Genomic DNA, 72089 nt, shown 5'->3' on the forward strand with positions numbered 1-72089 from the left:
TCTTTATGGAAACTTACAAAGAAATGTTACTGTATCATTACCTTTTTGTTTAGTGCTCATTATACCATGTTTATGAAATCTCTACTCTGAAATCATACAAATATACTTTATGATACATTCTAAAGTTTTATCATTTTACTCTTTATATACATCTATCTGTAGTATTTATGTATGTATATGTATATAATGGAGAAGGAAATGGCAACCCACTCCAGTGTTCTTGCCTGGAGAATCCCAGGGACGGAGGAGCCTGTTGGGCTGCTGTCTGTGGGGTCGCACAGAGTCAGACACGACTGACGCGACTTAGCAGCAGCAGCAGCATGTATATAATATCTATCTCTTGATATTTTAATTTCCTAATCTTTATACACTTTACATTCCTGAGACGTAATCAATTTTATCATAATGCCCCTTATCGTGTGGCATTATGGTGGGCCACTACTCTAATGGTGTCCTTGGAAAAGGAGAAATGTAGAGACAGACACACATGAACAGGGAGAATGCCAGGTACAGTGAAGGCAGGATCAGCTGATGCGTCAACAAGCCCAGGGCCAGCAAGGATTGCCAGCAACTGCCAGAAGCTAGGGGAGAGACAAGGAATAAATTCTTCCTCCCAGCCCTCAGAGGAAGCCTTCCCCTTCCTGCAGGTGGAAAATCAGCGGTCACTCCAACCACAACTCATTTGAAGAGAATTTATACTTTTCCTCAGACTGCTTTAGAAATTTTTCTTTTTTTCTTTTCCTGTATGAAGTTTCCCTATGAAATGTTTAGACTTGTATTTCTCCTTACATATATGATTTGGGTTTCGTTGGACTTCTTAAATTTATGACATAAGGCCTGTCATCAGTTACGGAAAATTTTCAACTTCTATCTCTTCAAATATTTTTTGGGGAACCATTAATCTCCTTCTTCTTTTGAAATTTCAATTAACTAGTCCTTTTTCCTATGCTTGTTTTGTCTAAAATATATCCTGCATTGTCGACTTTTCCCTCATGCTGAATTCTGGATTATTTATTTTATTTTATTATTTTTTTTGACTTTTTACAGTACATTTTTTTTCTTTTTTTAATTTTATTTTATTTTTAAACTTTACAATATTGTATTAGTTTTGCCAAACATCAAAATGAATCCGCCACAGGTATACCCGTGCTCCCCATCCTGAACCCTCCACCCTTCTCCCTCCCCATACCCTCCCTCTGGGTCGTCCCAGTGCTGAATTCTGGATTATTTATTTTAATTTGTTTTCTAATTCAGTAATTCATTCATTTAACTATTTTTAACCTGCCTTTAAATCCACCAATTGAGTTTTTAATGTTTATTTTTTATTTATTCTTTACCACTTTTCCTGTGCTGCTTGTTTTAGTTCCTATTTCCTATTTTTATTTTAAAATGTATTCTCTATTTCTTAAAACATATAAAATGAAGTTATTTTGTAGTCTATGCCTGATTCCAATATATGAAGTCTTTGCAGGTCTATTTATGTTGTTTGTAGTTTCTACTGAAAGTGAAATTCACTCAGCCGTGTCTGACTCTTTGCGACGCCATGAACTATATAGTCCATGGAATTCTCCAGGCCAAAATACTGGAGTGGGCAGCCTTTTCCTTCTCCAGGGGACCTTCCCAACCCAGGGATGGAACCCAGGTCTCCTGCATTGCAGGCAGATTCTTGACCAGCTGAGCCACCAGGGAAGCCTGTCTCTGCTAGTTATGTTATTATAGTAGGCATGTTATTATACCAGTTATGTCATTACATGTTTGCTGTGTTTGTGAATATTTTTACTAGATATTGACAGTTCTGAATAGTTTAGAATTAATTGATAGCTAGGGTGAAGATACCTTCCTCAAGAAACAATTTGTGTTACATTCCTCCAGAAGAGCTTTAAGACATGTACCCTGAAAGATGCCCGAGTTTCAGATCATGTGAAAACTTCTCCATTTCTTATCTACTCTCAACCTCAGGGTATTTTTGGAGACACAACTTATTGTGGGAGCACTTCCTCTTTCACTCTTTACCTTCTGTGAATAAATGGCTTTGATATTTTGACCCATTCACTGTTTTAAGTTTGTAAAAATAAAACTTCAGAACTTTCAGTTCTGCCAATATGTTATGGGAAGAGTACTTTTTTTTCTCATTTGTATCTATCTCTGAATTCTCACTTCTACCTCAAGATAAGTTTGGTGATTTCTTACAAATATCTGACCATTTAGAGGCTCTTAAGAATTTTTCCCAAATGTCCTTTAAAAAAATTTTTTTTGATAACTAGTTTAATCTCTTCTCACAAGAAACGAAAATCTCCCCATTAATCTTTTTAATAATGCAATTTAAGTTTTTGAGGGAGCAGCTAGGCAGGCACATTTTTACAACTAGGATAACATTTTTTGCACAGGTATCAAAGATTAATCTGTTTTGTAGTAGACATCTAGAATAAGTAAATTTCCCCATTTAATGACTAATTCTATAGTGAAAAAGTCCTTTGTCTTATGTATTTCGTACTTACCTCTTTGAATAATAGTTCTCCTTGTCTAATGTAATTATTTGCTTGCATGTTGTACAAGGCACGTAGCCCTCTGCTGCTGCTGCTGCTAAGTTGCTTCAGTCGTGTCCGACTCTGTGCGACCCCATAGACGGCAGCCCACCAGGCTCCCCCGTCCCTGGGATTCTCCAGGCAAGAACACTGGAGTGGGTTGCCATTTCCTTCTCCAATGCGTGAAAGTGAAAAGTGAAAGTGAAGTCACTCAGTCGTGTCCAACCCTCAGTGACCCCATGGACTACAGCCTTCCAGGCTCCTCCATCCATGGGATTTTCCAGGCAAGAGTACTGGAGTGGGGTGCCATCGCCTTCTCCGGTAGCCCTCTAGGCAGACCTGTGTTTTATTCTTGTACAAACTATAGCAAAGTGGCTATGTGCTCTACCTTGGAGGTAGGACACCCGAAGTCTAACACTTCCACTGACCCCTCTGTGACCACCATACCTCTCTACGACTCAGTTTCTTGTTTATGAAATGAGAATGCAATTTATCACGTAAACAGTTGAGGATTAAGTTAATATAAGTGGAGCAATGACATCTCCCAATCATATGATAAATATCAATCATCATTATTTTAAGTATGTTCTTTTATGGAACACTGTACTTTTGGCAAAATGTTCAATAAGTACTTGATTAATGATAGATCAGCTATAATTATTCTAATACTGCCAAGCAATTGCATGGTGGAATGCTGCATGCACTTTTTGAAGAGCAGAAATTTATTCCTGCAAATTGAGACAGTCCTCAAGGAATGGTATTGAAAGCAATTAATCTATTTTTAAAGTTGGTAACCTAAAAAACAAGTTACTTTCAATGAATGCTAAAGAACATATTGAAAACCCATGACACTGATAGAAATTTTCTTAAATTGCTTATGCATGTAATTAATGATATTCATTTTTGGATTGTAAAAAGAGCTCATTGAAATATATTGCAGCCCTCTTCCATGTATTACAAGATTCACAGGATGCCAGGAAGTCTTATATTTAGGACTACATAGAAAGGTCTGATTTCATGTAGCTAAAGTTCACATCTGATAAGTAGAATTAATTTTAGGCAATATCATTCAAAACTTTTAAATGGCCATTTTATAATTTCCTTACCCTAGTACAGATATGTCTCAGGGAAAACAAAGAGAAAGCCTTTCTCAGCACAAGTCACTCCTAGCTATTGTCCTGTATTAAGCACAAGCCGTTCTCTTATCTAGTCAAACTATTTTTGGCCAAATATGGAAGTTTAATTAAAAATATATAAAGAAAAATGACTATCATTTTTGAACAAAGCACCCAGCCAGAGGGAAATTTTATCATTTTGGCAGAGAGGTAAAGTAAAAGAAGACAAAGAGACACATTTTGACCATATCCTTTCTCTTTTATAAAATAACCCAAATTGATACCATGTCATAACTGTGCTCCAATTTAATTTTATTTCAGCTTTTATCTAACTTAACATCAAATCCCCAAGAAGAGAATATCTAACCCACATTTCCAAATCGTACATTTTAACATGGAATTCTTTTGTTCCAGTTGAATCTTGCTTAAACATGTATTAAGAAACTCAAATGTAGAAATTCACTATTATTTGTTTGAAACAGATGTTCACTTTCGTGGTGAGGTAACGTCCTCATTCTTATTTTTCTAAAGGTTTGGTCATGCATTATGATCATTATAAGTTTACTTTATTTAACCTACTGCCGTGATATGTTCTCTTATTAGACTGATTATTTCAAATCCCCATTGAGTTGAATTTTTTATTTTGGTCATGTTAGATCATTATCTTAATATTCAGTTTAATTGAATTTAATATATTTTCATTTGTAATACTGCTTTGGATCTTGTAGTTGAGGGCTGTTTTACATATTTTGGTATTAAAATGCTACCAATATTGGAAAATGCATATGAATATTTGAGCATTTTTTCTGTCTTTTAGCTCTTATATTGGACTTTTAGAAGTTTCTTACAAAAGTAGTTTTCAAACAACTGGGTCTGTTATATGAGTGAAGCAATTTTTTTTTTCCCAGTAACAGTTGAAAAATTCTGAAAACAGCTTCTTGGTAAACATTGAAGAAATTTTAACTAATTATAGTATTTTAAGTAAAATAGGTATTTGTTAAGAACTGTGAAATATCTTTTGAGATTTTACCATGCTTGTAAGCTAATTTAGTCTTCTAGAATTTCATGGATGCTGAAGGAAGACACAAGACCCCAGGATCAAAGACATAGGACTTATTACTCAAGGCATGGCAGGCAGAAGGAACTCCATTCGTATTGGTTCCCTCTGCCTGTAAAATCCCATAGGAACAATGCGGAGCAGCCTAGATAGATGTGTACACTCAGTGGGTCATGCCACAGCTGAGCTTAGGAAAATTCTAATTTATGAGGAGTTGCTGACAAACGTGCCCCAACTTTGCCTCAGAGGGTGACATCTTTATTATTTTGGAAAGCAAACACGTCTGCCTTTTGCCCCACTGGGAAATACTATCTCTGTCTCTCATGTGCTGTGCTTAGTCACTCAGTCGTGTCCCTTTTTGTGACCCCACGGACTGTAGCCTGCCAGTATCCTCTGTCCATGGTGGTTCTCCAGGCAAGAATCCTGAACCAGATTGCCATGCCCTCCTCCAGGGGATCTTACCAACCCAGGGATCGAACCCAGGTCTCCTGCATTGCAGGTGGATTCTTTACCAGCTGAGCTACCAGGGAAGCCCCATCTCTATCTCTCATGCCCATTCACTATAAAACACATTCTCTAAAAAACTGCCTGTTCAGTGACTTAGAAGTGACTCAAAAGCTCAGAAGATGGGAAGAAATGCCTATGGATAACTATCTTAGAACAGTTTCTTTATCACTATGTTTCCAAATATATCTTAAGTTTTGTCTCCAGTATATAAACTACCCTTTGCTAATGTCTTTTATCATTCTTGCATTTAATTTGTTGCTTTATGACTATTTCATGATTAAATTCAATCTAATTTCTCTTGTTTATACAGAAAACTTAATCCTCAATGAAAGTTTTGCTCACCATTCTGCTGAGTGTCACCTTTGTGTATTTCTTGTCTGTGCATTATCTATTTCTTTGTACTTAGAAAGTACATTTTTACTTCTGAAACTCTGTTTTGCTTTTTATCTTATGGTATTTTAAATTAGACAGCTTATTAATTTCCTCTACATTAATAACCAATAGAAATCATAAAATTAGTTTTTTGGCCCACCTACAGAAAGATGAGTGTCTTTGTGTAATGCTTTTAAATATTTACAAATAACTTCAATTTGCTCTTAACCTTTGGTTTTCTTTCCTCTTTTCCCCTTGTGTGGTGAAATATAAGTAAGCTAATAAGTACTGATATTTGACTTTAGTGCAGTGTAACAAAATAGTGTAGCATGCAAAAAATCCTCTAAGCATTGGTAGGAACAGAATAACAGAAAATAAGGTCTTTTCCCTTGCCAAGTTTGCAAAATGGTGTATATCCACCATAGAAGTTTTTAAAATTGCAATTTTGCAATATTTTCTGAGGTTAGTATTATTTTCATTGAAATGTTGATTTTCAGTATTGTGTTAGTTTTAGGTGTAGAGCAAAATGTGTCATTTATATATGTGAATATGTATATGAATATATATATTCAGATTATTTCCCATTATAGGCTATTATAAGACATTGAATATAACTTTGTTCTACAGTAAATTCTTATTGTCTATCTATTTTCTGTATAGGCATTTGTATCCATTTATTCCATATTCCTAATTTATGCCTGCCCCCCCTTTCCCTTTCGATAATCATAAGTTTATTTTCTGTGTCTCAGAGTCTATTTCTCTTTTCTATATAGATTCATTTGTATTACTTTTTAGAGTCCGCATTTAAGTGTTATTATTTTTACTATTTATTTTTTAATATATTCTTCACTGAACTATAAGCTCCATAAGAACATTGACTATACTTCTACCCACATATTGCCAAAATGTAAGTCTCTAACCTTATAATGCATAATATTAGAACTTCTCCCTATTTTAAAATATTTAAGTTTTAGTTCTTCAAACAAAACGGCCTTGTTGCCTCAGTTTCTTACAGCTTAGCTAATATATTTGGCAAGCTATTCCCAGTTTTCTTAAAAGAGAGTCAGAACTTCTCTGAGGCGGAAACATGCCAGAACAATTATTAACACACATAAAAACATTACCCCTCAACAGTCATTTAGTTTTGCAAGATTAATTTGAGTCTCTTTTCTTGCTCTTAATTCATTATGACTACTCAGCTCACTTGGATTATTTCTTGGGGATATTATTTTATTATTTATTGCCTGGTAACCAGAATTCTGTGTTTTTTAAATATATAATATCATGTGATCATTTTTAAGACTTTGGCATTCCTTGCCCATTACTGTATTTAATTCCAAGGACAAAGTTCAAGATTGTCTACATTAAACTCCATACAACTTTCTTAAATCAAGGCACACCTTCTGCAGCTATTCTACATGGACCTTGCACTCCAGCCACTGATGGTCATTTTTACTTTTTAAACTTTATATATTTTTTATGCTTTCGTGTTTTTGTCCAGAAGAGATGACAGGGAAAGCAAGTTAACCAAAATAGTTTAATTAAAAACTGTTATAGAGTTCAAGTTTTATTGCTCGTCACAGAATAAGCCAGTAAATCAAGAGAAGAGGTGTTGAGCCAGGAACAGCACCTTTCTTTGGAAAGCCAGTAGACCAAGAAGATGGGGACTAGTGTCCCCAAGAACCATCTTAGCCAAGCTAGAGTTCAGGCTTCGTTTTTACTAAAAGTGGAGAGGGCCTGGCTGGTTGTCACAAATTTCTTGGTGTCAGAATCCTTTGTTCTTGCCACTGTTTACAAGGGTCTGGTCACAATGTTCCTGTAAGCCTCCAACAAGACATATATTGTTCTCTGCTCTCAATGGAAAAGGTCATTGGAAATGCTCTGGAAAGCAGAGCATTAACAAAGGGCTATTATGTATGAAAGTGAAAGTGAAAGTCACTCAGTCGTGTCCGACTCTTTGCAACCTTAGGGACTATACAGTCCATGGAATTCTCCAGGCCGGAATACTGAAGTGGGTAGCCAGTTCCTTCTCCAGGGGATCTTTCCATCCCAGTGATCCAACTCAGATCTCCAGCTTGGCTGGCAAATTCTATACCACTGAGCCACCTGGGAAGACCCACTATTATGTATATTTTAGGCTGTAAACCACATTCTTTTATAAAGGTGTAGAGTGAGCATGACTAAGCAAGGAAACAGAGCACAAAAGAGCTAATGGACCCCAATGTTCATCGCAGCACTGTTTATAATAGCCAAGACATGGAAGCAACCTAGATGTCCATCAGCAGATGAATGGATAAGAAAGCTGTGGTACATATACACAATGGAGTATTACTCAGCCATTAAAAAGAATACATTTGAATCAGTTCTAATGAGGTGGATGAAACTGGAGCCTATTATACAGAGTGAAGTAAGCCAGAAGGAAAAACATAAATACAGTATACTAACGCATATATATGGAATTTAGAAAGATGGTAACAATAACCCAGTGTACGAGACAGCAAAAGAGACACTGATGTGTAGAACAGTCTTATGGACTCTGTGGGAGAGGGAGAGGGTGGGAAGATTTGGGAGAATGGCATTGAAACATGTAAAATATCATGTAGGAAACGAGTTGCCAGTCCAGGTTTGATGCATGATGCTGGATCCTTGGGGCTGGTGCACTGGGACGGCCCAGAGGGATGGTATGGGGAGGGAGGAGGGAGGAGGGGGAGGGAGGAGGGAGGAGGGTTCGGGATGGGGAACACATGTATACCTGTGATGGATTCATTTTGATATTTGGCAAAACTTACAATTATGTAAAGTTTAAAAATAAAATAAAATTAGAAAAAAAAAAAAGAGCTAATGGAATAGGTCTAATGTGGAGCCTTTGCTCTTCTCTGTTACAGAACTGTAGTAAACAGGCAAATTGAGTGATATAAAGTGAAAAAGTGGAAAGTGAAAGTGTAGTCACTCAGTCGTGCCCAACTCTTTGCGACCCCATGACTGTAGCCCTCCAGGCTCCTCTGTCCATGAAACGCTCTAGGCAAGAATAATGGAGTGGGTTGCCATTTGTTCAATTAATAGAATACACATGATAACCTTTGTAAATAGGTTAAAGGAAGATAAATAATCAGTTAAATTCACAGAAATAGGAGGATTCAAAGAATATTGAATTCCTTGAACTGTCTGGAAACCAAAGAACTAAAGCAATAACCAGAAAGAAGAGTTGAAACAATGTAAGTAACAATTATTAAAGTGTTAAAAAAAAGTTATTCTCAAGAGCTATTATGAAAGCAGTAATTTGAAATTGGGCACATAGCCATGAGTCTGGAAGCAAGATTCCCTAGGTAATTACAGGAATTCACTACCAAGTTCACAGGATTCCTGCTGTATAAAATATAAGTTGGAGAAAAATGCAGAAGGTTATTTTGTCTTAAAAAGAGAAAGAAGTGTTAACTATGGCTGCCTTTATATATTACGTTCAAGCAACTTAGTGCACCAAATGCTAAAGCAAATCAAAAGAACAGAGTTATATTGTGATCATCATTTACTACTTAGAAATACTTTCAGCCACAGTATATTCTTTGAAAAAGTAAAACATTAAAAAGAGTTAAGAAATGGAGAATTAAACACTTGTATTGATTTAATAAATATAGAATTGCATTATTTTCAGTCAATTTATCTTGAAAAAACAGCCCAAATATATTGTCACTATCAATAGTAGTGAATACCTAAGCTATCTTTTCTAAAGATAAGGCATGTTGAATGGGATGCAAAATAGCATAACAGGGAAGAATACATCTGACTCCATATTTGATCTCTTACTTTAACCTTTACGCCTTCTTGCCTTAGTCATGCTAGCTCTGTGTTTTTCCTAAAAGAATGTGGTCTGTCGGTTCAGTTGTTCAGTCATGTCTGACTCTTTGTGACCCCATGGACTACAGCGTGCCTGGCCTCCCTGTCCATCACCAACTCCCGGGATTTACTCTAACTCGTGTCCATTGAGTCGGTGATGCCATCCAACCATCTCATCCTCTGTCGTGCCCTTCTCCTCTCGTCTTCCATCTTTCCCAGAATTAAGGTCTTTTCAAATGAGTCAGTTCTTTGCATCAGGTAGCCAAAGTATTGGAGTTTCAGCTTCCACATCAGTTCTTCCAATGAATATTCAGGACTGATTTCCTTTAGGATGGACTATTTGGATCTCCTTGCAGTCCAAGGGATGCTTGAGAGTCTTCTCCAACACCACAGTTCAAAAACATCAATTCTTTCATGCTCAGCTTTCTTTATGGTCCAACTCTCACATCCATTCATGACTACTGGTAAAACCATAACTTTGACTAGATGGACATTTGTTGGTAAAGTAATGTCTCTCCTTTTTAATATGCTGTCTAGATTATAACATTATAGGAAATGAAGATCTTTTCTGTATAGTTCTGTGTATTCTTGCCATCTCTTTTTAATATCTTCTGCTTCTGTCAGGCCCAAACCATTTCTGTCCTTTACTGAGCCCATCTTTGCATGAAACGTTCCCTTGGTATCTCTAATTTTCTTGAAGAGGTCTCTAGTCTTTCCCATTCTATTATTTTCCTCTATTTCTTTGCACTGATCACTGAGGAAGGCTTTCTTATCTCTCCTTGTTATTCTTTGGAACTCTGCATTCAAATGGGTATATCTTTCCTTTTCTCCTTTACCTTTCACTTCTCTTTTCTCATGTATTTGTAAGACCTCCTCAGACAACCATTTTGCCTTTTTATGTTTCTTTTTCTTGGGGATGGTCTTGATCCCTGTCTTCTGTACAATGGCACGAATCTCCATCCATAGTTCTTCAGGCACTCTGTCTATGAGATCTAATCCCTTGAATCTATTTCTCACTTCCATTGTATAATCATAAGGGATTTGATTTAGCTTATATCTGAATGGTCTGGTGGTTTTCCATACTTTCTTCAATTTAAGTCTGAATTTGGCAATAAAGAGTTCATGATCTGAGCCAGTCAGTTCCCAGTCTTCTTTTTGCTGACTGTATAGAGCTTCTACATCTTTGGCTGCAAAGAATATAATCAATCTGATTTTGGTATTGACCATCTGGTGATGTCCATGTAGAGTCTTCTCTTTTGTGGTTGGAAGAGGGTGTTTGCTATGACCAGTGCGTTTTCTGGGCAAAACTCTTTTAGCCTTTGCCCTGCTTTGTTTTGTATTCCAAGGCCACATTTGCCTGTTACATTCCATGTTCTTATGAAATATTGCTCTTTACAGCATTGGACTTTACTTCCATCACCAGTCACATCCACTCCCATCACCAGTCACATCCACAACAGGGTGTTGTTTTTGCTTTGGCTCCGTCTCTTCATTCTTTCTGGAGTTATGTGGGCTATAGCCTAAAGTATATAGGATAGCCCATTTCTCAAGACTTTGACCTTTAAGAGTCCATTCACATAGAGATAAGTTGCGAACAGAGAATAACATTTGTTGTGTTGGAGGTAAGCATTCTTGAACCAAGACATTTACCACAACTAACCATGTCCTGCATCCACCATGCCTTTAAAAATGCTTTGCTGGAACTCTTCTGGGAGTTCAGGGTTTTGGGTTTTGGAGCATTGAACCCACCCCCCCCTTTTTTTTTTTGCATGACCATATAATAGAACTTTCTCTGCTCCAGACTCTGACAGTAGGTTTATTTGGCCTCACTAAATATCAAACACATGAACTTGTGTTTGGTAACAATCAGATCAGATCAGTCACTCAGTCGTGTCTGACTCTTTGCGACCCCATGAATCGCAGCATGCCAGGCCTCCCTGTCCATCACCAACTCCCGGAGTTCACTGAGACTCACATTCATCGAGTCAGTGATGCCATCCAGCCATCTCATCCTCTGTCGTCCCCTTCTCCTCTTGCCCCCAATCCCTCCCAGCATCACAGTCTTTTCCAATGAGTCAACTCTTTGCATGAGGTGTAGTGCATTCTAAACAAGACAATAGGCTACCTAATTGACTCAAGTGTTCATTTTGATCATAATCTTCATGGGATATCTAGAGAAGAAAATAATAATTGATTGAAAGATGCATGTGACACAAATATAGAGCCTGTTTCAAGAAGGAGTCAAAGTAAATATTCAAGGAGAATCTCATTTCATTAAATTTTTTGTTCCTAGTCTCTACAGCCTTAACACATACTTGTTGATTAATAACTAATCAATAATACCTGCATAAATGTTGGTTGAAATAAAACTCAGATCCATACTCTTAAGAGTTATAATATATTTATTTGTGTTTTTCACATTGAGTGTGTTATTTTTTGGAGTAAATGAGTTCATGACTGATAATAAGCACTATTAAATGCATGTACATTCATTTCTTTTCTTTCTTCTCTGTCTGTCTCTCCCTTTGCCTTTTACTAGAAAGAGGATCAGAGAAGGCAATGGCACTCCAATCCAATACTCTTGCCTCGAAAATCCCATGGATGGAGGAGCCTGGTAGGCTGCAGTCCATGGGGTCGCGAAGAGTCAGACACGACTGAGTGACTTCCCTTTCACTTTTCACTTTCACGCATTAGAGAAGGAAATGGCAACCCACTCCAGTGTTCTTGCCTGGAAATCCCAGGGACGGGGGAGCCTGGTGGGCTGCCGTCTATGGGGTTGCACAGAGTCAGACATGACCGAAGCGACTTAGCAGCAGCAGCAGAAAGAGGATTTACAGCAATTTTCAGAGAATGGAGAGAGTTTTGCAGAATTAGATAGTCACAAAGACTTTCAGTGTAAGCCTGATTTGCTCTACTCCTTAATATGATATCTTCATCCTATAATGTTATAATATATACAACTACATCAAGGCTGTATGTGACTTGCAAACCAGGAACAAAATTAGCATTCAGAGTTCTAGCACCCTTTACTTCACTCAAAGCACTACTACATATTTATACATATATATATATCTTAAAATAATTTTATTATTCAGTTTGTAAAAGGTAATCTAATTTTGATTTAAAAAGCAGAAAAAATGGAGCAATGTCATGTCTTCAAAATAAATTCTTCATCACAGGAACATTAAATTAGGGGTTTTAAACAAAGTAGGATATGATAGAGCATACAACTATGAAATAAATTTACATTTTACCAGAGTCCTATTCTTTGCATCCTCTCCTATAGTTCTGTTTAAACAGGTGTATCACAGATGTGGAAACATCTGGCAGGTCAACACAATTCTGCCATGATCATACACAAGTTAGGATTGTGCATTTTTTGATATCTGATTGTTAATAAGGACCTTTCTCTGGACAAATTTTGGTACATTGCATCAAGTGATATATTTCCACTTGGTTTTCCTTTCTTTCCACTAAGTGTTTTCACATGTGTTCACTGGAAATATTTCAGTAGCCATGGTTACTTATTATTTGTTTTAGAAATATATGTATAATTCTCATTGACCTTTAAGTAATCACCTACTCAATTGTTAAGAATAGACTGAATTATAATCGATAGATTTTAATTTTATTTTTTCTTCTCCAAATAATTTTGTGGACCTATTCAAATTATAAGAAAATTGCTTCAATTGTGCATGATTAATTATACCAGTCCATCAAGTTCCTGAGTATTCCTTCTTCACTTAGTTATATGTTAAGGAAATGAATGAAACTTCTTTTAACCTTATACATAGCCAAATAAAAGCCTTCATTTTCTTTCATTAACATAATATAGAGTATTGAGTATACATATAATGTATGTAATTAGTGTTTATACTATATGTTTGTAATTTTAGGAATTTTTTTTGGTAGAGAAGGGGATAAAAATTAGAAGATTATAGATTTTGAAATTTTGTTTTTGTAGTACACATTTGTAAGTCCCACAATAAAAAGTTGCAATGGTTGCTTTAAATTATCTGCTTGTTTTTATGGGCCGAGAAATATTTATGAGACTAAACAAAATATCTTATAAAGCTCAGAGCCTAAATATCTATAGCATTTACCCAGATCAGAGCAAACTAATAAGATCGACAGCACTTTACAGAGAGTGTCTGTAAATCCTGAGGGGAAAAGCAGGTTGTACCATTTGGTTCAGTGCTGGCCATTTGGGTGATATGTGGTGACAATAAGAGACTTTTCTTTCCTGAAAAGACTGAGGCTGTGTGACCCCAGGGAGAAGCAAGTACGGTGGGATGCTCTAAACCCCATCTACTATTTATCAAGATGTGAAATATATTGCAAACAGCCCAAAATCATACACCATAGAAACAACTTTAGCCTGGGAATAGAATAGAAAAACAAGGAAAATATCATGATAAACTAGGTTCTATGCTATATTTCTCTCAGCTCCATTTCTATCGGTTTATCAACTGTTTCTTTATTTTTCTAGTTACTTTAGAATTTCTTGTTGAAGAAGATTTATTTTCAAATGCATCATGAAGTATTAAAATTGCAAGGTCCTTATTTGTTTGATTCTTGTCCTTCAAAACATGCATTTTTCCTAAAAAGACGATTTTGTTTGTGTGCAAAATCAACCACTCATCTACATTCTAATCAAGTTATTGTCATCTTAAATATGAACTCTGAATATTAGCTCAGGAATTCATGACCACTCCACATCTGCTTGGAAGACCAACAAACCTAAATCATGAGTTTACAGCGTCTCCACAGGACAAGAGCACCAGGAGGGAAGGTGTGAAGTTCTGGATATTCTGGTCTCCTAAAATGGTCCATTATACATACTCATTGAAAACCATTTTTGTTCTTTTTTTTTTTTTCATGCAACCACAAGATTATTACAGAGTTGCACTAAAGAGGTCCAGAAATTCTCACAAAACCATCTGCATGGCAATCAGCCTACAATGGGTTTCTGATTCCTTCACCAGCGAGGCCAAGTCAACTTCCAAGTTTCCAACCAGGGTGTTTGCAACGTGCCTCCCTCTTTGACAGCTGTTGAATGCCATGAGGGTTACAATAGCATATGCTGGGAGGACTCCAGATGTCTTCCCACAGTGGTGGGTCCATTTCTCATAAAAGACAATGAGAGAGAAAGACTGACATAATATTTATAGAAACTTCTTGATCTCTGGTACATTGTAAATGTTTACCGTTCAAGGTGGGGAATCTGGCTGCTTACCAAATGTATTTTTTCACCCCTGAGTTTAACGTCAGGTTAGATTTAAATATTTCTAGTTCCTCTCACTACCCATATTTAAGTCTCTGTCTCAATTCTGAATCAGTCTCTTTCTCTTTCTCCCTCTCTTTCTCTTATTCTATAAATATTTACTGTTCCATTTTTTCCAAGCTTTATTTAAACTCATTTCTGCCTGTCTCGGGCAAATAAGAGAGTTTCCATTCTTTGCACCTGTCTCTACACCAAAAATACTCGACTGATTCAATCCAACATTGGCAAGGTTTCTAAATTGTTAAACCATATGGAAAGAAGCTTTATTGAAATACTGAAGCAGTTTACTTCCTAAAGAGTACTTTTCATTGGACCTATTTGGTTTTGAACACAACCCCTCTGTGTAGAGATGTTTCTTTGGTCTTGCCCTCCTCATACATTCTAAGAGGCGAATGAAGAGAGAACTGTTTTAGTCCAATAGTTTAATTTTTTTAAAAAAAGGAAAGATAAGAAATTAGTAAAAGATGCTGAAGAAAATATCACAAAACGTGATATTGGGCTAGTTGCAAGTTTATTTTGAGAGAGTAGGGAATGAAGTTCTGTCTCTTTTATAAAAGGAGAGAATTCAATGCTTTCTTTCTTTCTTTTTTTTTTTTTTACAGTTTCTTCCAGTTCTAATATTTACTAATCTATGGTCCAAATTTTTCCAAGCCCTCCTGCTTTCTACAGCTCTCATGTTACTCCCCCACCTTAATATCTGATGTCATCTTTCATTATTTCTTTAAAAATAATCTTGTTCTCATGAACTCCCTTCCCTTCAACCACACCAGAAAATGAAAGTAGAGAGAAAAAAAACTGATAATAAAAATTGAATAAATTTTGGTCCATCATGCTATTTTCTATACTGAACATACTAAATAAGGAATATCCTTTGATGACTTTATTTTGCAGTTGCAACATTTTCTTAATTACTCCGGACAGAAAAAGCTACTACATGAAAAATAAGCAAATTGTGCTTTGATTTTGGCAGCAAAGTCTATTAAAACAGCTAAAGAAAAGTCTTAAGTAGACCAAAATTCAGATTTATTGCATATGCTACTAATTTGTATTTATTTTGATTAATATTAACACAAACATTATGGCTTTCCTGGTGGCTGAGATGGTAAAAAAAACTGCCTGCAATGCAGGATACCTGGGTTTGATCCGTAAAATGGGAAGATCCCCTGCAGAAGGGAATGGATACCTAAATCCAGTATTTTTGCCTAGAGATTCCATGCACAGAGGAGCCTGGTGGGCTATAGTCCATAGGGTCACAAACAGCTGGACACGACTGAAGCACTAACACACACAACATATAAATTAGTGAATGGTTAGAAAACCATTAACTAAATGGTTTTCTTTTGGTTATTGAAAGCTATTTTGTTTTAAATTTCTTTTTTTTTTAATTTAATTTTATTTTTCAACTTTACAATATTGTATTGGTTTTGCCATATATCAAAATGAATCCGCCACAGGTATACATGTGTTCCCCATCCTGAACCCTCCTCCCTCCTCCCTCCCCATACCATCCCTCTAGGTCGTCCCAGTGCACCAGCCCCAAGCATTCAGTATCGTGCATCGAACCTGGACTGGCGACTCGTTTCATATATGAAATTATACATGTTTCAATGCCATTCTCCCAAATCATCCCACCCTCTCCCTCTCCCACAGAGTCCAAAAGACTGTTCTATAGTTTTAAATTTAAGTATAGTTGGAAGTACACATTCTTCCCTTGTTTTGCTCATTCGTAAGATATTTCAACTCAGAACTGCTCCATAAGAATGATTGCTCAGTCACCACTTAAACATTAAGAATGCTTTGTGATTTGTATTTTAATAGGCAAGGTACTTTACTTTCTAAAAATCTTTCTCTACCACTTCTTTTGTTAAATGCTTTGGTTATGAACAGTAGATCATTGGTAAATTAGGTATCTAACTTTGAAAACTCATGCTATGACATTTTAAGACAAATATACAATTAAAAATCTAGCATTATTAAATTTTTGAATGAAGAACAACTAAAGTCTAGTTTCTTAGCAACTTTGTAACTGGTAATAGAGCTGTCCCTTATTATTGGAGGGTGATTGCTTGCCAAACTCCCTTGGATAGCAAAATCTAAGAACTCTCAAGACCCTTTTTAAAAAATGGTATAATATTTGCTAGTAAAAGCCAAATTTAGAAAAGGTAGAGGAACCAGAGATCAAATTACCAACACTCCTTGGATCATAGAGAAAGCAAGGGAATTTCGGAAAAATCGGCTTCATTGACTATGCTAAACACTTTGTGTGGATCACAGCAAACTGTGGAACATTCTTAGAGAGATGAGAATACCAGACTACCTTACCTGTCTCCTGAGAAACCTGTATGCAGGTCAAGAAAAAAGAATTAGAACCAGCCATGGAACAATGGACTGGTTCAAAATTGGAAAGGAGTACAATAAGGTTGTATATTGTCCCTCGGTCTATTTAACTTATATGCAGAGTACATCTTGTGAAATATGGGGCTGGATGAATCACAAGCTAGAATTAAGACTGCTGGGAGTAATATCAAAAACCTTGGCAGGAAGTGAAGAGGAATTAAAGAGCCTACTGATGAGGGTGAAAGAGGAGAGTGAAAAGCTGGCTTAAAACTCAATATTAAAAAAAAAAAAAAACTAAGATCATGGCATCCAGTCCCATCACTTCATGGCAAATAGATGGGGAAAAGTAGAAAGAGTGACTGGCTTTATTTTCTTTGGCTCCAAAATCACTGCAGATGGTGATTGCAGCCATGAAATTAAGACGCTTGCTCCTTGGAAGGAGAGCTATGACAAACCCAGATAGCTTATTAAAAAGCAGAGATAGCACTTTGCTGACAAAGGTCTGAGAGGTTGCTGCTGTGAGCCACGTGCTACACCAGGATTTGTGACCTCTGGAGAAGAGGATTTTGACCTGGAGCCAGAGACAAGGCTTGACGACCAGAGCTTTTTGTGTAGCAGAATTATTAAAGAATAAGAGAGATGGAGAAAGCTTCTGACATAGACATCAGAAGGGGGCAGAAAGAACGTCAGTTTGCTAGTTTTTAGCGAGGTGTTTTATGTCTGTTAGCGAGCTGCTAATCAGATAACAGAGACACCTCAAGACTGAGGGAGTTTCACCAGGCCCCTCTCCCACAAGATACATTTTTGAGAGGGAATGGCACTTTCTGGCATGCCATCCCTGGCCATAAAACAATAGACAAGAATAGCGGTTTGTTGAGCCGTTATCAACCCAAGGTTTGAGAAAAGAAAATAAGGTTAGTCTTAGGCAGAACCTATTTGAAGAAAGGCAGATTCCAAAGCAAATACATAGCTTCATTAACATAGCTTAAGAAAAACATTTCCATAAGGAAAATCACATTGATTAGCTCAAGGCACAACCAGGTGCCATCAACACAGAATTAAAAGAAGCCTCTTTTAATTTTGTGCTGGGAAGAGGAAAAAAAATGCCTGCCACTTGCAGTTTATTTCCTGCAAAGTCATGGTTCTTCCAGCAGTCATGTATGGATGTGAGAGTTCATCAAGAGGACTTGGCCCCACAGAATCGATGCTTCTGAACTGTGGTGCTGGAGACGACTCTTGAGAGTCCCTTGGACTGTGAGAGTTCATCAAGAGGACTTGGCCCCACAGAATCGATGCTTCTGAACTGTGGTGCTGGAGACGACTCTTGAGAGTCCCTTGGACTGCAAGTATATATCAACCAATCAATCCTAAAGGAAAAAAAAAAAAAGCTGAATACTCATTGGAAGGACTGATGCTGAGACTGAAGCTCTAACATTTTGGCCACATGTGTGAGGAGCCAACTCACTAGAAAAGACCCTGATCCTGGGAAAGATTAAAGGCACGAGGAGAAGAGGGCTACAGAGGATGAGATGCTTAGACAGTCTCAGTGACTCAATGAACAAGAATTTGAGCAAATTCTGACAGCGGAGGACAGAGGAGCTGAATTCTGCAGTCCATGGGGTCACAAAGAGTTGGACATGACTCGGTGACTGAACAGCAACAAACAAAATAGTATTTGCTTATAACCTGCTCACATTCTCCCATATACTTTAAATTATCTCTTAATTATCTTATAATACTTAATCCAGTATAAACACCATGAAAATAGCTGTAAATACAATATAAATGCTATGCAAATAGTTGTAAGCTGCAGGAAATTCAATTTTTTTTTGTTTTGAATCTTTCTAGATAATCATTTTCAATTAATGTTTACAATCTGCAGTTGGTCAAATCCTTGGATATGGAGCCTGCTAACATGAAGTTTCAAGGGTACAATATTGTGGACTATGATCACTATACTCTGCCATAACCCTCCAGGATGCATTTACTAAGTAGCTCTAAGTTTGTCGCCTTAAACAGTATATCCCCAATAGCATTGTAATTTGAAGAAATTTAAGACATGAGATGAATTAGTTTAGCCAACACTGGAAGTGTAAGAATAAACATGATTACTATTTAAAAAAAAAAAAAAAAGGAAAAAAAAAATCCGGTAGGGCTTCCCTGGTGGCTCAGTGGTAGAGAATCTGCCTGACAATGCAGGAGACACAGGTTCAATTCCTGGTCCAGGAGGATCCTATATCCTGGGGGAGCAACTGAGTCCACGTGCCACAAGTTTTGAGCCTGTGCCCTAGAGCCCAGGAACTGCAACTGCTGAGCCCAGAATTGCAATTACTGAAGCCTGTGAGCCCAGGAGACCATACTCCCCGAGAGAAGCCTGTGCAGGGCCAAGAATAGTAGCACTCTCCCCTCCCGCTCATCACAACCAGAGAAAGCCTGAGTGCAATGACAAAGAGCTCACACAGCCAAAAATAAATAAATAAATATTTTTAAAATGAAAATTTCTGAAGAGTATCTTTTAAAAAATAAAACTATCTGAGCTGACCTTTAGGGCTCCTATTTAGAACTTAATTTAAACAAGGAACTGAATTTAAGCCAGCTTCCTAACGGAAAATCAATTCACCATAGCCAGTAGCCAGGAATCTAATATAATGAAGAGCTTAGTATTTTGCTTGGACTTCCCTGGTGGGTCAGACGGTAAAGTGTCTGCCTACAATGCGGGAGACCCAGGTTCAATCCCTAGATCAGGAAGATCTCCTGGAGAAGGAAATGGCAACCCACTCCAGTATTCTTGCCAGGAAAATCCCATGGATAAAGGAGCCTGGTTGGCTACTTTCCATGGGGTCACAATGAGTCTGCCACGACTGAGTGACTTCACTTTAATATTTTACTTGTCTTCTGCCCACGCTCTCCTCCACTTTCCAGGAGTGGGAATTCTACCGTGGGGTAAGGACTGGATGAAGTACTGATGTCTAGAGGTAGGTTATAGTACAAAGGTACAGAATTAGTGGGAAGAAAAAGGTTTTTTTTTACACAACCCATTTGAAATGGGTTTTTTTCCCTACACTAATTAATTTCTAATAATTTGTATTTAATGTTATTGTTGTTTTGCCTTGATTATTTATACCATCTCCAATAAAACAAGATTAGAGTTCAATAAAAGCTGGTCTTTAGTGTAGGAGGCAGCAGTAGGAATAACAGTTGGAAATTTCTCTTCACCAATAAAATCACTGTTCAGACTGAAAGAACATCTGTTTAACATGGATGCACAAGCTGAAAAGTGGAAATTTCTAGATCTTTAGACTACAAGTTGGAGAAACTGAAGATTACTAAGAGCTGAATTAGAAGTTATATAGTTCAACATACTTACATTATTGTAAAAGTAATGTCAGAAAATGGGGGGGTGATTTAAACCTATATCAGATAATTATCTTCTGCAAACACTTTTATTTAGTAGACTGCTGGAGTTCATTTAGCAGAATGACTGGCTTTGTCATCATCATTTCATCTATGATCTCAACAACTTCATTACCCTAAGTAATTCAGTTTCCTTATCTCTAAATAAGGATAATGATAGCTCCTACTTTATAAAACTGACATTAAAGTTAGACGTGTAAAGAATTTAAAGAGTTCAGTTCAGTTCATTCATTCAGTCATGTCTGACTCTTTGTGACCCCATGGACTGCAGCACACCAGGCCTTCCTGTCCCTCACCAACTCCCAGAGTTTACTCAAACTCATGTCCATTGAGTCAGTGATGACATCCAACCATCTCATCCTCTGCTGTCCCCTTCTCCTCCCACCTTCACTCTTTCCCAGCATCAGGGTCTTTTCAAATGAGTCAGCTCTTCACATCAGGTGGCCAAAGTATTGGAGTTTCAGCTTCTGTATCAGTCCTTCCAATGAACACCCAGGACTGATCTCCTTTAGGATGGACTGGTTTGATCTCCTTGCAGTCCAAGAGACTCTCAAGAGTCTTCTCCAGCACCACAGTTCAAAAGCATCAATTCTTCTGGCACTCAGCTTTCTTAAAAGTCCAACTCTCACATCCATACATTACTACTGGAAAAACCATAGCCTTGACTAGACAGACTTTTGTTGGCAAAGTAATGTCTCTATTTTTTAATATGCTGTCTATGTTGGTCATAAAAGAGTAAAGCACAATAATTTATTGAGTAAAACAATAAGTGTTAGTTATAATTAATCCTATTAGAATATATATTCAAATTTTTGAAATTTAAAATAATTGGTTTTAATTTAAATTCAGTTAATTATGAATGGCAAATAATTTAAAGTTCATAAATGCTAATGTTCTTATAGTTTAGGCAACAAAATCCTAGAGCTGTTTACACTGCCAGAAAATCCAAGATATACATATAAAGCAGTGACGATATGGGCAATAGTTTTCATTCTGCTTACTAATATTTCAAGGGAAAAAAAAAGCCCTTTACTTGTTTAATGCCATATTTAAATATATTTACTTTAATTGGGAATTTTTCTTCCTATTCATCAAACTACATTGGTCATTTTAAAATACCATTATCTTTACATTGAATTATTCATTTTTTTACACTTTATTGAAAATTTTGCAGCATCTTCAGTATATTTCCAAATTTTCATGTTTTTTTTTAAACAACTGGTAATACACTGATAATTATATTCCACCCCTTTATTAAATTCAAAGCAAACCAAAAACTCACTGTTTTCTAAATGTGTGCTTTTGTTTCATTTTTATACTAAATAAGAATAATAATAGCATTCTGAATTTAGTACTCCTCTTTAGTAACCTTTTTTTTAATGATGATCTAAAATTTTCTTTATTTTTAAAGTACATTTACATTTTTAAGTCATTCTTTGTGCAGAAATAAATGAGTTGTTTTGCTTTCTACCCTCTTAAAATTGTTTTTGTAGTACACTTCTTGAAATATTAAACCTATCATCATACTTTGGATAAATCTGTGTTTGCTTTGGCTTACAACAGCTTAAAACAGGAATTCAGGTCCCTGCCAGAGACTTAAGTTAGACCAATGCAATGAGAATGCTGAATCCTAACCATTAGACCTCTAGGGACCAGTGTCCAGTGATGAGGCCCTGGCTTGTCAGCTCTTTAGAAATGAATTTTTACATAGAGACAGGAAGTAGTGAAATGGTACAGTATTTATCAAGAGGAAAAGGACACATGTGGATAGACATATGGGCCAGCTCAGAGAGAGGGGTACGCCCCTGTGGTAGTTTGAGTCACTCGTACGTGGCATTTCTTCCTGGTTTCCTTTAGTCGGTCGTCTTGCTTTGCCTGGTTCTGAGCCCGTATTTGGTTGCTCTAAGGGTCTTCCATGTGTGTATGTACAGCACTTAGTCAAGACGGGTTCTACTGAAGAATGGGTAGGGTAGCTTGGCATCACGTACTTTAGGTAAGCTGCACTTCAGTAGGCAGGTTGGCTCCCCCTCCTTTTTTGACCTCCAAGGAGCCTTTTCGGGAAGTTCTCCTTGAAGTCAAGAATGAGGAAAATGTGGCCTCTATCTTATATGGGCAGAGCTCCCCTCTTGCTTCTACTATCTTCATCTCAGAGTATTGGTCTACAGGGAACGAACTCCTGATACTCACCCCAGGGGCCCATCCATCTCATGCCTCAGAATGATTTCAGTGTTGACAATTTGGGGGGAGCACTCATATTATACCATGAATTATTGACACACAAGATGTCAGATATTTGTTGTAATTTAAGATCCACTTTTTTGTCACATGTTTTCTCTATAAAGCCACAATAGAAGAATGAAAAATCCTGGCCAAAACAAGTCTTAAACAAATGCTTCTGGTAATACAGAAATACTTTTTGTTCTACTAAATGATTCTTCAATAGCAAAGTAGATTAAAATTAAGCTACAGTCTAGATTGTTATCAAAGTTTAAAGAATTTTGAAGTCAAAGCAGATTTTGCAAGGATAGGTTAAAGGATTCATCAACTAAAGCTTGGAGATTAGAGGGTATTCTCAATAGCTCAGTCTGGTTCAAGTCACTCTTTCAAAAACAACCTTCTATGGCCAAAGAGACTTACCTGGTGGCTCAGATGATAAAGTGTCTGCCTACAATGCGGGAGACTGACGTTCAATCCCTGGGTCGGGAAGATCTCCTAGAGAAAGGAATGGCAACCCACTCCAGTATTCTTGCCTCCTCACCAAAAAAAGGGAAGCGAAAAGCAAAGGAGAAAAGGAAAGATATAAGCATCTGAAAGCAGAGTTCCAAAGAATAGCAAGAAGAGATAAGAAAGCCTTCCTCAATGATCAATGCAAAGAAATAGAGGAAAACAACAGAACGGGAAAGACTATAGATCTCTTCAAGAAAAGTAGAGATACCAAGGGAATCTTTCATGCAAAGATGGGCTCGATGAAGGACAGAAATTGTGTGGACATAACAGAAGCAGAAGATATTAAGAAGAGGTGGCAAGAATACACAGAAGAACTGCACAAAAAAGATCTTCACAACCCAGATAATCATGATGGTGTGATCACTGACCTAGAGCCAGACATCCTGGAATGTGAATTCAAGTGGGCCTTAGAAAGCATCACTATGAACAAAGCTAGTGGAGGTGATGGAATTCCAGTTGAGCTATTTCAATCCTGAAAGACAATGTTGTGAAAGTACTGCACTCAATATGCCAGAAAATTTGCAAAACTCAGCAGTGGCCACAGGACTGGAAAAGGTCAGTTTTCATTCCAATCCCAAAGAAAGGCAATGCCACAGAATTCTCAAACTATCGCACAATTGCTCTCATCTCACACGCTAGTAAAGTAATGCTCACAATTCTCCAAGCCAGGCTTCCACAATATATGAATCATGAACTTCCAGATGTTCAAGCTGGTTTTAGAAAAGGCAGAGGAACCAGAGATCAAATTGCCAACATCTGCTGGATCATGGAAAACCAAGAGAGTTCCAGAAAAACACCTATTTCTGCTTTATTGACTATGCCAAAGCCTTTGACTGTGTGGATCACAATAAACTGTGGAAAATTCTGAAAGAGATGGGAATACCAGACCACCTGACCTGCCTCTTGAGAAATCTGTATGCAGGTCAGGAAGCAACAGTTAGAACTGGACATGGGACAACAGACTGGTTCCAAATAGGAAAAGGAGTTCGTCAAGGCTGTATATTGTCACCCTGCTTATTTAACTTCTATGTAGAGTACATCATGAAAAATGCTGGGCTGGAAGAAGCATAAGCTGGAATCAAGATTGAAGGAAGAAATATCAATAACTTCAGTTATGCAGATAACACCACTTTTATGGCAGAAAGTGAAGAGGAGCTAAAGAGCCTCTTGATGAAAGTGAAAGAGGAAAGTGAAAAGGTTGGCTTAAAGCTCAACATTCAGAAAATGAAGATCATGGCATCTGGTCCCATCAATAGATGGGGAAACAGTGGAAGCAGTGTCAGACTTTATTTTTCTGGGCTCCAAAATCACTGCAGATGGTGACTGCAGCCATGAAATTAAAAGATACTTACTCCTTGGAAGGAAAGTTATGACCAACCAAGACAGCATATTGAAAAGCAGAGACATTACTTTGCCAACAAAGGTCCGTCTAGTCAAGGCTATGGTTTTTCCAGTGGTCATGTATGGATGTGAGATTTGGACTGTGAAGAAAGCTGAGCACCAAAGAATTGATGCTTTTGAACTGTGATGTTGGAGAAGACTCTTGAGAGTCCCTTGGACTTCAAGGAGATCCAACCACTTCATTCTGAAGGAGATCAGTCCTGGGTGTTCATTGGAAGGACTTAGGCTAAGGCTGAACCTCCAGTACTTTGGCCTTCTCATGCGAAGAATTGACTCATTGGAAAAGACTCTGATGCTGGGAGGGATTGGGGGCAGCAGAAGGGGATGACAGAGGATGAGATGGCTAGATGGCATCGCCGACTCGATGGACATGAGTTTGAGTAAACTCCGGGAGTTGGTGATGGACAGGGAGGCCTGGCGTGCTGCAGTTCATGGGGTCGCAAAGTGTCAGAGACGACTGAGCGACTGAACTGAACTGAACTGATAACCAAAGAGGCAAAAGAATCCTAAGAATACAGTGAGGGAAGGCACAATTTACTGAAGAGGGGGTTTTGTTGTTTTTGAAGATGGGATTGATAGAAAACAAAAATTAATAGGACTAGTCTACTCTAGTCCAATGGTTGACTTCCCAGCAAACACACATTTACATACAAACTGGTACAAACTCTTCTACATTTCCAAAAATACTCTCACTCAGCATGATGAAGTGTGCATCTCTTTTCCAAAGTGAGATATCCCAAACTCATTCCAAGCTTAAATCCTTGTGAATCAGTGATTTGATGTCCCAGATTTTCTGACATTCATTTTATTTTATTTAAGTTTATTTTATACTATTCAGCAGGGAAGCCTGGTGTGCTGCAGTCCATGGGGTTGCACAGAGTGGGACATGACTTGGCTGCTGAACACCAAAGTGCTATTAATCTTGGGCAGTTCCAGATCTTACTTCTAATAAATTCTGCAACTAGAGAAATCCTGACACACTTGACAATATAAAGAAAATGAAAAATATGCATTAAATATTTATATGCCACTTCATATCCTCTCAAGTAAGTCATAACAGAAACCACTTTGCAATGGAAATTGATTCCTCTCATTCAAGAAGGAGTTTCTCTAAGTCTTCTTTCCTAATCCAAGATCCTACTATTTCCTATTTTACTCATTAACTTTAGGATCTGATAAAGAATTTATCTTCTGCAGTTAAGTAAGATGTACAGTACTTGACCACTGAACCTTCCTTGTTTCAGGCAAACATGTCCGTTAAAAATCTACATGCTTATTTTCCTCTTGTCTCTCTGCTTTTAAATACACCAGCTTAGACATGAGCTCGTTCCTTTCTTGTAATATTTCGAAAGTTACTAGAAATTTGTTGAGCACTACTCCCCAGTTTTCATGATGTGTGGTGTTCTTTGCACACTTCTGCACCATCTCCCAAAAAAGAGATGGAATAAGGAACCACCACTGATGCATTCTTTCATTTGGCTGAAATAATCTCCTAATGATTTAATGGCTTAAGCATTAGGAGATTGCTCTCCCTCGTTTCCTGTCCACATCAACTGGTGGAAAATACAGACTAGGTTAAGCTGCTACAAATTCAAATTCCTTTTCCGGTAGGTAATTCCAGAATCAACAGCCGGACACACAGCATTAGTAAACCTCGTCTAGTCATCACATTTAGCTGTGTTCTGTTATCCAGTCTTAATAAGAAGTAAAGAAAACATCTGTCTTTTTTATCTAATGACTATTTTGTATTGTCTCATATTTGATTCAGAACTTATGCAAGAAAGAGAAGTGGTATTTATGGGACTCTCAAATACTAAAAATTGAAGGAAATTTATGGAAATATTTAAGCAACTTTACTGAGGGTCTGGGATATCAATTCCACTAGGTAACCTAACTAATAGGGGCTTTCCAGGTGGGACGAGTGGCAAAGAAACCACCTGCCAGTGTAGGAGACACAAGAGACACGGGTTCAATCCCTGGATCGGGAAGATTTCTTGGAGGGGGACATGGCCACCCAGTCCAGTATTCTTGCCTAGAGAATCCCATGGACAGAGGAGCCTGGCAAGCTTTAGTCCACAAAGAGTCAGACATGACTGAAGCAACTGAGCATAAGCCCAACTAATAGGTACTGATCATTGCCTTTACACAGCAATATATAGAGAAAATTTATTCAAATTACGGATACTACTGAAAATTAGGGAAATATTTCTCTATTCTCAAATGGAACTCACATTTTCTGTTTGGGGGTAAGGCAAGAGAAAAAGACATTTTTTAATCCATTTCATTCTAAATGGTTCAGTTGTTAACATTTTGCTTTTACTTCCACCCAAAGGTCATTTCATTTATCCATTGCATTTGGAGGTAGAACTGTGGATGGAAAAAACTAGAAGGTGGAAGATCAGATATAGAAGAAACACAACACTATTACAGCCCCTTTTCATGTAAAAGTTGCTGTTTTACTCTTTCTTTTGTCCCTTGGAGTTCTATTTTGGTAATGTAAGGCCATTTTATGCATGAGTATAGTTATTTTCCTTTCATTAAAATGGATCTAACAGTTGATCCATGCATCAGTTTCATCTATAATCATGACTTCAAAGAAAATTGGAGAACAAAGTCAATTATTCAAATAATCTAGAATCACATTTTTATACTCAGTGTCAAGATAATTGACAAAAGCATCACAGACTTCAATTACCTCAAAAAAGGTACATTGATTCTCTTCGTCATTTGGAATGTTTTGATATGGCTTTTCATTTAAACCATTTTATTTTTATTCCTTTATTTTTAAAACATATTTTATCATTGCTTTTTATTCTTCTGTAAATATGTAAGCATCTTTTGTGAATGTTTTGCCTGCTGTGCTTCTAAAATCCAAAATGAGTATAGAAACGATAGATCTGACTGTTGCTAGAAACTTTAGATTTTTTTAGTGCACTTATTTTTTCTTTCTTAAGTTTTTCTGCAATTACAGTGAGTCACTATTCTCCCACTATTCCCCAAGTGTCTATTTTTCTAGTGTCTCACATCTACCAAGATGAGGCAGAAAAGTAAAAAGGCAAAAGAAAATTATCCAGAGAGGAGCTTTCAGGAAAGGAGCAAAGAGAAAACCATGCTTCCACCAAGGTTCAGTCTCTGTGACTCAGTCAGCAAGAGTGAGAAATCTGAAAGAAAATATATATTGGTTTTGTTGCCATATTTAAAAATCTTATTTCAAGTACTCGTTATTATCAAATGAATGAAAAGGAAATGACTGTGAAATGAAATATCCGCCTTCCAACAGAAAAGAAGGATAGAGAAGATATCATTCTGTGAGGGCAAAAGTACACAATTTTGCAGGCAAGTAATTACTTTCACTTCAGCCTCAGGGTCTGACACCAGCTCTCCTCCAATGGCGCTAAATAGCAATAGTGATTTCAGCATGCAATGCTGAAAATAGCTCTGCCCCAAAACGCTCCTTCCGTTGAATTCATGACAGAGCAGTAACCAGAAATTCTGGTGGGGGTTTGTATTCCCCGCGTATCTTGCACATCACCGCTGTTAGTACCAGGGACAGGACTGCTGCAAGTGCAGCAAAAGTACTCAAGGTATCAGTCTCTGTATGGGCTGAACATAGCACGTCCTGAGGCCAGCTGTCGAGACCTGGGCACAGGTTTGCATACAAGGCATCATTTTCCCTCCAGCTCTTCACTTAGAGTAAACAGCCAAGGCAACTGTTTGAGCAATAATGAACTGAATCTCGCCTTAGCAACACTCTAGTTTTTTTTTTTTTTTTTAATAAATATCAAATAGTATTCTACTTTTAATAATAATGTGAGTTTTTTTTCTTCTGTTTTCTTTTTAGTCTGACTATTCTGGAAAATCATGTTTCATTACTATAAATCATAAGAAACTGCTTTACATCTCTCCTGCATTAACATTTCAAGAGTAACAATATGACTGTGTGTAGAATTTCAAGTGTTGCTACCTGAGTAAACTGGACATTGCTTTAAGGAAACATTACAGTTTCTATAATACAAATCCCAGAACCCAAGCTAAATAAGAATATGCCACTACTCATACTAATGGTGTCTAATAAGTTACGTTTTGTGCTTGTTATTTATCCCTTTTTTAATTTGTTTGTGTTCTGAGGTCTTCTGAGGGAGCAGAACTATATCAATACAGCCCTGACTACCTCTGCTTTAGCTGTGTGAGTCTTTAAAGGGCTCAGTTATCCGTTTATTGCCTTTGGCGGAAAACAATGAAAGTGGATAAATCGCAATGATGCAAACTTGAAATATACATGTACCACATGATATTATAAGATAAACTTGATCATGAAGAAAGTAAGCTATCAAAAAAGTAAGCTATCAAAAAAGTAAGCTATCAAACAAAGTACAAGCTATTATTTTGGAGATGTTCAATTATTTTGTTTTATAACAGATACAATCTTTTTAAAATAAAACATTATTAAAATTAATAACTCTTTACCCACTTTCCTGACATTTTAAAAAACAATCTTATGTTAGTTTTAATAATGAAACATCTTTGTTCAGTTAATATAATATTATCAGTCTTCTAGAGGAATATAGATTGAGGTGTTAGATAACATTGAGTAATAAAAGTAACTGAAGGGAGATGGAATTTAAGATTTAGATGGGGTCAAAGCAAATTCTTAAGACAAATGCAAAATTTAACCAAGTGCTTGAAAGAAGACAAAATTTTACAATAACTGTAACTGTAGTCTTTTCAAATAGAGATTACTATTAGTTACAATTACATTTTTCAAAGACTTAACTTATATATCACAGGATATAGAAGTAGAAATGACCTCAAAATAAGTCTAAGCAAATGAGTAAATCAAAGAAACTTTCTATTAAAAAGAATTGAAAGTATCTATATCTTTTTATCAGCATCACATTTTGCCTACAAATAATTTTTTATTTCAGCATCCTAACACCATCCATTCTTCATGGAACTGTGGTTTCATGGGGGTTGGCAGTTCCCAAAGCCAGAGAAGAGATCCTAATCCATCTAGACACTCATTCCAGCCGTGTTTCCCTTTACTTGTGGCTGGCTTAGAACTGGGCGTGGACTCTAATTGTGGCCAGGGGTGTGAGAGGAGAATTTTTCTTGGGGTCTTTGAAAGTATATTTCTTTATCTTCCAAAAAAGCTAAAAGAAAAACTCTCTTCTTCTTTGGAGATGGCTGTCCTGGGAAAACGGAGAAGGCAATGGCACCCCACTCCAGTACTCTTGCCTGGAGAATCCCAGGGACGGGGGAGCCTGGTGGGCTGCCGTCTGTGGGGTCGCACAGAGTCGGACACGACTGACGCGACTTAGCAGCAGCAGCAGCAGCAACAGTCCTGGGAAATGTTATCTAGAACTATTGTAGCTATTTCGTAACTCTTAGAAGAAGGAATATGAAGGGCAAATACTTAACACAGTGACAGAGTAGAGACAGGAGGAAAAGCAGGATTCTCAGTGTTATTAATAAACTTCAGATTAGACCAGGGCAATAGCCTGCCTTAATTCTGGTATTTTTCTTTAGTGAAATGAATAATGATGACGACGATATTGTTCTAGATAATTTGAAGTGGTATTTCTATTTCTTCTCGTCAAAATACTCCTAAAATATACAATTTCTTACACATACCCACACATACACCCTGTCTGGTGACTTGCAGGAAAGTCACCAGGCAGGTGACTTTTAATTATAAACATGAAAGGACTAAGAATTCACAAAGTAAAAGAAAAGAAACAATACTGAGACGTTAATCCGTGATTGTTTGGTTACACCACGAATAACCCAGTGCTCATGTTGTCACCCACTCATATGACAACCTGGAAAGAGAAAAGATCTAATTTCAGAATCTTTCCCCAAAGCATCAGGTAATGCCAAAATACTTAGTTACTTAGCTGGCATTTATATAGGAGCATTTAGATAAATTTATATCATGCAGACCAATCAGTATACTGATTTCATTCCAAGTATTTTGGCATAATGGGGAATAATCTAGGGTAATTTTGAAAGTTTGAGACAAGAATTTCATTTCTAGTTATCCAGTGAAAGATACTGATTGAGTGTATATCGTGTCTCATATTCTCTGAGAAGTACTAAAATTAGAGAAGTGAATAAAACACAGACCCAACTGTAAAATCCCAACACGTAATTCAAGGTGTTAGCACCAATAATATCTCAGGTCTCTCTCCAAGGTATGGATAAAAGAAGGTGAAGTAATTCTCATACACTTATTTCAGATATAATCTGTGTTTCCAAAGCAACAATCAAAATGGAAGATTTTTAACTAAATATGTTTACCATGTAGATTTTTGGAGAAAATAATTTGTACAGAAATCAGTGTAACAGGGCTATTGCAGGTGATCTAATTCATAGCATAATTGTTTAATTTCGCTTTCTAAGTCTTTTTTAATGTCTAATAGAATAGACATGAAAATCTAATTCAATCATTTGTTTTGATTAAAAACCCACTGCTGAAAAAGCTTCTGTCTTCATGTTATCCCATAGCATCTGAAGATCCATTTTGGCTCACATAATTTTAGCACAAAGAGCTTGAAATGCATTTCAAATACAGTGTCCATGGTGTGTCAGCATTAAAAATGTTAGAGTATTTATTGTTGTGTGGAGCTCAAATTTGAAAGGGACAGCTGATAAAGATGTAATTAAAATCTTGCCTGTTAAGGAATCTTATGAATTATTAAAATCCAGATCCTATTCTTCCTTCTTAAATTATTCTTTTCAACTTCTTGTTGCCACATGCACCACCCTCCTCCAGTCTTAAGCAATTACCCTTTCTAAGGTCAAAGAAGCACCTATAGGGCCTGTCTGGAAAGCTGAGATAAGGGCTTATGGTTCGGCTGAACTAGCTGTTGGACTGAAACATTACGATCAGGTTGGAGAGGAAGCCATTACCTTGGGGCTCTCTGAACAGCTAAAAGAGATTTATTCTAGTACACTTTCCATCAATTCTTGAATGTCTGTCTTTATATTTATACAGCTTCATTTTCATTTAGCTACAAAGTGTTGACTTTGTATTGATTTATGTGCAATGCTAGACTGAAAATTGGAGACACATTTTTAGATTTAAAAATATACTTTATGAAAGATGGATTAACTGTCTGTTAATTTCATTAAAAATGTTCAATAGAAATGATCCTATTCAAACTGTTCATACTTGAGGTTTATTTTAAAGCAAAATTTCTTTTATGTATTTATTTTTTCTTCTGAAGAAATTTTCTGTGCATTTCCAGAGGAAAGTTTTATTTAATCAATGCTTGAGTTTAAAAATACTCATAAACATTCCATCAAAGGAATTTGCTGGGTTAATGCTATGATTGGGTCTTTATGAAAGCAGGGACACAAATATTTATATCATAAATCTGTTCTGTTCTTTTATCTATAACATTGAATGTTTGCAGGGACATGTTAAACTTTGGTTTCTGGCCTGTTTAGACAGAGAGAGTCATGTCAGCACCTTCACCGACGCTGGATTCTTAGATGCTGATGATAGATCGTTAGCCAGGGCGGAGTGGGGACAAGCAGTGCCCCCGCGCGACCACAGCAGAAGCTTATGAAAGTAGCATTTTGCTCTGGACTCAACCCTCCATCAAAGTAATTATAAATACATCACTAACAAGCAGTTCTGATTTTCATCGTACATGGGTAACAGCAGAAACGTTTCTAAGTATTCCAGAGCTAAAGCAGATGGGGCTAAAACACTTCATTATGCTTTCAGCTGGATCAAAGCAAGAAGAGAGGTGGTATATAAAGCCACTGGTGAAAATATGCAATACATTTACATAGTCATCTGAGCACAGACCTTACAGATAAATGCTAATATGATAGTGTGGATTGTTGTTTTTTTTTTAGCCAAAGCCCCAAATCTGCAATGGCTGTTTAAACCATTGGGCTTCCCTGGTGGTTCAAGTGGGAAAGAATCGACCTGAAATGCTGGAGACCTGGTATTGATCCCTGGGTCCGGATGATTACCTGGAGAAAGGAATGGCTACCCATTCCAGTATTCTTGCCCGGAGAATCCCATGAACAGAGGAGCCTGGAGGGCTATAGTCCATGAGGTCACAAAGAGTTAGGCACAGCTGAGCAACTAAGCACGTTTAAACCATTATGCAAGAATTCTTTAGACGTGCACTACTAAATTTTCATCCATGTGTATACCGTTTACTCTGTTATGAAAATATACGGCACTTAGAACATTTCTTAGTGAGTTATGCAATGCAACAGAGAGCAAGATTAAATTTATATATACATAATTTTACATATATATAATTTCATATATTATTTTGATATATAATTTGCAGGTTATGTATATATACATTTATTAATAATTTTCTCTATCATGCCAGGCACTGAACTAAGCATTTTCATGTATTATCCCATTTAATATTTTTTAAAATTTCTAGAATACAAGTATTGTTATCATTACTGTTTTTCAGAGTGGAGTCTGGGTAGTTTTAAGTAATGTTACCTTACATGGCTAGTAAGCAGAGGGATTATGATCCTTACTCTTGCAACAGAGAAAGTTGTATATTTTCTGGAATAAGTGAATTTTGTATTCTAGTTACACGTGAGGTCATTAATAAAAGAGCAACCATGTAATCATGTGATATTTATTAATAAATTTAAATACATCCTAAAGCAAAATAGTCATGATTATATCATAATGATTGTTTCCTTCCTTCTTTTTTGTTTTTAATTTTTTAAAGGGTGTTGTCATAATTTCAAAATCTAGTGTGGCCTCTTCTAGTTCCTCTAGCCCAAATTAGACACTAAAAGATCTGCATTTACTTATTTTAAATTATTCTATGTATGAGCATAGAAAACTTGAGGAGTGGATTTCCTCTTTAATTTTGGGGGTAAGGGAGGGCTGTTGAAAGCTCTTGTAAAACATAAATTCAGATCAATTCATTTATCAATTTCAACTCTTCATTTGTCATTCAAGGGGAAAGATAAGGAATCTTGGTTAGGAAAAGAAAAACTAGCTGAATTAGTTCAATCGTCTTTACAGAGTTGAAACCATGTCATAATCAAAATCTGAAATTGAACATTCTCATTGTCTTACTGATAATAAAAATGCCATTGCCATTCTTCTCAGAATCCATGTTGTTTGAGAGAAAAGTAGGAAAGCTTTCTAATAGTAGATAACAGTAATGTTTACTGAAATAATTACTTCATGAAAGGACAGAGCCGTATTTTGGGGGGCCTGAAAGTTATAAAATATGGAAGCCTTTTTAAAGAAAACACATACAGCGTTCCACAAATAATGTAATCATGGTCAATTCAATACCGCCGGATGTGAGAAGTCATATACAGAATGCCTTTCTTTCGGGGGACTGGGCAAGTCTAAGTAAAACGCCCAGATGCTTAAACTCCAAAGGCTTCAGGTTTATCTCTCTTTGACTGAAGGTTTAGACTCTGCATTGAGCTTATGTAACCTCCATCTCAAAAAAATGAGAGTGGAAACTGAGGCCTGGAAAGACTGAATAAGCTCCCCAAGAACCAAAGATGCCCACTCGTCATTCAGATGACAAAACACACGTATCTGAGTCCTCTCGGTTCTTTCTGTAGATCTTATCAGTATCTGCAAATAAATTTTATAAACTGAGCATGGAGAGAAAAGGGACAGTTGGTTAACACTGGTACTTTCATGAAGGCTCTAAAAATTGTGTATTTTTATGTTATTTTTTCTACCGAGATTTATTTACAGTGTTCCCCAAAGTAAACAGTCTGTTGGCATCAGATCCTGCATTATGGTAGTAATGTGTTAGTAACAACAGCAAAAAAAAAAAAAAAATCAAATGGAACCAAGAAATGTTTTATAGAACAATATGATAATTATCTGAGGAATGGAGACATTTTCATATTGAGAAGAAACTAAGTCTTCAACCTATATTATTCCATTTATTATTCAGTATGAAGAGATATGGAAGGCCATAGAAGCCTGACACTTTTTACATGGAAGATTTAATAAATAATTATTTATCCCACTGTATAGATAAATAGGGCAAAAGGAAATTAGTAATGCTATGAAGAGATGAAGCCAAAACAAGGAAAATAAAGTACCTCTTATTCTTTGAAGTAGTGGGAGGTAAAATAATACAATATGTTATCCTTAGAAAGGGATTTTCAAAATGTTTTCGTTGGAGTTCTAGGAATTTCAAGACATTCCTGGACACTGCCTCTCTACCTCAGACACATCTCCACCAGTATCATATATTCTAGACACACATTTCTTAAAGAAAGTAAAGAAATAAAAGCAGACTGTGTTTATGGAGGAGACCCAGGAATCGTGTCCTACAGGTACAAGTAAGGGAAAATAATAACATGCTGGCTTTAGAGGTTTATTGATACACGTGGAACCAACTAAAACCAAATCAACACAAGTTTTGCTTATACAAATAAACCCCTACTGGGTATGTGTGTAATGGACCCGTGGTGCTCTTTGGAAATCCATATTCAGATCAACCAGAATGAATAATAGTTCACGAGGAAGAAATCCTATGATGGTGATACATCTTTTGAGCTTAGAATTGAAACAACTGGAAAATTCTCAGACATTAAAATTTATTTTCTAATACCTTATCGAGTTTGAAAGTTTGTTCTTAAGTCTTGGTTTAAATGTGAAGAAAGAATACTAAATCACTGCCACTCACAATAAGAGTAGAAATGCTGGTCCAAAGCATGGGGAATGGGACAAGCACAGTAATGTTAACTGAATAAATAAATTAATGATTAATTAAATCAACTTACCTGTAGGGAAAGTGTGATTCTTTCCTTGAAATTCACTGAGAATGCCTAGTAACTGTGGCAAGCATAGACAGCCTCATAAACACTGATTCTTGAACTATGAACCTTCCAAGATGTCACAGAAGTGATTTTTACATTACTTTGAAGAAGCCTGGGGGTCTAGGAGGTGTGGTTGGTTGGTTGTTTTTTAATGCTGATTAAAGACTTAAACTTTTCAAATAATCCATTGTTTTTTAATATTTCATGAATTTGCAACTCTAAGTAAAATTTCAACATAGAAATATTTATGTCTTAAAAGATGACAGTCACCATCCTAAGATCCTTGAGTACATGTGTGATAACTGGAGAATCTCATTAATGGGGTAAAGAAGGAGTTTGCAAGGGGAATGAGGGTACTATAATTGCAAGTAAAACCTTAACCAGCTTAACCAGCACACACGCTAAGCCCTCTTTTATACAAAAAACTGGTAAGGCCTGGGAATTCTAGATTGTCCAAAAGATGCACTTCACTTACTCTTCCAGGCTTATGGATGTTGAATGCCACATAGTGATATATGGCAGTGGCACATATCACATATCTGAAGCCTGTGGCAGTAATTAGCCCTTAGGCTTGAGTACAATATATTCAATGAAACTAGAAGAATTACTTCTGAAACTGATTATAGCCACGACATGCTACTATTATTAAATTTTTAGCCGTTTATCTGTAAACTCGTGAAGCTTGGTCCCAGTCAACTGCATGAGTAAACGAGAACAAGAAGTATAACGATACCATACTCTACCTACCATGGCTTCACTAGAACAACTGTGGGTCCACATGAATTGCCTTTTGAATTGTGGTGGACCTGCTGAGAATTAGGCTGGGGAGTGAGAGGCATTTTACCTCCTTATACACCAAGCTTCTCATAATATTTAGCTTTTAATAGAGCAAGGAAAATTAAACCACAGCATGAGTAAAACTTCTGTAGAATTCTTATTTAAAAAGTTATCATATTTTCATTTTTATGGAAAATGAAGCTATTTAATGCCTTATGGGTCCCACACAATAATAGGCAGAATCCTGCAGAGAACATTGTAACAACTTGCAATTTGATATTTACCAAGCACAGAAACATGTTGGACAGTATCTACCGGCTGAATTAGATGAACTTTTTGCTTCAGATCAGATCAGATCAGGTCGCTCAGTCGTGTCCGACTCTTTGAGACCCCATGAATCGCAGCACGCCAGGCCTCCCTGTCCATCACCAACTCCCGGAGTTGACTCACACTCATGTCCATCGAGTCAGTGATGCCATCCAGCCATCTCATCCTCTGTCGTCCCCTTCTCCTCCTGCCCCCAATCCCTCCCAGCATCAGAATCTTTTCCAATGAGTCAACTCTTCGCATGAGGTGGCCAAAGTACTGGAGTTTCAGCTTTAGCATCATTCCTTCCAAAGAAATCCCAGGACTGATCTCCTTCAGAATGGACTGGTTGGATCTCCTTGCAGTCCAAGGGACTCTCAAGAGTCTTCTCCAACACCACAGTTCAAAAGCATCAATTCTTCGGCGCTCAGCCTTCTTCACAGTCCAACTCTCACATCCATACATGACCACAGGAAAAACCATAGCCTTGACTAGACGAACCTTTTTTGGCAAAGTAATGTCTCTGCTTTTCAATATGCCATCTAGATTGGTCATAACTTTCCTTCCAAGGAGTAAGCGTCTTTTGATTTCATGGCTGCAGTCACCATCTGTAGTGATTTTGGAGCCCAGAAAAATAAAGTCTGACTCTGTTTCCCCATCTATTTCCCGTGAAGTGATGGGACCGGATGCCATGATCTTCGTCTTCTGAATGTTGAGCTTTAAGCCAACTTTTTCACTCTCCTCTTTCACTTTCATCAAGAGGCTTTTTAGTTCCTCTTCACTTTCTGCCATAAGGGTGGTGTCATCTGCATATCTGAGGTTATTGATATTTCTCCTGGCAATCTTGATTCCAGCTTGTGTTTCTTCCAGTCCAGCATTTCTCATGATGTACTCTGCATATAAGTTAAATAACCAGGGTGACAATATACAGCCTTGACAAACTCCTTTTCCTATTTGGAACCAGTCTGTTGTTCCATGTCCAGTTCTAACTGTTGCTTCCTGACCTGCATACAAATTTCTCAAGAGGCAGATCAGGTGGTCTGGTATTCCCATCTCTTTCAGAATTTTCCACAGTTTATTGTGACCCACACAGTCAAAGGCTTTGGCATAGTCAATAAAGCAGAAATAGATGCTTTTCTGGTACTCTCTTGCTTTTTCCATGATCCAGCGGATGTTGGCAATTTGATCTCTGGTTCCTCTGCCTTTTTTAAAGCCAGCTTAAACATTAGGAAGTTCACAGTTCACATATTGCTGAAGCCTGGCTTGGAGAATTTTGAGCATTACTTTACTAGCGTGTGAGATGAGTGCAATTGTGCGGTAGTTTGAGCATTCTTTGGCATTGCCTTTCTTTGGGATTGGAATGAAAACTGACCTTTTCCAGAGGTTATAAAATAAGTTAACACACATTTTAAGAGAAAAGACCTAAATGTGCATGATTTAGTATTTCCATTGTCCAAGCAGAAAACAGCTCTTATTTTTCCTATTGAGTTTTGTGTTTTATAACAAAATATCAAATTCTATTTTGAATATTATATTAAGTATATTAAGATTAATGGCACATGTTAGATAACCATTAAATAAGATTTAGTCATGTTTTGTCAAGGTATCCCAGATAAGTAGTTATGTATTCAGAAAATACTGGGTGAGTGCATGTTTAAATTAAGAAATAAAAATTTTGATTTCTTTTTTTCATTTAGCATTATCCTGAAAAAGATCTTACAGGAGCTTCGTAATTTAAAAGGTGCCAACACACATTATTGTGTAAATGTAATCAGTCATATACATGCTTCCCTCTTGTGTCTGAAAGACAAAATTTAATTATTTTTTAAGATCTTCACTACTCAGCCATTTAACTGAGTTGATTATAAAACACATTATGCTGAAATATGCAAAAGTTTCCTAACCAATGTTTCCATATTCAGAATATATAGTGTATTATAGGAATGTGCATAGAATGTGAACTTAGGAAAGGTGTGGGAAATTAATAAAAGAAAATGATTCTAATTCCATTTCAAATATAAAAGTTACTAAGAGATACTATATACTGAACATCATGCAATACACTTAGAATCCAAGCTGGGATGAAACTGTGAAGTGATGGTATCAATAAAGTTATGACTCTCAGGCAGTGAACAACTCAGTCACTCTGTAAAGAGAATACTAAAGGTCTCTAAGGATGGTGTTCCTGAGGTTAAATTCTTAAAAAAAAGGGAGAAGCACTTGCCTCCTTCAATGCTGATAGAAAGTTTAATTTAAAAAATGCTGTTTACTTAAAAATTTTGTATTCATCAAAGAAAAATGAAAATTGAAAAAATTGTATAAAAACCTATACTCATGATCTTGGTTCTGTTCCACTTGCTCTGCTTTTAGTCTATCAAACCATTCTTTTTAATATTCACTTATTATATCAGTTTTTGAGTCCATTTAAATTAGAAACAATAGAACAATCTTCCCTAAACACTTAAGCACTGTGTCACTAAGTAGATCTATATTTGTTCACGGTATTTTTTGATGCAAAATCAAAATAGAGTAAACTGCTTGAGTCTATATTCCCAGTAAAAACTTTTGAAGACACACAACACTAACATCACCTCCAAAAATTCTCCCTTTTCCCACTAAATTTCTGCCCTAATGGCCGAAAATGGCTGTTCTGATAATTTCCCAAGATAATTTTTGCCCATTCCAGGATATCATAAACATGGAATTATAGAATGCAGCTTATTTTGTGTGAAGCATGATTTTAGCATAGCATCTTCTAGATTCATCCATGTTTTTGCTTATATCAATATGTTCTTTTTTCTTTTTTTGCTAAAAGTATGGATATTAAAAAGCTAGTTTTTGCACTATTTTTCTGGTGAATATATGGGTTGATTTTAATTAAAGCTATTAGAGATTAAACTGCCATTAAACTCCTTATACAAGTGTTTTTATCCATACATGCATTTCTAGTGTGACTATGTCATTTTGTGTTCATTCACAATGAATGAGTGATCCAGTTTCTCCACATTCTCAATACACTAAAAAATAAATTAGCTATTCTGGCTGCCTCTGAATGTCATTTCTAAACAATAATCTGATTTTTGATATTGCTCAATTCTATTGGCATATGCTTTGAGTCATGAATTTAAGAGTATGTTATTTTAACCTGGTACTTGGGAGAATCCAAAAGATATGAATTTATAAAAGACATAAAATCCATCGTAATACCTAAACTTCCAAAGTGTATTCTATTTTTCTTTTCTAGCACTTCTTATAGCAAACTGTGGAAAATTCTTAAAGAAATGGGAATACCAGACCACCTGACCTGCCTCCTGAGAAGTCTGTATGCAGATCAGGAAGCAACAGTTAGAACTGGACATGGAACAACAGACTGGTTCTAAATTGGGAAAGGATTACATCAAGGCTGTATTTTGTCACCTGGCTTATTTAACATATATGCAAAGTACATCATGCAAAATACCAGGCTGGATGAAGCACAAGCTGGAAACAAGATTGCTGGGAGAAATATCAATAACCTCAGATATGCAGATGACACCACCTTTATGGCAGAAAATGAAGAAGAACTAAAGAGCCTCTTGGTGAAAGTGAAAGAGGAGAGTGAAAAAGTTGGCTTAAAACTCAACATTCAGAAAACAAAGATCATGGCATCTGGTCCCATCACTTCATGGCAAATAGATGGGGAAACACTGGAAACCGTGGCAGATTTTATTTGTTGGGGGCGGGGGCTCCAAAATCACAGCTGATGGGACTGCAGCCATGAAATTAAAAGAAGTTTGCTCCTTGGAAGAAAAGTTATGACCACACTAGAGAGCATATTAAAAAGCAGAGACATTGTTTTGCCAACAAAGGTCTGTCTAGTCAAAGCTATGTGTTTTCCAGTCATCATGTATGGATGTGAGAGTTGGACTATAAAGAACTCTGAGTGCCAAAGAATTTATGCTTTTGAACTGTGGTGTTGGAGAAGACTCTTGAGAGTCCCTTGGACTGCAAGAAGATCCAACCAGTCCATCCTAAAGGAAATCAACCCTGAATATTCATTGGAAGGACTGATGCTGAAGCTGAAGCTCCAGTACTTTAGCCACCTGATGCGAAGAACTGACTCATTTGAAAAGACCCTGATGCTGGGAACAATTGAAGGCGGGAGGAGAAGGGGACACAGAGGATGAGATGGTTGGATGGCATCACCCAATGGACATGAGTTTGAGTAAACCCCAGGAGTTGGTGATGGAAAGGGAAGCCTGTCATGCTGCCGTCCTTTGGGTCGCAATGAGTCAGACATGACTGAGTGACTGAACTGAACTGAGCACTTCTCCACTTTGAAATTGCATATTTATTCTGTGACTGTATGTTACATTATTTGCTTACTGTTATACCTACTACATCTGAGTTAAATTCACCCATTCCAGTCCATTTTAGTTCGCTGATTCCTAGAATGTCAACGTTCACTCTTGCCATCTTGTTTGACCACTTTCAATTTGCCTTGATTCATGGACCTGACATTCCAGGTTCCTATGCAACATTGCTCTTTACAGCATTGCACCTTGCTTCTATCACCAGTCACATCCACAACTGGGTATTGTTTTTGCTTTGGCTCCATCCCTTCATTCTTTCTGGAGTTATTTCTCCACTGATCTCCAGTAGCATATTGGGCACCTACTGACCTGGGGAGTTCCTCTTTCAGTATCCTATCATTTTACCTTTTCATACTGTTCATGGGGTTCTCAAGGCAACTCCAGGAGTTGGTGATGGACAGGGAGGCCTGGCCTGCTGCGATTCATGGGGTCGCAAAGAGTCCGACACGACTGAGCGACTGAACTGAACTGAACTGAGCTGATACCGACTACTACCACTAGAGGGCAGGAATCTTGTCTCTTCCCCACTGTATTGCTCCTGCCTACTGTATAACACCTAATGAAAGTAAAAGTGAAAGTCGCTCAGTAGTGTTCAACTCTTTGGGATCCCATGGACTGTATAGTCCGTGGAATTCTCCAGGCCAGATTACTGGAGTGGGTTATGCCCTACTCCAGGGGATTTTCCCAACGGAGGGATTGAACTGAGGTCTCCCGTATTGCAGGCGGATTCTTTATCAGCTGAGCCACCAGGGAAGCCCATAACACCTAACAGAAATGCATAATTATTTAATGCTAATATGCGTTCTAAACGTGTTCATATCTTGAAAATGCAATTAATAAATATATGATTTACATTGGTAGTTACAGAAATAATTGTTTAAAAATCATCTCAGAGAGTATTCTATAATATTTTTGTGCATTGGGTAAACTCATTTTTATCACGTATACAAGAGTTAGAAAGGCCTGAGTTAACTCCTGCTGCGTTTTTAAATATCAGAGAAAATTATATTCTTGCTCAAAAGAGAATCTTTTCTTCTTTAAAACATTTCTAGGAAAAACCATTTTTTAAAACTTTAAAAATCAAATCTTTACTACCAATAAAAATAACTCCTTTCTATAATTTCATGTTTTATAACTCTGGTAGAAAATTTTAAGAGTAATTCAATATCCTTTATTTCAGACACAGTACAGAAAAAGTTCCCCCAACAAGGACTTAAATCATACTTAAAAATTTTCAATGAAAAAGGTTGAACCATCTATGTATTACTCCCCATTCTTAATTTGTGATCCATTATACGTATTTGATTTTGTCAGTGCCTTGCCCCTGTGTTCTTGCCCTACTCTACCACAAGGAAGACCCTTCTTAGCACACGGCTTTTTGCCTGAGAACCTGCCCTTGCTGGTAATGTCTCTTCGCCGTTTATATAACAGACTAGCACTGCTAGAGAATGAACTCTGAATGTTGTGCTCCCACAGGGACTGATGGCAGTGGTGTAGGAACATCGGCTCTCAGAGCTCTCCCAGCAGGATTAAGCTCTAGGAACCAACCGTGCACAACTGCTTGGAGAAAAGCACTTTATTAGCTGCATTACTTTCTCTCTCTTACTTTCTAATCCTAACAACTGATGCTTTATGGAATCACCTCCAAAATAAACAACTTGGATTTTAATCCTTTTCTCAGGGTCTCCTTCTGGGGGACCCAAATGTAGAATAAAAATCCCTATTTGAATTAGAAAAAAAGGATAGCAGTTTTTGCATCTCTACATAAAAGTTTGTGAAATTTTTTTAATTCTTCTGTTCACTTTCAAGTTTAATAAATAGTGTCATATTTAATATTAAATCTGTGATTTTTGCAGCACTAACTAGAAATTGATTAGGCTCAGAAATAAACGTTAGAGAAAGAGGCAAAAACTTTTTAACTGTTTATCTGCTATCTAGGAGCAAAATTCGCCACCCCAAAATATCATTACTCAGTTGCAGCTTGCTCTGCTCACTGTGCAACAGGCCAGTGCATCTGAGAGACGAGGTGTTGATGCAAGGAAACAACTTTATTCGGAAAGCTGGCAGACTGAGGAGATGGCAGACTAATGTCTCAAAATAAACATATTGTTGGGGACTGGTGCCAGGTTCTTTTATAGAACCAGAGAGAGAAGCAGTGAGGAGCTGAAAACAAAATAGAAAGGGAGAGACAGTGAGGAAGTAAAGGAAAAAGGGTCATCAGTCTTGCAAAACATCTCCGAGAATGGCCAGCATCAGGGAAGGGATGTATTAATCTCTTCTTTCTTGCAGCTATTCACAGGTGGGCAGGGATTGATTATCTCTCTGTGAGCTGAATGAAGGTACTTTAGCAGCTAGGCAGAGGGGTGAGTTCCTCTGAGGCAGGTCATTAGGTATGACTAAAATAACAACAGCAATGAAAAGCAAGTCAAATAAACAGTTCCAACATGGAGTCGGAATTAGTTCTTCTCTGAAACAATATGTCTCTTTGGCATGTTAAGTATTTTAAACTGGTTATTTTCTAAGAAACAATAGGCATGGAAAAAACTCTGAAAACTAAGTAGGGGTTCAGTTCAGTTCAGTTCAGGTCAGTCGCTCAGTCGTGTCCGACTCTTTGCGACCCCATGAATCACAGCACGCCAGGCCTCCCTGTCCATCACCAACTCCCAGAGTTCACTCAGACTCACGTCCATCAAGTCGGTGATACCATCCAGCCATCTCATCCTCTGTTGTCCCCTTTTCCTCCTGCCCCCAATCCCTCCCAGCTGGGAATTAGGGGTCACCCTTTAGCAAAAAAAAAAAAAAAATATATATATATATATATATACATTTTCAAGGGAAATCATTTTGTAAGGGTCTTCCCACACTGTACCAGGAAGAGGTTGACCAAATCCCTAGGAACATATCAATGTAAAGCCTTTGACTTAAATCTTCATAAAAACCTTACCCTTGTTTACTGGGATTTTCTTGTAACCTCCCATAACTGCCTCCTCCATCCTTAACATCCTTAGCTTTAGCTGGAGGGTGGTATTTAAGGTGAGGACTTTGGCCATTTTGGAGAGTTACTGTGTTTTCCTGGGCCTCTTCCTTGTATGAAGTGAAAGTGAAAGTGTCATTTGCTCAGTCCTGTCTGACTCAGCAACTCCATAGACTGTAGCTGATCAGGTTCCTCTGACAATGGATTCTCCCAGCAAGAATCCTGGAGTGGGTGGCCACTCCCTTCTCCAGGGGATCTTCCCGACCCAAGGATCAAATCCAAGTCTCCTGCACTGCAGGCAGATTCTCTACCGTCTGAGCCATCAGAGAAGGCTTCTTCCATGTATACATGTTATTCAACAGTTATCTGATATGTTTCTTGTTTATCTGTCTCATTCAGTTGACTTCTTAGAGGAGCCAGAGGGATTTAGGAGAGTAAGGAAAAGCTTCTTCCTCCCAGCCACCATATTTCTCATCTCCTCCTCACCTTCCTCCTCTTCCTCCTCCAGTCACTGCACTGCCTCTGGCTCCTCAGGGTTGGAACAGAGAAAGAAGAGAGAGGACACAGACAGAATGCTATAATCCGGAAGGGTGTGGCTGATGCCATAATGCTGGCTATGCTGGCTTTTTCTCTTCTTGGCATTACGGAGGGTGAGAAATTGCCCCATCTTTGCTGCAGATCTTGCTTAGGACTAGGGCCTGAGGTAAGAACGTAGTCCCCAACTGGGATTTTCCACCTTTGCTGGCTGCTCTGCATTGGCCACCATACCCCTGCCTCTTTCAGCCAGGATCATCTTTCCTCAGCAAGAGAGCCCTTGGGTTTTTCAAGGCTAGATAGCTTCTAGAGCTCAATGAAGTCTCATGCATCCCTGCCTATGGTCAGTGAAAATTGAATTTGCTCCCACCAAAACCCCCCGCTCTGCAAATCCACCAGTCAGGCAGCTATAAGCAGCCCAGCCCCTTGGAATCAGTCTCCTCTGAGAGAGAGTCAACCGTTCCCCCAACTCTAACAAACCAGGTTAAGGGCTAAGGGTGTCAGGGGAGTGTGTAATTCCCTCCAGTCTATCTCACTGGAACAAAAATTTGAAACAGCAGATCGATCAGCGTTACAGCTTACAGCTCTGTTACAGTTTTATTTGCCAAACAAAGTACACCCTTGAGGTGTGAGGGTGGGCTGACCCCAAAGGAGAGGACCCAGCTGGTCTTGGCTTCCTCTTTTTACATATGCTGTCTCCTCACTCCTGAGCTTGCTCTATGCAAAATAGGGCCAGCCAGAAAGGAGGTGCGTTTGTTTCGCCTCATGACTTTTTCCTTTGTTCCCCTTTTGCGGGCTTTGCCCTTTATCTTTAGCCACTGCATTTTGGAGGACTGTTTCCTATTCTAACGACCTAACAAGTGTCTCTCCATTCCATTGCCCAACCTACTGGTGATAAACATGGCCATGCTCTGTGAAAGGATTTCTTAGTTTCCTTACTTGGCTTCAGATAGGGAGTAGAAAGGAGAAATATACAACTCTTCCCATAGAGACCAATTTCTTATGATCTTTGTGCTTCCCTTCATATTGGCTTGAGGAAGCTCATAGAAAAGTATTTATCCATCTGTCTTCTGGGTTACCCCTTAGCAAGTTCTGTACAGCTGGTCTGGTACCTCACTTTCAAATTAGTATTTAACACCCATTCTTCTAATCTTTGTGACCTCAGCTGAAATTTTGAGACAGCATAGGTCTCAAAATATATTTTATATTTAATATAATATATAATGTCTCAAAATATAATCCTGCTACAGCTATAATTAAAAATCTAAGTAAAAGAACTGAAATTTTTAGGGCTTACATTAGTCCAAAATTCGTCCTACATCTTGATCATACATTCAGTTCAGTTCAGTTCAGTCACTCAGTCCTGTCTGACTCTTTGTGACCCCATGGACTGCAACACACCAGGCCCCCTGCCCATCACCAACTCATGGAGTTTATTATCCTGTTATAATTGACTTATTTTATATATCATTTGATCATTTTCACTAGTGACACCCAAATTAAGAATTCGATTTACAAATATTTTATATCAAACGATTCTTTAGGCATTGAGACTAATTTATAAGGAGAGTATGTTTATGAAAACACCTGGGCATTTGCAGTTATTTTCAAGAATTGCTAAAAAATGTCTTACATGTAAAATATACTATGAATTCTAAAATGACAAAAGAAATATTGCATGTCATATTCTGTAAGCTCTCATTACCCAAATTAATTACAGATTCAACATCAAATATCATTTTGAAAGTCTCCCTTCTTCTATACTTTTCTATATTTTCAATAATAAACATATATTCAGTGTGTTTGAAATTTACTTTTAGAAATAAAAATAGCTAAATCAGAATGCAGCAGCTGTGTTTTAAGAAATCTTCAAAGGGTTGACATTCTTAGAGCCAGCTTTTCATCAGGCAGATTAGTGAAGCGAAGTGAAAGTTGCTCAGTTGTGTCTGACTCTTGCAACCCCATGGACTATATAGTCCATGGAATTCTCCAGGCCAGAATACTGGATGGGTAGCCATTCCCTTCTCCAGGGGATCTTCCCAACCCAGGCATGGAATCCAGGTCTCCTGCATTGCAGGTGGATTCTTACCAGCTGAGCCACCAGGGAAGCCTCAGGGAAAAGAGTTCAATTCAGTTCAGTTCAGTTGCTTAGTCGTGTCTGACTCTTTGTGACCCCATGAACCGCAGTACACAGGCCTCCCTGTCCATCACCAACACTTGGGGTTCACCTAAGCCCGTGTCCATCGAGTCGGTGATGCCATCCAACCATCTCATCCTCAGTCGTCCCCTTCTCCTCCTGCCCTCAATCTTTCCCGGCATCAGAGTCTTTTCAAATGAGTCAGCTCTTCGCATCAGGTGGCCCAAAGTATTGGAGTTTCAGCTTCAACATCAATCCTTCCAGTGAACACCCAGGACTGATCTCCTTTAGGATAGAGTGGTTGGATCTCCTTGCAGTCCAAAGGACTCTCAAGAGTATTCTCCAACACCACAGTTCAAAAGCATCAATTTGTTGGCACTCAGTTTTCTTTATAGTCCAACTCTCACGTGCATACATGACCACTGGAAAAACCATAGCCTTGACTAGATGGACCTTTATTGGCAAAGTAACGTCTCTGCTTTTTAATATGCTGTCTAGGTTGGTCATAGCTTTCCTTCCAAGGAGTAGGCGTCTTTTAATTTCATGGCTACAATCACCATCTGCAGTGATTGTGGTGCCCAAAAAAATAGTGTCTGACACTGTTTCCACTGTTTCCCCACCTATTTCCCATGAAGTGATGGGACTGGATGCCATGATCTTCATTTTCTGAATGTTGAGCTTTAAGCCAACTTTTTCACTCTCCTCTTTCACTTTCATCAAGAGGCTCTTTAGTTCTTCTTCATTTTCTGCTAGAAGGGTGGTGTCATCTGAATATCTGAGGTTATTTATATTTCTCCCGGCAATCTTGATTCTAGCTTGTCCTTCCTCCAGCCCAGCGTTTCTCATGATGCACCCTGCATAGCAGTTAAATAAGCAGGGTGACAATATACAGCCTTGATGAACTCCTTTTCCTATTTGGAACCAGTCTGTTGTTCCATGTCCAGTTTTAACTGTTGCTTCCTGACCTGCATATAGGTTTCTCAAGAGGCAGGTCATGTGGTCTGGTATTCCCATCTCTTTCAGAATTTTCCACAGTTTATTGTGATCCACACAGTCAAAGGCTTTGGTGTAGTCAATAAAGCAGAAATAGATGTTTTTTCTGGAACTCTTGCTTTTTCAATGATCCAGCAGATGTTGGCAATTTGATCTCTGGAGAAGAATAGCATCAGTTAATTGATTTGGTCATTATTTAGCATTATAATTATTCTAATTACTGGGCAAAAACAGTTGGCTATTTTACTGTTAGAGTTCACTTCATGATTTTTCTAAACCAATGAAACATCTGTAAGATGTTCACATTTTATTTCAGGCTGAAATATTGATCTAAGATGTGGTTGCAAAGACATGAAATCCACAGGCATAGTGTTTTTGTGCAGATATTAAGAATAATGATTTTCATAGAAACTCATAAACTAGGGATACATGCATCATCATTTTCTCTTATGTCAAGTTTGGAAACAGAGCCTTTCTTAAACCAGAAGACTATTTAGGGCATTCATCTCACTGAATGTCAAAATGATTATTTGCCCAAGGGGAATTCTGCTTTATAATAAATAAACATGGGCTTCAGAGATTTACAGAATTTGAGGTGGCACGTAGTAGTATAAATTTTCCCACTTTCTTTTAAATAAGAAATTTCTTGAGACACTTAAAAAGCAATTAATTTTAGACTATAGTTTGCAATAGTATCAGAACTTATGACATTTTTCTGCAGTGGAAACGTAAATTGTCCTCTTGGTTTTAGAAATTAAATGATCCTTAGAAAACACTCTGTTTAAAAGGTGTTATTGACTTATTACATACAAATGATTAGTATGTTTTTGCTGAAAAGCAGAATCATATGCCTTTAACCAGCAAATAACCTTTCTCTGTTTGTAAATAAAAAATTGCCTTTTCTCATGGCAGGCAGTGAACAGAACCTGAATTCTAAGAGTCACTCTGCATTTTTTCTCATTCACATCACAGTAGTAGCAAGGTTCTGGAATTAGATCTCAGCTGACAATTTGGGTAATGAATGTGGCACAAAAAGAATTCTGATTGCTCTTAAACAACTGCATCATTGGCTTTCTATCGTATAAGCAGCATTTAGCTTTTCCTCAGGAAATAACCTAAAAATAGAAGAAGGAGCTTAGATAATGATGGTCTCACATTTAAGATGTGTGCTAACATTCTCAGGATGATACACAATGAGCAAGGAAAGAAAAAACAAAAACCAGGAAGAATGGGAGGCAAGAGCTCCTCCGAGGCTATATGGGGAGGAGTGCGTAGTCGTAGCCTGGATCTGAACAGCTTAATAAGGATAGAAAGAAGAGAATGCACATTGCAGGGAGAAAGCCAATTCTGATTCCATGTTAGAAACTTTGTCTTTGACTTGCTTCTCATTGTTTTTGTTATTACAATCATACTTACTATCTTGGCTCAGAGGACCCTGCCCCTCTGCTTAACTGTAGATTAAAGTGCCTTTGTTGAGTTCATAGAGAGATAATTTGTCCCTGATTGATGCTTTTGAACTGTGGTGTTGGAGAAGGCTCTTGAGAATCCCTTGGACTGTGACAGTTTCCTAAAGGAAATCATCCTTGAATATTCATTGGAAGGACTGATGCTAAAGCTGAAACTCCAGTACTTTGGCCACCAAGCTCTGTGAAGAGCTGACTCATTTGAAAAGATGCTGGGAAAGATTGAGGGCAGGAGACGAAGGGGATGACAGAGGATGCGATGTTTGGATGGCATCACTGATTCAATGGACTTGAGTTTGAGTAAACTCTGGGAGTTGGTGATGGACAGGTAGGCCTGACATGCTGTAGTCCATGGGGTCACAGAGAGTCGGACATGACTAAACGACTGAAATGAACTGATACTAGAGATTCAAAATAACCATGATCTTAGATAAAATGAAATTCATTTTTCTTTTACATAAGTGTACTAATGGAATGATTAGTATCATTACATTTTAGATACTAAAACCAGTTACTTCAATGAGCAGCAGATGTTATTAAAAGATGAGTTTGTTTCCATTTTATCACCATCATAAATTTCTAAAATAGTCTGGACTTCTCAGATGGCTCACAAATCTACCAGCCAATTCAGGAAACCTGGGTTTGATCCCTGGGTTGGGAATGTCGGGAGAGTTTGTAATTTCATCGTTCTGTCTCATCACAATAAAAATTTGAAGTAACCAATGGGCCAGTGTCAGAGCCCTCAGAGGAACCAGTGTTACAGCTCTGTGTTACAGCTCAGTTTTATTTAGAAAGTAAAGGAAAAATACATCCTCAAGGCATGAGGGCATGCTGACCCAAAAGATGTGAAAGGAAGAGAGGCCCCAGGCCCTTTGGCTCCTCTTTTTATATGTTTTTTCCTCCCCCTGGGCCAGCCCTATGTAAATTGGGCTAGCCAGGAGGGTTGTTTGTTCTACCTGAGGTCCTCACTCCGATCCTCAGACCTTCTTTTGTTCTATTTTCGTGGGCTTTTCCCTTCCTTGTCTGTTAGCCACCACAATTCTGGACTCTTTTCCTATCTAACTACCTAACAGGAAGATCCCCTGGAGAAGGAAAGGGCAACTCACTCCAGTATTTTTGACTGAAAAATTCCATGGACAGAGGAGCCTGGTGGGCTACAGTCCACGGGGTTGCAAAAGAGTCAGCCATGACTTAGTGACTAAGAACAACATGTATGTACTATTGTTACCAAGTCCAAGCTCGCCCTGCTCACTGCACAACAGGCTGGTGAATCTGAGAGACGTGGTGTTGAGGCAAGGAAGAGACTTTAATTGGGGAGCTGGCAGACCGAGACGATGGCAGACTAGCCCCTCACAGTAACCATTTATCGGGGTCTGGACGCCAGATTCTTTTATAGGTCAGAGGAAGAAGCAATGAGGAACTGAAGTTAAAAGGCAGAATAGAGAGGGAAAGGTAGTGGGGAAGAAATTGAAAGGGTCTTCACTCTTGGCAAAGCATCTCCAAAGGAATGGCCTGCCTTTCAAAGCAGTGTGTTAGTCTCTCCTGGTCACAGGTGGGCGGGGACAAACTATCTCTGCATGAGCTGAACAAAGGCATTTTAGTTTACAGTCAAGCAGAGGGGCAGGGTCCTCCAGGCAAGCCATTGTTTATGATTATAATAACAAAGCAATGAAAAACAAGTCAAGGAAACCATTTCCAACATGCAGTCAGAATTGGCTTCCTCCCTGCAACCTTATGTCATTGCAACCAGTCATTTATATCACCTTGTGCTGTGCTGTGTTTAGTCGCTCAGTCATGTCTGACTCTTTGTGAGCCCATAGACTGTAACCTGCCAGGCTCCTCTGTCCATGGGGATTCTCCAGGCAAGAACACTGGAGTGGGTTGCCACGCCCTCCTCGAGGGGATCTTCCAAACCCAGGGATCGAACACAGGTCTCTTGCATTACAGGTGAATTCTTTACCAGCTGAGCTACCAGGGAAGCCCTTATGTTGCCATGCTGCTGCTGCTAAGTCTCTTCAGTCGTGTCCGACTCTGTGCGACCCCATAGACGGCAGCCCATCAGGCTCCACCGTCCCTGGGATTTTCCAGGCAAGAACACTGGAGCAGGTTGCCATTTCCTTCTCCAATGCATGAAAGTGAAAAGTGAAAGTGAAGTCGCTCAATCGTGTCTGACTCTTAGCACCCCATGGACTGCAGCCTACCAGGCTCCTCTGTCCATGGGATTTTCCAGGCAAGAGTACTGGAGTGGGGTGCCATTGCCTTCTCCGTATGTTGCCATAGTACTGAGCAAAATTATTTTCTAAAAAGAAACAAGAAAAATAAAAGCAAAGCCTACTTTTAATCCATTTGTATTAGTATCACATAGGAACAAGCTGCACTGAGAACAGTAAGTTGCAATGAAATCAATCACAACAATGTATTTTCTTTTTGGAGGATGTTAAAAGGTAATATGAGTTCTTGGCTAAATGGGCATAGCAATGTATTTTTAAAGTTTTATGAGAAACTGAAGCTCCACAAACACTTTAATAGACAAAAATAATAAAGTAATTCTTAAAAGTTAAACTTTAATAAGAATAACTTGTGATTTGGAAAAATACAAAGAGACAGAATAAGAATAAAGTATTTGGGAGACATCTATTCAATTTTATTTAGCTGGTAGTAGAGAAATAGCATGTTAATACTGTAATATCAAGATGCTAATTACATCTCAAAATGAATAAATCACATTGTATAGAGAATATTTTTTCTAAAGGTAGCAGGGGTTATGATATTCTGGGTTATTCAGAACACACCTGAACATTAAATACAATTTTGGACACAGTAGCAAAAAGGCATGTTTAAGCTGGAGCACTTCCAGAAGAAAATAAACCAGCAAGTGAAAATCTGAGACTGTGCCAATTCAGAAGCCAGAACTGTGGCCTCTTGGAGATAAACATGTAAGAAATGTGGCAGCTGTCTTAAAATACCTAGAGTGTGTCAGGTTACAGGACGTTAAATCTAGTTCATGTAGTCTCAAGAGACAGTACTCAGACTAGGTGAGGTTTTGGTTCAATATTTAGTCAATATCTTTCTAATAACTAGAGCTTTTTGAAAGTAGAATTGACTACATCAGTAGGAAGTGAATGATCCACCACACAATTGTACCTTCACAAACCAAAGCTTCCCTGAAAGCTCAGTTGGTAAAGAATCTGCCTGCAATGCAGAAGACTTGGTTTTATTCCTGAGTCAGGAAGATCCCCTGGAGAAGGGGTAGGCTACCCACTCCAGTATTCTTGGGCTTCCCTTGTGGCTCAGCTGGTAAAGAATCTGCCTGCAATGTGGGAGACCTGGGTTCAATCCCTGAGTTGGGAAGATTCCCCTGGCGAAGGGAAAGGTTACCCACTCTAGTATGCTGGCCTGGAGAATTCCATGGACTGTATAGTCCATGGGGTCACAAATAGTTGGACATGACTGAGCGACTTTCACTTTCACTTCAAACCAAAGGTATATTTTCTAGAAACATTTCTGGAGAAGACGTTCTTAGATGTTCTCTAAGCCTCTTTGACCAATCACTCCTATATTACTTTTAAGTAGAGCATGAATGACACATCCATACATGGCATCCTTATTCATTGATTCATGCTATTCTACTTCTCAGGCTTTGGGGATGCTGCATTCTTTTAGCTGTGTACATTAGAAGAATTCTGCAAATTGCAGAATTTTAAGAAAAAAAGGTATGTTTTGACTGTTACTGGTGGTAATTCTATAATGAAAAATATATCTTATTGGTACCCTGATGTTAAAGATAACACTGAACTCAGGACCTCAAGTGAAATCGTGTTAACACGATAGCAGCAGCAATCATTCTCACAGATCCTTGCAGGATTTCCTTCTTTCCTTGAAATACGAGTGACTAGGATTGCCAATTTGTGATTGCCAAAACTACACCATAAAATTCCTTAAAAAAAAAAGAAAAAGAAAAGTAAGAGAGACAACGTCTAGTGGCTGAGATGGTAAAGAATCTGCCTGCAGTGGAGGAGACCCAGGTTTGATCCCTGGTTTGGGAAAATCCCCTGGAGAAGGGAATGGCAACCCACTCCACTATTCTTGCCTGGGAAATCCCATGGACAGAAGAGTCTGACCAGCTACAGTCCATAGGGTGGCAAAGGGTAAGATGCAACTGAATGGCTAACACTATCTTTTTTTTCCACTAAAATCCCTAAAGTATTATAAGAGGGAGGACCTCTGAAAACGCATTTTGTAATAGGTAGGATCTGTTTTGTTTGAAATAGCTCCAGCTCAAAATGTTAGCTTCTAGAACATCAGTGTTCCCATCAAGAGAAAAAAAGAAGCTAGATAACACACACAGATACACACAAGCAACAGAAAACAAGGAAAAAGCTGTTTGAAGGCCTTGGAAGAACAAGAAAGCTAGACTTAAAGGACTAAGATGTCAGGAAGAAAGGAAATATCTTATGGTGAATCTCAAAGTGTCTGCCCATCCAGAAAATGCTGGCCAAGGAGAAAACTGCATCGCAGTGTCTTCCAGTCTCATAAGCCTGAGTAGATAAAAACTAAAGTTCCGGGCTATAAAGACAGGCACCACACTAAAAGACAAGATTTAGAAAAGAAACAAATTGGTCTATTTTTTTCCCTCAAGAAATTCTACCAGTTACTAAACTGTGTACAAGATGCTGAAAACTTGAGCAGAAATGGACATATGAGAGGCTAAAATTGACCAGGGACTGCAGAAGTCCCACGTTGAAAGGGGGAATAAGAACAAGAATTCATGACCTTCCAAAGAAAACGGGCTCTGGTAATCAAACCTAGATTTTCAGTTGAGACTTTTAAGGACCACACCCTACCAGTAAGAGCAGACCAAAATAAAGAAACCTTTAACAAGGAACCATCATCTCCCACTAATTTAACTGTTTTCCAAAAGAAACATAGATTCTCTCTTCGGAAAACTGGCATCATTCAAAGGCTAGATATATTTTTATGCACAATGGTTGGGATTAATGTACTTGGTACGTTAGAATACGCATTTTTTCCCCCTATGGTGACTACTAGATGGAATCTCAGATGGTTTGAAACAGAAATGAAAATCTGTGTGATTCCTTTGAATGAGCTCTGAACTCTAGGCCAAAATTTTGTCTAGTTTCATATTTGATTTTTATCTCTTTAGTGAATATAATTAGCTCACCAAGACTAAATCAATGACATAAGGGAAGCATTTCAACCAGGGAAAAAGTTATATTGAGGGATGAATGTGACAGAAATAGAGAGAGAAAGAATAAAGGAAGAGAGGGCTGGAGAGAGAGAAGGAGGAGAGAATAAACAGCCTTAATATGAAGAGATCCCAGTAATAACTAATAGGGGGAAATATCTTCAGTTTCTTTAAACTTAAAATGTCACCCAAAAGGCATTTGGTGAGTTGTTTTGCCAGTAAATATCATTCTCTGTAAGGAAAAAGACTAATAGACTCTCTGAACTGTAATGGCCTCAGTAAAATATATAGTCAATTTTTATAAGACATAGTATAATACATTTATCTCAAAATTATAGTGTCTCTGATAAATAGTGCACTTGTCTTTGTTACAGAATTTAGTACTCTGTATATTGTGGGATATACACCAAGTTTACAAGACTAGGGTAATGAGAATTGGTACAAACCTGAGGCTAGCATTGTGATCCTATCTGACGTTTTCATTCAGCAGTGATGCATGCAACTTTGGCCAACAGTGCAATGTAAAAAGGCGGATACATCCATACAACCCGCATCTCTTTTGTCACACATCTGTATGGCAATGAGGGTCACTGAGGCAGAGTGGTCCCCAGATCCCAGATTCAATATATATATCCTCAAGTCCCCTGCAGGGATTTCAACTTTTCAGATCCAGTGGACTGGCCGCTGAAATCTCCAGGCAGTTATTCTTTAAATGGAATATCAGTGCATCAGCTTTAGGCAGAAAATTTTGATGAGTTCTCAGAGTTAATTAATCTTGAGTTTTAATGTCATCATCAATAAACAAATATTAAGGGACTCACTGTACAGTGTATCTCAGTACACTGAGATAATTATTTCAATCGCTTGTCTTTAAGAGCTTATAACACACAAACAGCAATATCTTGATGGTAGATGGTAAACTTATTTATCTTTCAGTTACCAATGCAAAGGTCACTTGTACAAAGATATATTTTTGTATTTTCCAAACTAATAGGAATCCCCTACTTAAAAAATTCTCATACCATAAGGTCCTTCTAGTTTTCTGTAGGACTTTTCACATTGGAATTTTACCCTTATTTCAATAGTTATTGGATAAATATCAGTGTTTCACAAGTACCATAAATGATGTGAGGAAGGGGAATATGTCTAATTTTGTCCACCTTTGAGTTCCAGAGAAGTGTTTGTACTACCACATAATGGATGTTTAAAATTATTTACTGACTGAACAAATCAATGCATGGAAGATTTAATAAAACAATAGCCAATGAAAGAGAGTGCAAGGGCTGCCTTAAAATTCGACATTCAAAAAATGATCATGGCATCCAGTCCAATCACTTCATGACAAATAGATGGGGAAACAATGGAAACAGTGAGACTTTATTTTGGGAGGCTGCAAAATCATTGCAGATGGTGACTGCAGCCATGAAATAAAAGACACATCCTCCTTGGCAGAAAAGCTATGATCAATCTAGACAGCATATTAAAAAGTAGAGATATCACCTTGCTGACAAAGGTCCATCTAGTCAAAGCTATGACTTTTCCAGTAGTCATGTATGGATGTGAGTGTTGGACTATAAAGAATGCTGTGTGCCAAAGAATTGATGCTTTTGAACTGTGGTGTTGGAGAAGACTCTTGAGAGTCCCTTGGACAGCAAGGAGATCAAACCAGTCTATCGTAGAGAAAATCAGTCCTGAATATTCAATGGAAGGACTGATGCTAAAACTCAAGCTCCAATACTTTGGCCACATGATGTGAAGAACTGACTCATTGGAAAAGACCTTGATGCTGGGAAAGATTGAAGGCAGGAGGAGAAGGGGACGACAGTGGATGAGATGGTTGGATGGCATCACCAACTTGATGGACATGAGTTTGAGTAAGCTCTGGGAGTTGGTGATGGACAGGGAAGCCTGGCGTGCTGCAGTCCATGGGGTTGCAAAGAGTCAGAAAGGACTGAGAAATGAAATGAATAAATTATAGAAGGCGTAATAGTTATAAAAAGTATCTAAATGCTTTGATTTTGGGGGTGTAATCAAAAGAATCTTTTTTAAAATGCACTTAATCAGATTGTTCAATGCATTTAATTAAAAAAATATTACAAACAATCTTTTGTTAGGAATTTTCTTTTTTTAACTTTCCTTTTTTAAAACTTTTATTTTGTATTGAGGTATAGCTGATTAACAGGGTTTCTCAGGTGGAGCAGTGGTAAAGAATCAGTCCGACAATGCAGGAGACACAAGAGACATGGGTTCAATCCCTGGGTCAGGAAGCTTCCCTGGAGGAGGAAGTGGTAACCCACTCCAGTATTCTCACCTAGAAATTCCATGGACAGAAGAGGCTGGTGGGCCACAATCCTGAGTGTCATAAAGAGTTGGACATGATTGAGTCCATAGCTGATTAGCAAGTAATGTTGTGAAAGTTTCAGGTGAACAGTGAAGGGACTCAGTTATACATATATATGTTTTCATTCTCCTCCAAACTCCCCTTCCATCTAAGCTGCCATATTACACTGAACAGAGTTCCCTGTGCTCTACAGTAGGACATTGTTGGTTATTCATTTTAAATATGCTATTAAGTCACTTCACTCGTGTCCAACTCTGTGTAACCCCATAGATGGCAGCCCACCAGGCTCCCCCGTCCCGGGGATTCTCCAGGCAAGAACACTGGAGTGGGTTGCCATTTCCTTCTCCAATGCATGAAAGTGAAAGTGAAGTTGCTCAGTCGTGTCTGACTCTTAGCGACCCCATGGACTGCAGCCCACCAGGCTCCTCCATCCATGGGATTTTCCAGGCAAGAGTACTGGAGTGGGGTGCCATTGCCTTCTCCACATTTTAAATATAGCAGAGTGTATATGTCAGTCTCAAACTCCTTGGCAACCATAAGTTTGTTTTCTAAGTCTGTGAGTCTACTTCTGTTTTGTAAGTCTAAGTTCATTTCTATCATTTCTTTTTAGATTCCACATATAAGGGATATGATACAATATTTCTCCTCCTCTGTTTGGTTTATTTCACTGAGTGTGACAATGGCTAGATCTATCCATGTTGCTGCAAATAACATTATTACATTCTTTTTAATGGCTGAGTAATATTCCACTGTATACGCAATATATACCACATCTTCTTTATCCATTTCTCTGTCAATGGACATTTAATTCACTTCCATGACTTGGCTACTGTAAACTGTTCTACAACAAACACTGGGGTGTTTGTATCCTTTCAGATCATGCTTTTCTTTGGCTATATGCCCAGGAGTGGGACTGCAGTGTTATGTGGTAGCTGTTTTTAGCTTTTAAGGAACCTCCATACTGTTCTCCACAGTGGCTGTACCAATTTGCATTCCCACCAACAGTGTAGGAAGGTTGTCTTCTCTCCAAACGCTCACCAGCATTTGTTGTTTATGGAGTTTTTGAGGATAGCCATTGTGGCTGTTGTGAGGTGATATCTCATTGCAGTTTTGATTTTCATTTCTCTAATAACTAGCAATGCTGAACAACTTTTCACGTGCTTCTTGGCCATCTGTATGTTTTCTTTGGAAGATTTAGTAAAATAATAGCCAATACATTACAGAGGACCCAACAGATTTACAAAAAGTATCTAAAGTATCTAAATGCTGTGATTTGGGGAGTACAATCAAAAGAATCCTCTTTAAAAATATACTCAATCAGATTGCTCAATGTATTTAATTAAAAGTATTAGAAAAAATCTTGTCTTAGAAATTTTCTGATAAAATGCAATTATCCATATGTGAAGTCAAGGCTATGGGTTATCAAGTGGTCATGTATGGATGTGAGAGTTGGACTGTGAAGAAAGCTGAGTGCTGAAGAATTGCTGCTTTTGAGCTGTGGTGTTGGAGAAGACTCTTTGAGTCCCTTGGACTGCAAGGAGATCCAACCAGTCCATCCTAAAGGAGATCAGTCCTGGGTGTTCATTGGAAGGACTGATGCTGAAGCTGAAACTCCAGTACTTTGGCCACCTCATGTGAAGAGTTAACTCATTGGAAAAGACCCTGATGCCGGGAGGGGTTAGGGGCGGGAGGAGAAGGGGATGACAGAGGATGAGATGGCTGGGTGGCATCACCAACTTGATGGACACGAGTTTGGGTAAACTCTGGGAGTTGGTGATGGTCAGAGAGGCCTGGCGTGCTGTGATTCATGGGGTCGCAAAGAGTCGGACACAACTGAGCAACTGAACTGAACTGAACTGAAGATACTACATTAGATATTAATTTGATTGCTGGGTTGTTTAGGGTCAATATTTCGGGATATGTCAATGAATGGGAAAATTTTCACATGTGTTCCTTTTCAGATTAATCTTTTGGCCTAATAATAAAGAGAATGAGTGAATGGGCATGTGAGAGAGTGTGGTAGGAAGGGAGGGAAGGAAGGAACGAGCAGAACTTGGCACGAACATAGTGTAGTGGTTTAGATCCTGGTATTAGCTCTAGATGGTTGGGATTTATAAATCTCTATCTAAGGCGGATTCACTCTGTGTCTTATGCAATATTTTAAACCCCATAGGGAACTGTTTTTTCAACTGTACAAAGGTCTTATTAATGTGCCTATACTGTCAGGCAATCAACAGGATAATTACAATAATGTATACAAAGTGTCTTAAATTGTGGTAATCATCACTGTAGGTGCTATGCAAGCATTCACAATTAAGTTTTCACCCTTCTCAAGCTTAATATATTTCAATCCCAGAGGCATATTTTTGCATTTTTCAGAACCTTAACTCTTTAGACTCGATGGACATGAGTTTGGGTGAACTCTGGGAGTTGGTGATGGACAGGGAGGCCTGGCATATTGCAATTCATAGGGTCACAAAGAGTTGGACATGACTGACTAAACTGAACTGAAACCTTGCTATAGTGCAGAAGAGCTTTATCCCCTCTTACCTGTCTACACATTTGGAGGTTCTCATAAATTGAGTCTTCACTATACAATCAAATTAATCCTCAGGTTCCCCAGGGTGCTCAGTGGTAAAGAATCTCCCTGCCAATGTAGGTGCTACAGAAGACGCAGGTTTGTTCCCTGGGTGGGAAGATCCCCTGGAGGAGGAAATGGCAACCTGCTCCAGTATTCTTGTCAAGATAATCCCATGGACAGAGAAGCCTAGCGGGCCACAGTCCATGGTGTCATAAAGAGTCAGACATGACAGAGCACACATGTGCACACTTTTAAATACAGTTTTAATCATGTATGCATGTTGCTTCTATTGCAATACAAATAGTATTTTGTTTTCACTCTGTAGCCCCAAATGCTTTTAAGAAAGAAACTGTCTTCAAGATATTCCCAAGATACCAATTTTAATATCAATTCTCCTATATTAAAATTGGAGGGAAACATCAGTAATAAAGATTAAATTTTTAAAAATCAGGATTAAAGCTTTCTATACTTATATGTTTTTAACATTAATGGGTGTGTTATTAATATCCATCAATGTTTACTATGATTTTCTAAAATCTAAAATATCCACAACCTCTCTAAAACTCCCATATTCAAATAACAAGCCTGGTGTAAGAGGGACATGGTTCAGTAAATAAGAAAGGGGTTATTGAGTCATAAAGCAAATACATTGAACTTTCTGTTTCAGGATTGAATGAATCTGAGGAAATTTTCAAATGTCAGAAAATGCCAGTATACTAAAATTATTAAATAAGGCATAAGCATTAAAAGGATAATTCAGTCTCAACAAATACCTTATACCAATCCAAAAAGCATACATGATTCAAGGCTTAAATTTATTTAAATTTGGGAGCATTTGAAACTAGGCAACTGTATCTATCTATCTAGGACAGATAGAGTACCTGATGAACTATGGACAGAGGTTTCTGACATTGTACAGGAGACAGGGATCAAGACCATCCCCATGGAAAAGAAATGCAGAAAAGCAAAATGGCTGTCTGGGGAGGCCTTACAAATAGCTGTGAAAAGAAGAGAAGTGAAAAGCAAAGGAGAAAAGGAAAGATATAAGTATCTGAATGCAGAGTTCCAAAGAATAGCAAGAAGAGATAAGAAAGCCTTCCTTAGTGATCAATGCAAAAAAATAGAGGAAAACAACAGAATGAGAAAGACTAGAGATCTCTTCAAGAAAATTAGAGATACCAAGGGAACATTTCATGCAAAGATGGGCTCGATAAAGGACAGAAATGTTATGGACCCAACAGAAGCAGAAAATATTAAGAAGAGGTGGCAGGAATACACAGAAGAACTGTACAAAAAAGACCTTCATGACCCAGATAATTACGATGGTGTGATCACTCACCTAAAACCAGACATCCTGGAATGTGAAGTCAAGTGGGCCTTAGAAAGCATCACTACAAACGAAGCTAATGAAGGTGATGGAATTCAAGTTGAGCTATTTCAAATCCTGGAAGATGATGCTATGAAAATGCTGCACTCAATATGCCAGCAAATTTGGAAAACTCAGCAGTGGCCACAGGACTGGAAAAGGTCAGTTTTCATTCCAATCCCAAAGAAAGGCAATGCAAAGAATGCTCAAACTACCACACAATTGTGCTCATCTCACATGCTAGTAAAGTAATGCTCACAATTCTCCAAGCCAGGCTTCTGCAATACATGAACCGTGAACTTCCAAATGTTCAAGCTGGTTTTATAAAAGGCAGAGGAACCAGAGATCAAATTGCCAACATCCGCTGGATCATGGAAAAAGCAAGAGAGTTCCAGAAAAACATGTATTTCTGCTTTCTTGACTATGCCAAAGCCTTTGACTGTGTGGGTCACAATAAACTGTGGAAAATCCTGAAAGAGATGGGAATACCAGACCACCTGACCTGCCTCTTGAGAAACCTTTATGCAGGTCAGGAAGCAACAGTTAGAACTAGACATGGAACAACAGACTGGTTCCAAATAGGAAAAGGAGTACATGAAGGCTGTATATTGTCACCCTGCTTATTTAACTTCTATGCAGAGTACATCATGAGAAACGCTGGGCTGGATGAAGCACCAGCTGGAAACAAGATTGCCAGGAGAAATATCAATAATCTCAGATATGCAGATGATACCACCCTTATGGCAGAAAGTGAAGAGGAACTAAAAAGTGTCTTCATGAAAGTGAAAGAGAGGAGTGAAAAAGTTGGCTTAAAGCTCAACATTCAGAAAATGAACATCATGGCATCTGGTCCCATCACTTCATGGGAAATAGATGGGGAAACAGTGGAAACAGTGTCAGACACTATTTTTTGGGGGCTCCACAATCACTGAAGATGGTGATTGTAGCCATGAAATTAAAAGACGCTTGCTCCTTGGAAGGAAAGTTATGACCAACCTAGATAGCATATTCAAAAGCAGAGACATTACTTTGCCAACAAAGGTCCGTCTAGTCAAGGCTATGGTTTTTCCAGTGGTCATGTATGGATGTGAGAGTTGGACTGTGAATAAAGCTGAGCGCAGAAGAACTGATGCTTTTGAACTATGGTTTTGGAGAAGATTCTTGAGAGTCCCTGGGACTGCAAGGAGATCCAATCAGTCCACCCTAAAGGAGATCGGTTCTGAGATTTCTTTGGAAGGATGCTGAAGCTGAAACTCCAATACTTTGGCCACCTGATGCGAAGAGCTGACTCATTGGAAAAGACCCTGATGCTGGGAAAGATTGAGGGCAGGAGGAGAAGGGGACAACAGAGGATAGGATGGTTGGATGGCATCACCGACTCAATGGACATGGGTTTTGGTGGACTCCGGGAGTTGGTGTTGGACAGGGAGGCCTGGTGTGCTGCGATTCATGGGGTCACAAAGAGTCGGACACAACTGAGCGACTGAACTGAACTGAACTGAACTGAACTGTTATCTATAGCTTTTTCATTGCATCTTCAAAAATATATTAAAGACCTACTATGTGTCTACCAGAGTTCTATATTTTGGGGATAGAAAATTTAAAATAAGGTCTTAGTTCATAAGTGATTAACATATATTAGGTTCCATGGATACTGGTCAAGTAAACAAGTAAACTAATTCTGAAAATTGTAAGTCATATAAAGCAAAATTCCCAAAACTGTCAGAGGAGAAACTTTTGAAGAACTTATATTAGGATAAGATATGCCTGACCAGGAGTAAAAAGCTATATAAAGTTTTAAGGGAATAGTTATAGACAGAAAAATCACCCAGTGCCAAACCCTTGGCAAAGTAGCTACCTGGGGTTGGCAAGTCGGTACACCAACAAGGAAGCTTTTATTGCTGGAACTCAGTGTATATTTATTAGAGAGAGAGAGAAAGAGAGAGTGGTAGGCTAGGTCTAGACAGTAAAAATCTTAGGAGATATTGGAGTATAGCTTAGACTGTCTTTATTATCATCGATATATGATATACAGTTAGGAGCAGGACAGTGCCAGAATCTGAATTGCAAGATAACTGGTTGTTACTGAAGCAATTTAGATGGGACCTAATGTTAGAGTATAATGATAGCAGTAAAGATGGAAAAGGTTGAAGGCTAAGAAAAGGAAAATGTTCTGGAATAATGGCAAGGTTTTGATTTAACTAATTATTTACTAAGTAAACTTTGGAAGAAGAATACAGTTGGGGAAAAATCAAGAATTTTACTTTTGCCATGTTATATTTCAAATTCCTATTAGACCTCCAAATTGAATTTTTAATTAAATCAATTAGATACATAGCTCTGGGAGAAAATCTAAAATGGAGATACACATCTGAAAAAGTCACAAATGGAGATGCATACATATGGAACTCACTAGTTGAAGGAGAAGAGCAAAAGCTTCAGTAGCAATATTGAGGTCATGCTGACATTGTTGCTTGAGCAGATGAGCAGAACCTTGTAAAAGGGAAAGGGGTTGCCCTTATCGTATGAGTTCTCTGATAACTGGCCTTGGGGAAATTAGGAAAATGAATACTGGCTTTGAGTTTAAGAGCCATATAGGGGCCTGATACAGGAAGTGTTTAGGGTATGGCGTTTGGATTAATTGGTTTGTGAAAGGCACATTCACAGAGGAATCATTTTTTATCTTTAGGAATTAATCAGCCCTGGAAGGGGCAGACTATTTTAGATGAGTAAGGCCTTAAGTTATCAAGGCATCAAATGATACAAAAATGAAGAACATGGTTAATATATAAAGTTTCCTAATATAAAAAAAATAAGGAAAATGTGATATGAAAGAGAAAAATGAAATGGCAAGAAACAAGGAATTTTTAGTTATGTCAAAAATGACTGAGAATAGACAAAGTTGAGAAGAGGAAAGTTACCATTGACATTGTCAACACAGATCTTCCGATAACCACAAAAAGAACAATCTCAAAAGAGCTGTGAGATTGAAGCCTGTCAGAGTGAGCTGAGGACTCGATGGGGGCAGATGAAAATTTTGAGATAAATCTTGGTAAGAAGAGAACAAAGCAATGATACATAAGATCACTTAATTTTGTTTTACCACTCAGGTTTCAAATTTGCTTGGTGAATTCCATTAAAGAAGACCTTGATTTTGCCAAATTAATGCTGAATGCTGAACTTACCCCCAACTCTTTTTGCTCTCTCAGTTCTCAGAATAGACACAAGAGCCTTAAAGTTGAGGCTACATATTGGAGTTTTCCAGACAAAGGGGAAAGACCTAAAGATAATGGCATTTCATCTCTGACAGATGGCCTCCTGAGATGATCTTACAGTGGAGCTCAGATTCACAGTTGAAGCTACGTACCCAGAGCTTCCAAAACAGAATGTTCATGATTCTTTATTTATACAACCATGTATGAGTTTTCAATGGAAATAAGAGTTTATGATGTTCAAGATTCTAGATTTCAGATCTACACTGTCTGGCTTAAAAGCAAACATTATTACTATCTCTGTGGGTATCTTGGGTAGTACATTTAATTTCCTTTATCTCTAAAATGAATACTATTTACTTCCTACTGCATAGGGTAACTAATAAGAAAATAGGAAAGATATTCTTAGTAAGCATTATATCAATGCCAACGATTCATGTTATTGTTTTATGACTATGAAAAACAGTGAAAATGAAAGTCACCCAGTCGTGTCTGACTCTTTGTGACCCTATGGATTATAAAGTCCATGGAATTCTCCAGGCCAGAATATTTGAGTGGGTAGCCTTTCCCTTCTCCAGGGGATCTTCCCAACCCAGGGATCAAACCTAGGTCTCCCACATTGCCGGTGGCTTCTTTACCAGCTGAGCCACCAGGGAAGCCCAGAACCCTGGAGTGGATAGCCTATCTCTTCTCCAGCAGATCTTCCTGACCCAGGAATTTAACTGGGGTCTTCCGCATTATAGGTAGATTTTTTACCAACTGAGCTACTAGAGAAGGTGATAGCAAACCAAGAATACAAAGAATGAATTTAGATAAATATTATGGCAAAACAAAAGGATAATGAATGAAGTTATATAAATAATAGTATTGAATAAAACTGAAAATAAAATAACTCTAATTTTCTAAAAGATCAGATCAGATCAGTCGCTCAGTCATGTCTGACTCTTTGTGACCCCATGAATCACAGCACGCCAGGCCTCCCTGTCCATCACCAACTCCCGGACTTCACTCAGACTCACGTCCATCGAGTCAGTGATGCCATCCAGCCATCTCATCCTCTGTCGTCCCCTTCTCCTCCTGCCCCCAATTCCTCCCAGCATCAGAGTCTTTTCCAATGAGTCAACTCTTCGCATGAGGTGGCCAAAGTACTGGAGTTTCAGCTTTAGCATCATTCCTTCCAAAGAAATCCCAGGGCTGATCTCCTTCAGAATGGACTGGTTGGATCTCCTTGCAGTCCAAGGGACTCTCAAGAGTCTTCTCCAACACCACAGTTCAAAAGCATCAATTCTTCAGCGCTCAGCCTTCTTCACAGTCCAACTCTCACATCCATACATGACCACAGGAAAAACCATAGCCTTGACTAGACGGACCTTTGTTGGCAAAGTAATGTCTCTGCTTTTGAATATGCTATCTAGGTTGGTCATAACTTTCCTTCCAAGGAGTAAGCGTCTTTTAATTTCATGGCTGCAGTCACCATCTGCAGTGATTTTGGAGCCCATAAAAATAAAGCCTGACACTGTTTCCACTGTTTCCCCATCTATTTCCCATGAAGTGGTGGGACCGGATGCCGTGATCTTCATTTTCTGAATGTTGAGCTTTAAGCCAACTTTTTCACTCTCCACTTTCATTTTCATCAAGAGGCTTTTGAGTTCCTCTTCACTTTATGCCATAAGGGTGGTGTCATCTGCATATCTGAGGTTATTGATATTTCTCCCGGCAATCTTGATTCCAGCTTGTGTTTCTTCTAGTCCAGCATTTCTCATGATGTACTCTGCATATAAGTTAAATAAACAGGGTGACAATATACGGCCTTGATGAACTCCTTTTCCTATTTGGAACCCGTCTGTTGTTCCATGTCCTAACTGTTGCTTCCTGACGTGCATACAAATTTCTCAAGAGGCAGATCAGGTGTTCTGGTATTCCCATCTCTTTCAGAATTTTCCACAGTTTATTGTGACCCACACAGTCAAAGCCTTTGGCATAAGACCAAGTAAAAAAAAATCCATAGAAATATTGGAAGACAAAGCTGAGAAAATATTAGAGAAAAAAAGTAGCAGAGAGACAGTGAGATAGTACAGGGGAAAAAATTAAAGAATTAGAAAATCATTCAAGTAGGTTCAGTATAAATTTCTTCTCTGGCATCTGAAATAAAGAGGATGCTGAGAAAGGATATTTAAAAAGCATGGAAGAAAGGAAATGATCAACAGAAACGTACCAAGTGATTTCCCAGATATGAGGGGTTTGAATTTCCAGAATAATAATAATAAAAAAAACTGAGTTTTGGGCACAATAGATGAAATAGATCCTCACATTATTCTACTCTAACAGAATGCAATTTCACACACATGTGAAAAACTAAATTTTAATGTGTACATTTCAAAATTTGAGTTTCAAAAGTGAGAGAGGACTTTACCTTGAGTAAAATCAGTAGAAACTTCACAAGCAAGGCTGTAGTGGGTATGAATAGAACATGAGTAAGGAAGAAGTAGAGGCAGATCTCAAAATTCTACAGTCATTGCTCATTCCTGAAGGACAGTCTTCAGTAGCTTCTGAAAGGAAGTTACTGTTAACAGGAGATTGACATGTACAAGGTGCAGATGGGAATGGGTACGTGAAAGTGCCCTGGGTCACCGGCACTGATACAAGTTAGTCAAATGAAAGTCTTCAGTTGGGCAAGCTTCTTAAAGTAAACATATAAACATTGTGTGTATGTCAATCAGCACTTTTCAGGGAAACAGAAACAGTAGGAAGTATATTGATCTTTCTTTTTTAATGTGAAGTCTTATGAGCTCTAAGCAAGGATCTGTGCTTTGGCATTTTCTAACTTCTAGAAATTGCTTTCATTGCTTGCCCCTCTGCACCTTCCAAGCCAGTTATGACCAGTGGAGTTGGGCTCACATAGCATCACTGTGATACTGACTATCCTGCCTCCCTCTTTCACACTGAAGGATGACCGGTTACACTGGGCCTCCTGCACTGTTCAGGACAGTTTTCTTCTTTTTTTTTTTTTAATTTTATTTTATTTTTAAACTTTACATAATTGTATTAGTTTTGCCAAATATCAAAATGAATCCGCCACAGGTATACACGTGTTCCCCATCCTGAACCCTTCTCCCTCCTCCCTCCCCATACCATCCTCTGGGTCGTCCCAGTGCACTAGCCCCAAGTTTTCTTCTTTTAAAATAGGTTGATTACCAACCTGTTTCCATCTGCTGTTTTAATCCCTTTTTGCCATATAATGACACACACTCAGAGGCTCTGGGAATTGGGATACAGACATCTTTATTCCATCTATCACATCCATGATCTCCTACAAACAAGCAGCAGCTGCTTTTTAGACAGTTCACAGGTACCCTGCAACTCTCAACTCATCCTTTCCCACTCATTTACAAGTTACTAAGAGTTGACTCATTGGAAAAGACCCTGATGCTGGGAAGGATTGGGGGCGGGAGGAGAAGGGAACGACAGAGGATGAGATGGCTGGATGGCATCACCAACTCGATGAACAGGAATTTGGGTAAACTCCAGGAGTTGGTGATGGACAGGGAGGCCTGGTGTGCTGCGTTTCATGGGGTCGCAAAGAGTAGGACAAGACTGAGGGACTGAACTGAACTGATCTTGGTCTTTATGAGCATCAGAGGCTGTAATACTTGTTATAAACATCTATGTTTGTGAAAGGCATAAAGCCATTTTTTAGAAACTAGATGATTATTCAGTTTTCACGAGCCCAGGAATTAAAGAAATCTGGAGTGACGCCTACATTTCATTCGAAGGCTTGAGTCCTTTTCCTCTTTCTAGTTGACCGTAGTCAAAAAAAGTCATCGCAAATAAGAAAACTAACATTTTAAAATAACTCCTAGGAATTAACAACTCTGCTAAGTGCTTACATGTACAATCACAAAATTTTGGTTGACTTGAAATGGACCAAGATTACTTTGCAACAAAAGCTTGCAAAAGATTCAATTGAAAATTGAGTTGTATCTTAGTTCCAAAGTTGAGAAGACATTAATATCAAAAAATAGGAAATGTTTTCAGGTGTAATTTAATTCAACTACCAAACTGAGAATAGGCATGAACAAGTTCTTTGTGAGCAATGACCAGACATCGTCTTTTGTGGTAGAGATTGAAACAATTTCTATTTTCATTTTTTTTCACTTTGTTTTGTTGTGTGTGTATATATATGTTTTTGTAAATTGTTTGTGTTATAGAGACAAAAACATTCCAATATCTTTTTGTAGTCTATTAAATCTAGGATCTTGGGAGGAGAAACATATCCATATGCAGAGACACAGAGAGGAAAGAGAAGAATAAATACTAAGTTCTCAGGATCACCCCATCCTAAGGGATAGCTAAACTTCTAGAATTAACAGTTATTTTACTGCAGAGCAAGGAGCTGTGTAATTCTGCTAATCTAGAAAATTTCCAAAGCAGTCAGGACAATGTACATGTTCTTTTCCAATGTCATTATGCACAGCAGGGACAGAGGAATGCATTGTGGAACCATTAGCTTAAATTAAAATTACACCTTAGAGTGAAATTCTGCACTAATGTACATTATGTTACTTGAGGGTGCCTTTGCTTCCTCCTCTCTTCGTTGAGTTAAACATGAAGTTGGTTTCATTTGGAAATCTAAGGAGGGAAAAAAAAACCTCATTACATTACCATTTGTATTCTGCTTTGTGCGGAGCAGCTTTGGGGGCCTAACATGTGAGGATTCTCTCTGAGTCTTCTCCTGCCTTTGTTCCAACTGTGTAGGTTCTAGGAGGTAAGAAGGAGTTATAACCTGCTGTTGAGTACCTCCGTTAAAAGGCAAAACTGTAATGTAATATGCTTGAAAAAGACTTTCTCTCATGATGCCTAATTACAAAGGAAGTTTTACGGAAATATGTGGATTATTTAAAGTTACTAAGCATATGGTCCAGATTTCCTTTCTGTATAATTCAATCTGGAAGCCTACATGAATGATTTCTTTTGAACCATATTTTACAATGAAATATAACATGCTGTGTACACATGTTATATACCTCATAGTATATAGTAAGTAGCATGGCATAGTAAGCAACATGAATAAATATTCCATATATTTGGGAGGGTTCAGCCCTTACCTATAGTTACCTATCATTTCTTCCTCATATGTTATATCTGCATGTAAATATATATATATATATATATATAATATACACAATGAATAATTTTATATGTGTATATACTTTTATATATATATATATATATATAAAATATACACATGGGAATAATTTTACCAGCATATGTAGTTCAATCTCATTTATTTCATAGGAATAGCCTACTCATTTGTAGGTAGCTTCTCTGATTTGCAAGTGTTTTATTCAATAATGGTCCAGACTAAACTTATCTTAAAAAAGAATTTTACTATTGAATTAATTAAATTTTTTTCTTTAATGGCCAAGATCTGATTTTACCTGTTCCTCAACTTGTGAAACCATTGTTCAAAATTTTACTTTTACTAATAGAATGAAACTATGGCTACTTTTTTGTGAAAGTTTTTGAATATGTCTTTATTATCTCTCCTCATTTAACTTATAAATCTAGTTCTATGTGATGAACTGAATGAGAGAAGTAATTAGAATCATTGTTTCTGTATATGATAAAGTTTTTTAAAAAATCATAATATATATGCTAAAAAAGTATTCAACATATATAAAACTTAAAAAAATAATTTTACTGTTAGCTATCATCAGCAAGGAACCAGAAAGCTTAGTTAGGGCCTATTTGGCTTTTTGTGAAAATCTACAAAATGTAGGGCAAAAAGTAACCTTTTTAATTTGGTCCCTTCTTTGAAACCCAAGTCCCTAAAAAGAACTATTTAGGTAACTGGATTTTCCTCCCAACTAGAACCCCTATTCTTTCTCCTCACTACGCTTCATCTTCCATCCTGGCTCCAGAAAATTCATTTCCTAAAGACATAGAGTATATCAGCTCTTGTTTTATAACATTGGTTTACCCTCAGGCTTTTCACTGAGATAAGGCAGAAATGTATGAATATGTCAGTGTTAACAAAAAAGCCTTTTGTACCTCACTTCCTATCATCAGATAGGCTTGAGGTCATTACCACCCAAATAGGACACATGTGAGGGAAAAATTAATAATCACCCTGGGACAACAGGCAAAAACTATGGTTTTTCCATTAATCATGTACAGGTGTGAGAGCTGGACAATAAAAAGGGTTGAGCACCAAAGAACTGATGCCTTCATATTGTGGTGCTGGACAAGATACTTGAGAGTCCCTTGGACTGCAAGGGGATCAAACTAGTCAATCCTAAAGGAAACCAACCCTGTAACATTTACTGGAAGGACTGATGCTGAAGCTGAAGCTCTAATATTCTGGCCATCTGATGCAGAGAGCTGACTCATCGCAAAAGACCCTGTGCTGGGAAAGATTGATGGCAAGAGGAGAAGGGGAGGACAGAGGATGAGAAGTCTGGATAGCATCACTGACTTGATGGACATGAGTTTGAGCAAACTCTGGGAAATACTGAAGGACAGGGATGCCCAGCGTGCTACAGGTCTTGGGGTTGCAAAGAGTCAGACAGGACTGAGTAAAACTGAACAACAACAACAGGCAAATTAGAAATGTTGGCTGCAAGTTTGAGGTCTGTTGCATCCAAAAATTAGGGTTAAAAAAAGAGGAAAGTCCCTTTATGACTTATTTAGTTTTCAGCTAACTATATATATGTTTACTCAACAAACATTTGTGAATGCTTACTCTGTGCCAATCATTCTGCCAGGAGCTGTGACTACAAAGATGAGCAATTTTCAATGCCTGTCCTTCAAGTTAAGGACAAGCACTTGAAAAAATGCTGCATTGATAGAAAAGTCCCAATCTCTTTTTTGACATGGGTCTCTCAGAAAGTACCTTACACTCTGTGGAATTGCCTTACTCCTGCTGGCTTTATTAACTTTTCGGGCAATGACCTCAAATTTCCTTTGTGAACACATTTACAAAATGAGTATTAACTCTCAATATTTCATTTTAGCCACTGATAAAGTCAAGAAAACACACCTAATTATACTTTTGATACTATAGGCAAAATGCAATGACAATTGACTGAATATTTTTGAGGGACAGGAAATTCAGTTCAGTTCAGTCACTCAGTCATGTCCCACTCATGCAACCCCATGAACCATAGCATGCCAGGCCTCCCTGTCCATCACCAACTCCCAAAGTTTACTCAAAATCATGTCCATTGAGTCAGTGATGCCATCCAACCATCTCAGTCTCTGTCGTCCCCTTCTCCTGCCTTCAATTTTTCCCAGCATCAGGGTCTTTTCAAATAAGTCAGCTCTTTGCATCAGTTGGCCAAAGGATTGGAGTTTCATCTTCAACATCAGTCCTTCCAATAAACACCCAGGACTAATCTCTTTAGGATGGACTGGTTTGATCTCCTTGCAGTCCAAGCAACTCTCAAGAGTCTTCTCCAACTCCATAGTTCAAAAGCATCAATTCTTCAGTGCTTAGCTTTCTTTATAGTCCAACTCTCACATCCATACATGACTACTGGAAAAACCATAACCTTGACTAGATGGACCTTTGTTGACAAAGTAATGTCTCTGCTTTTTAATATGCTGTTGAGGTTGATCATAACTTTCCTCCCAAGGAGTAAGTGTCTTTTAATTTCATGGCTGCAGTCACCATCTGCAGTGATGTTGGAGCCAAAAAAAAAACAAAGTCAGCCACTGTTTCCACTGTTTCCCCAGCTATTTGCCATGAAGTGATGGGACTGGAAGACGCTTACTCCTTGGAAGGAAAGTTATGACCAACCTAGAGAGCATATTCAAAAACAGAAACATTACTTTGCCAACAAAAGTCCATCTAGTCAAGGCTATGGTTTTTCCAGTGGTGGTATATGGATGTGAGAGTTGGACTGTGAAGAAAGCTGAGCACCGAAGAAGTGATGCTTTTGAACTGTGGTGTTGGAGAAGGCTCTTGAGAGTCCCTTGGACTGCAAGGAGAGCCAAACAGTCCATTCTAAAGGAGATCAGTCCTGGGTGTTCTTTGGAAGGACTGATGCTAAAGCTGAAACTCCAATACTTTGGCCACCTCATGCAAAGAGTTGACTCATTGGAAAAGACTCTGATGCTGGGAGGGATTGGGGGCAGGAAGAAAAGGGGATGACAGAGGAAGAGATGGCTGGATGGCATCACCGATTAGATGGACAAGAGTTTGAGTGAATTCCAGGAGTTGGTGATGGACAGAGAGGCCTGGCATGCTGCAATTCATGGGGTTGCAAAGAGTTGGACACGACTGAGGGACTGAACTGAACTGAATGTCTCTGGATTTCAATGTACTGTCTAGGTTGGTCATAGTTTTTCTTCCTAGGAGCCAGCGTCTTTTAATTGCATGGCTGCAGTTACCATCTGCTATGATTTTGGAGCCCAAGAAAATAAAGTCTGTCACTGCTTCCAGTGTTTCCCCCATCTATTTGCCAAGAAGTGTT

Source organism: Bos mutus, chromosome 14 (genome assembly GCF_027580195.1).
Source record: "Bos mutus isolate GX-2022 chromosome 14, NWIPB_WYAK_1.1, whole genome shotgun sequence".
Lineage (NCBI taxonomy): Eukaryota > Metazoa > Chordata > Mammalia > Artiodactyla > Bovidae > Bos > Bos mutus.